Below are 70,724 nucleotides of genomic sequence, written 5' to 3' on the forward strand. Positions count from 1 at the left end.
ACCAGGGCTAAGCGTGAGAAGTGATGTGAGTGATCCTGTGAAGATGCTTCCTACCAGCCCTCCTGGAAAATCAGAAAAAGCTACAGTAGAATCATCTTCCATTGCCCTCACCTGGGTGAGTCCAAGTGTTATTGGAGATGGAGTCAGTATAAGGGAGTATAAGGTGGAATATAAAGAGGAAGCTGAAGGTGAAAGACATGAGGGGAAAGAGAAATGGCTGGAACAAAGGACAGGAAAGAAAACAGAATTCTGTACCATTGATGGACTGAGGCCTCGGACGCCCTACAGATTCCGGGTGTCGGCTGTGTGTGCAGACGGGACTGAGAGTCACCCAGGTGAGGAGGTATCAATTTCAACATCAGGAGAAGAATTAAAGACACTAGCACAAGATTTCTGCAAGGAGAGCACTCCGATAGCAAAAGGGCAGCCCTCAGTTTATGCACTTCCAATAGAGAAGGTGGCGTTCGATTCTAACGCAACACATCCAAAGTATAGACTGGGGAAAGAGAACCTCCAGATCCCTAACAAAGTCATCATGGTGCTGGGAGCAACTGGGTCTGGGAAAACTACACTCATCAATGCGATGATCAACTACGTCCTGGGTGTGCAGTGGAAAGATGAATTCAGATTCAAACTAATCCATGAGACTACAAACAGGAGCCAAGCTGAGAGCCAGACATCTGAAGTGACAGCCTATGAAGTTAATCACAGAAAGGGCTTCAAAGTCCCCTACTCCCTGACTATAATAGACATCCCGGGATTTGGCGACACCAGAGGGATAGGGCAAGACAAAGAGATAACAAGGCAAATTCGAGAGTTTTTCTCCACCCAAGGGGCCACTGATCACATAGACGCTGTCTGTGTCGTAGTTCAGGCCTCACTAGCTCGTTTGACACACGCCCAGAAGTACGTGTTTGACTCAGTGCTCTCTATCTTTGGGAAGGATATAAAAGACAATATACAAATCCTGATCACCTTCGCAGATGGACAGACGCCCCCTGTTCTACAGGCCATTAATACAGCTGATGTCCCCTGTGCTAAAGATGCTAAGGGCAACCCTGTTCATTTCAAATTCAATAACTCTGCACTCTTTGCCTGTAATGCTGGAGCTGACGAGGGCAGTTTTAATTTTGATGAAATGTTCTGGAAAATGGGAGCCATGAGCATGAAGACATTTTTTGAGTCTTTCTTTAAATTAGAAACCAGAAGTTTAACATTAACGCACGAAGTTCTCAGAGAGCGGAAGGAGCTGGAGACGGCTGTGGAAGGGCTGCAGCCACAAATCAAAGCTGGTCTAGAGGAGCTAAGACAGACTCAGCGAGCTCTGGAACAGCACAGGGGTGATATGGAGGCCAATAAAGACTTTGAGTATGAGGTGAAGAAAACAGAACCAGTGCAGGAGAACATCTCTGGTACAGGTAACTATATAACGAACTGCCAGCGATGTCACTATACGTGTCACTATCCCTGTGCAATCCCTAATGATGATGGTAAGCTCGGGTGTGCGGCTATAAATGGGAATACAGGATATTGCAAAGTTTGCCCTGGTAAATGTTTCTGGAACGTTCATTTCAATCAAAAGTACAAGTGGGAATATAAAGTAGTAACAGAGAAACAGACCTATGCACAACTGAAAGAAAAGTATGAGAAGGCATCTGGCGAGGTGTTATCGACACAGAGTGTGGTTGAGAAGCTGTCTCAGGAATACGCTGCAGTGGAGGAGATATTAATGGAGCTTATTGATAAATCATCTCGCAGCCTCCAGCGTCTGCAAGCAATTGCTTTGAAACCCAACCCGCTGTCCACTCCGGAATACATTGACCTGCTGATCATATCGGAACAACAGGAACTAAAGCCTGGGTACCAAGAAATGATAAAATCGCTCAGGGAAGTGAGGGAAGTAGCTGAGATAATAAGAAAGATTGCCAATAAGGAGGCTTTGCTGCCAGGAGAGAAAAATATGTATGAGAAGCGTAAAGAAAAAAAGTCTGCCTTCAAAAATTTTGTGAAAGGAAAACTGGATATTGTTAAAGACTGACTTAAATGAAAATCAACGGAAATTTACCCATGAAAATGAAATAGCCAGTTTAACCAAAGCATGTAGCTGAGTAGTGGTGTCTCTCGTCTTTTATATAACATTTTCTTTTAAGATTCAATCAGCCTGATTCTCCTCTAACTTACACCAGCTTTATTGCACTATTCAGCTTACACCAGTGTAACTAACTGAGGAATCTGGCCCCTTGCGTCAGAGGGAAAAATATTTTATAAAAATGAAAAAAAATAGTTTAACTCCTTAAGAGGAAATTGCTTCACTATCTAATGTTCACATGGACACTTCTCAGATCAGAGTTAGAAACCCATGTTCTGTTTATACAAGTGCTCTCTCTTTCACTGCTTATATTTATACTTGGGGGAATTCTGTGCCAAAAAATTAAAAATTCTGCACCATAATATTAAAAATTCTGCGCACAGTATTTTAAAATTCTGCAAAATTCTGCATATTTTATTTGTCTTAATAACACAAATATAATCATGTCAGTTTCAACTGTTTTGGCAATTTATTTCAAAACACCTGTCAGCAACTATGTCTGTAGCAATAAAGACAACAAAAAAGATTCAGGAAATGTTTTTTGACAGATTCCTTACTAGGCATATTAATACAGAATTTTGAATAAAAATTCATTTAAACTACAATACAGAACTGTATTTCCTGCACCTCACAGAAGCAGAGCAAAGGCTGGGGGGAGTCAGGGGTACCAGAGCAGCTGAGGGAGAGGGAAGGAGCCTGGGAGTGAACCTGCAGGCGGTTGTTGGGTGTGGATGTGAGAAGTATGGAACAGTTTCTTTTGGGGGAAGGGATTGTTAGGGAGTTGGGGAGCCTCCCTGATGAAGACCCTGACTGATCCCTAGTGTCTCCCATTCAGTCAGGCAGGTCTGCCCCCATCCCCATGTGTCCCTGCACCCCTCTCCCACCTGTGTCCCCATCTCCATGCACCTCCCTCCCCATATGTCCTTGCATCCCCATCAGCCACCCTGCCAACCTCATGTGGCCCTGCACCTCTACTCCCATTCAGATCTGCCCCAGTCTGTCTCCCCCACTAGCCCTTCTGAACCCCAGTCTATGTGCCCCCCCAGCAGCCTGTGTACCCCACTTCATCCGTTCCCCCCACCCCACCATCCCGTTCCTCCTCACCTGGCTGCATGCACTGGGAAGAATGCAGCCTCTGACCCTCCCCACTGGTTGCTGATTGCTGCGGCCGGCTGAGCCAGCTGCCTTCTGCTCTGGCACCACAACAGCCTCTGCTGGGCGAAAGGCCTGACTGCAGCGCCTCTCCGGAAGAATGTATTGTCTGCAGAGAAAAAAAATCTCCATGAATTCTGTGCGTCCGCAGTGGGGCGGAATTCCCTCAGAAGTACATATTGGTGCTACACCATTGTAAGTGCAACAGTGAGACATTTCCTCCAAAATGCTAGAACTGGTGCTTTTTTTGTAAACTACCCGAGTGTTGGGAGTTTGTGTGAGTTGTAAACAAGATGACAAGAAATAAGTAATTGCAGCCAAAAAAAGGTCACACTGATCCCAAGAGTTCTCTCTCGCTCCTGGAAACCAGAGGGACTCAGCTGAAGTCCAGTGGAGTTACCCCTAAGTAAAACTATTGCAAAGGGACAATCAGGTCCAGTATGTATATTAAGCAAAGCCTTAGACAGCCCAAAGCTGGTACCAATTTTCAAGGTCTCTGAATGGCTAATCAGAGCGTGGGTGCTGTGTTTCGTCAGCAGCAAGGTGGCAAGGGAAAGTCAGCACCTCTGACAGCAGCTGCATTTTTCTCTCTTCTCTGTTCTTTTCTCTCCCCTTGTGTGTGTGTGTTTCTCTTGTTTTGTTCTAAAGGACACAGAACTGGACTTCAATAATCACAGCAGCTGCTTCAGAGCATCTGAACAAAGTTTTTCTCTTTTCCCCCAAAAAAGTGCAGTCAAGTCTGTCTTTAATGCCACCTAAAAGACTGTCAGGCAAAAGTTCCCCACTCTGTGAGGCTCTCTACAGCTAAAGGGAATCAGGGATGTGGTCGGAATGGAAGTCTTAATCCTCTACATTTCAAAGCCATTAACTGTTTTCCTTTCTTCTCCTGTGTCTTTAGGAAAAGGTTAAAGAGATTGTAAATGGTGGTTGTTACAATGGGGTTGCCAGTGATAACCTGACATGAAACCCCAGGCCACATTTAACTGTTTAATGTTAAAACCCTTGTTCTCTTTTGCATTAACAGTTTATCCCTTGTCTGCCTGGGACATCCACAATCTTATCATAGACTATCAGGGTTGGAAGGGCCCTCAGGAGGTATCTAGTCCAATCCCCTGCTCAGAGCAGGACCAATCCCCAGACAGATTTTTGCCCTAGATCCCTAAGTGACCCCCTCAAGGACTGAGCTCACAAGCCCGGATTTAGCAGGCCAATGCTCAAACCACTGAGCTATCCCTCCCCCCACCTTGTTCTCCCACAAGGCAAATGATTTCAAACATCAGTGAGGGAAGGGCATTTTGTCTTTAAAAAATAGAAAAGTCAGAGCCTGATTCTGCATTTCTTGCTCCCCCGCACAGCCCATTGCCGTCAGCTTCAGTGGGATTTAGGGGAACCCAATGGAATATAGGATTAACCTGCTAGAAATAAGATTTCATGAACTTTACAGCTCATAGTGCACTCCTGGTGCTACAAAACAACAGAGAAAACAACAACAACAACTCATAAATGTGGCATTGTCCTTGTAGGGCCAAGTATCTCCTGGGTAACTGCCCAGGAGGTTTGGACACAACTGACTTTGGAAATCTCTCCCTGGTGGTTATGTGTAAAGTTGTTTAATCTGCACATTTTCACTGGTCTGGGGCAAAGAAATGGGTACAACTCCTGTCTTCTGGCTGGCACCATGCCCTGCCCCCGCTCCAGTTAGTGCTTTGGATCAAAGTCTTTGCAAAAGGAGAATTTTGCCCTAACAATGGGTGACTATCTGGCTGTGAAGCACAGTGGGAATTAGCCAGGCTGGGGCGCTCAGCTGCTGTCAGCCCAGCACTGGAAAGTCCCCACAGTGAGAGTGTCACACTGAGAAATACAGTAGTGACAGAATTCAGGATGTGGCAGCGAAGAGCAGCAGCGGGAGGGAAAGGAGGGAGCTGAGCAGTGACCCCTGGAAGAGCAGGAATGAGGAGACAGCCCTGAAGATCACCCTGCTCACAGCCCAGGCCTTAGCGCCTCACCTCTGCTACGGGGCATGAGACTGGATAAAAGGGGCTCGAAGGGTCTGTTTACACTGAAATCTGGGTCTGTCTACACTGCAATTAGACACCTGCAGCTGACCCTGCCAACTCACTCAGGCTCGCGGGGCTTGGGCTAAGGGGCTGTTTAACCACAGTGTAGACGTTTGGGTTCCCAGGCTCTGGCACCTTGCAGGGGCCTAGAGCCTGTAAGGAGCCGGCAGGTTTATCACAAGGGCCTTTCAAGGGAAGCTGCTCTGTCCCCATTTGTGTGTGAGCATTTAGGCCATAAATACAAACTGGAAAAGGCTTCCCTCATCCCCCTCTGACTGCTAGGCAGCGGCTCGCTTTAACCTCCCCTGACCTTAGGGAACTGCCTTTCTGTTCCTCTCCATCTGCCCCATCTCCTGGCCCCACCTGCCCCCAACCACCATATTTACATCCTATCCCATATTCCTCTGCACTCTGCTGTCTCCCTCTTGCCCCCACCTCCCCCCAAACTGCCCAGTTTCCAGACATGGAGCACAGGGACAGCCATCTTCCCTGGCTTCGGTCCCATTGGAAACTCTAGGAGAGAGAGGCCATCTTTAGTAGGGCCAGCCTCCAGTGCACATGCTGTACAGAACCATCTTGACTGAGTCAGCCTGTGGCTCGAGCCCCATGGGATCATGGGAGACAGACATTCTGAGCAAGGGGAGACGTATGCAAGGGTAATGCCAACGATCACGAGAAGCCTTAAAAATCAAATAAGCCGTTCAACAGCCACATAGCAACACTGAGCAACCATGTTGGAAGGAGACTCCTGGAGCCAAGTGAAATTGCAGGGGAGAGGGGTGTGACCAAGTGTGAATTTTGGTAATATTTTTTATGATGCCTATGTGTGCCTCAGTTTCCCCCTAAGCTTTGCATTGCTGTGCATGGCATGTAAAGGGTTAAATAGCTGTTCTTGAGACAGAGCAGGAAACATGAGGTCTGTGTGTCACCCCAATGGCCAGCAGCCAAGAGGAAGGAGATTGTCCCCATCTCTGCAGGGAAGCAGAGCCAGGGCCCCCAGTGGAGAACAAAGGGGAGTGGGGTTCATAGCTGACCTTTGGGGAGACACATGCACACGTGGGACTAAGGACACAGGGACAGAGCCAAGACATGGCTCATGGGAGCTCTGGCCTGGCGCTGGCCAGTCTGAATCCACCTTAACCCCCGTGTCAAGGTCTTTTTCCCACTTTGAACTTTAGTGTCCTAAAAGTGGGGACCTGCATGTACCCTTCTAAGCTTAATTCCTAGCTTAGATCTGATAGAGCCGCCACCAGCCAAAATATAGTGTTTGGCACACTCTCTGTTCCCCCAAAAGCTTCCCTGGGGAACCCAAGACCCAAACCCCTTGGGTCTTAAAACAAGGAGAAATAAACCATTCCCCGTCCTTTCCCCCTCCCATACTTTCCCCTCCCTGAGCTACCCTGAGAGACTACACTGATCCAGACTCCTTGGATCTTAAAACAGAGCAGAATTAACCTTTCCCCCCCCTCCTTTCTCCCCACCAATCCCTGGTGAGTTCAGACCCAATCCCCTTGGGTCTTAAACAAGGAAAAAAATCAATCAGGTTCTTTAAAAAGAAAGCTTTTAATTAAACAAAGAGAAAGTAAAAATTATCTCTGTAAAATCAGAATGGAAAATGTTTACAGCGTATTCAGATTCATATAGCCTAGAGGGACTCCCTCCCCCCAGCCTGAAATTCAAGGTTATAGCAAACAGAGGTAAAATTCTTCCAGCAAAATACACATTCACAAGTTAAGAAAACAAACATAAGACTAATCTGCCTTTTCTAGCTAGTACTTACTATTTTGAACATGAGAGACTGTTTCAGAAAGATTGGAGAAAGACCTAGTTGCACGTCTGGTCCCTCTTAGCCCCAACAGCGAACAATGAACAAAACAAACAGCACAAACAAAGACTTCCCTCCACCGAGATTTGAAAGTATCTTGTTCCCCGACTGGTCCTCTGGTCAGGTGTCAGCCAGGTTCACTGAGCTTCTTAACCCTTTACAGGTAAAAGAGACATTAACCCTTAACCCTCTGTTTATGACACCTGTAGGGAGGCGCCCTGGCTCCCTGCTGCACCTGAGATGGACGAGCCAGAGCAGGTGCCTCAGGTGCACCGCCTGTCCCCGCCCTCCGGAAGTCAAGGGGTGGGACAGGAAGTATAAAAGCCCGGCCCCAGCGCTCAGCTGACCGTAGGCTGCCGGAGGGGACAGATGCTGGTGCCTGAGCTCACACCGGGCCCAGCCTGCCCTGCGCTCACTACCCAGAGAAGCGCTGGCCGGACCTGCCTCGGGCCCGGTATCCGGAGCAGCGCTGGCCTGACCTGCCTCGTGCTCACTACCCGGAGGAGCGCTGGCCTGACTACCCGGAGGAGCGCTGGCCTGACCTGCCCCGCGCTCACTACCCGGAGGAGCGCTGGCCTGACTTGCCCCGTGCTCACTACCCGGAGGAGCGCTGGCCTGACCTGCCCCGCGCTCACTCCCCGGAGGAGAGCTGGCCTGACCTGCCTCGCGCTCACTACCCGGAGGAGAGCTGGCCTGACTTCCCCTGCGCCCACTACCCGGAGGAGCGCTGGCCTGACCTGCCCCGGGCTCACTACCCGGAGGAGCGCTGGCCTGACCTGCCCCGCGCTCACTCCCCGGAGGAGAGCTGGCCTGACCTGCCTCGCGCTCACTACCCGGAGGAGAGCTGGCCTGACCTGCCTCGTGCTCACTACTCGGAGGAGCGCTGGCCTGACTTCCCCTGCGCCCACTACCCGGAGGAGCGCTGGCCTGACCTGCATCAGGCTCACTACCCAGAGGAGCGCTGGCCTGACCTGCCCCGGGCTCACTACCCGGAGGAGCGCTGGCCTGACCTGCCCCGCGCTCACTCCCCGGAGGAGAGCTGGCCTGACCTGCCTCGCGCTCACTACCCGGAGGAGAGCTGGCCTGACCTGCCTCGTGCTCACTACTCGGAGGAGCGCTGGCCTGACCTGCCTCGCGCTCACTACCCGGAGGAGAGCTGGCCTGACTTCCCCTGCGCCCACTACCCGGAGGAGCGCTGGCCTGACCTGCCCCGTGCCCACTACCCGGAGGAGCGCTGGCCGGACCTGCCCCGCGCCCACTACCCGGAGGAGCGCTGGCCTGACCTGCATCAGGCTCACTACCCGGAGGAGCGCTGGCCTGACCTGCCTCGGGCTCACTACCCGGAGGAGCGCTGGCCTGACCTGCCCCGCGCCCACTACCCGGAGGAGCGCTGGCCTGACCTGCATCAGGCTCACTACCCGGAGGAGCGCTGGCCTGACCTGCCTCGGGCTCACTACCCGGAGGAGCGCTGGCCTGACCTGCCCCGCGCCCACTACCCGGAGGAGCGCTGGCCGGACCTGCCCCGCGCCCACTACCCGGAGGAGCGCTGGCCTGACCTGCCCAGGGCTCACTACCCGGAGGAGCGCTGGCCTGACCTGCCTCGCGCTCACTACCCGGAGGAGCGCTGGCCTGACCTGCATCAGGCTCACTACCCGGAGGAGCGCTGGCCTGACCTGCCCCGTGCTCACTACCCGGAGGAGCGCTGGCCTGACCTGCCTCGAGCTCACTACCCGGAGGAGCGCTGGCCTGACCTGACTCGAGCTCACTACCCGGAGGAGCGCTGGCCTGACCTGCCCCGTGCTCACTACCCGGAGGAGCGCTGGCCTGACCTGCCCCGCGCTCACTACCCGGAGGAGCGCTGGCCAGACCTGCCCCGCGCTCACTACCTGGAGGAGCGCTGGCCAGACCTGCCCCGCGCTCACTACCCGGAGGAGCGCTGGCCTGACCTGCCCCGCGCTCACTACCCGGAGAAGCGCTGGCCTGACCTGCCTCGCGCTCACTACCCGGAGGAGCGCTGGCCTGACCTGCCTCGAGCTCACTACCCGGAGGAGCGCTGGCCTGACCTGCCTCGCGCTCACTACCCGGAGGAGCGCTGGCCTGACCTGCCTCGTGCTCACTACCCGGAGAAGCGCTGGCCTGACCTGCCTCGGGCTCACTACCCGGAGGAGCGCTGGCCTGACCTGCCTCGGGCCAGGTACCCGGAGGAGCTCTGGCCTGACCTGCCTCGAGCTCACTACCCGGAGGAGCGCTGGCCTGACCTGCCTCGCGCTCACTACCCGGAGGAGCGCTGGCCTGACCTGCCTCGTGCTCACTACCCGGAGGAGCGCTGGCCTGACCTGCCTCGGGCTCACTACCCGGAGGAGCGCTGGCCTGACCTGCCTCGGGCCAGGTACCCGGAGGAGCGCTGGCCTGACCTGCCTCGCGCTCACTACCCGGAGGAGCGCTGACCTGACCTGCCTCGCGCTCACTACCCGGAGGAGCGCTGGCCTGACTTGCCTCATGCTCACTACCCGGAGGAGCGCTGGCCTGACTTGCCTCGGGCTCACTACCCAGAGGAGCGCTGGCCTGACCTGCCTCGGGCTCACTAACCGGAGGAGCGCTGGCCTGACCTGCCTCGTGCTCACTACCCGGAGGAGCGCTGGCCTGACCTGTCTCGTGCTCACTACCCGGAGGAGCGCTGGCCTGACCTGCCCTGCACTCTGTCACGGAGTCACCGGGCGATGCTCTGGAACTGCTCCCCACCAAGCCAGTCAGGACTTTGGGGAGCCTCCTCTCCGTTGGAGCAGACTTGTTCAGGGCAAGAAGCTCACACGTCTTCACCTCCTGGGTCTCTCCTTGGAGCATTCAGCATCCTCTGCCCCTCCGTGCACTTCCCACAGCGAGCCTGCCCCAGCGGGGCCCTGGGGAAGCCACAGGGTCCTGCACCCCCACTTTGCAATCAGAAGTGACTCAGCCAGCCAGTAAAGCAGAGGTTTATTCGATGACAGGAACAGGGTCTAAAACAGACATACATGATATGAATTGCATCATGGTATTCCTAGAAGTCATGGATGATGCAATCATAAGGAAGCTTACATCACTCTGCTGAACAAATTGCCCTATATAAGCTCTAGAAATCATACAGTGTTGTGCTTTCTTATTTGTCAGTGTTTGATTTTGCAAAGGGACACATTTCTGTTTAGCCAAAGTGAGCAGAGATGCCTCGTACTTGTGTGAACAGTGCAGATAACTTCTGCTATGTTTGTGGTGAAGTGACTTTTGCATCACAAAAGCGCAGTATAACCACTATGGTTAAGAAAGCCTATCACCTTTATTTTGGCTGCAAAATTGGAGATCAGGACAAGAGGTGGGCCCCACACATATGCTGCAACACTTGTGCAACAGATCTTCACCAGTGGTTGAACAGGAAAAGGAAATCTATGCCTTTTGCAGTGCCAATGATTTGGAGAGAGCCAACAGATCATACCAGCAATTGTTACTTCTGCATGGTGCCTCCAGTTGGAAAAGGTGTATCAAAGAAGAAAAAGTGGATTGTGCATTATCCAAACATTCCATCGGCTATACTCCCAGTACCCCACGGAGAAGGACTGCCGGTTCCTGATGCACCAGAATCATTCTCACTTGAGTCAGACGAGGAAGAGGAAGAGGATGAAACTTCTGGTCCTGAACCATCAATGTCACAGGACCCACATTTTCTCCCATCCTCCTCCTCTGAACCACACCTCATAACACAAGGTGAACTGAATGACCTTGTCAGGGATTTGGAACTAGCCAAGAGTAAGGCAGAGCTGTTGGGCTCCAGACTACAGCAGTGGAATCTGCTGGCAGGCTATCAGGGCAAATGGAGCCCATCAATGCTGGCAGACTATTGCTGGACAGTGACAAGAGATGCTCCATTTAATGAATACAAGAGACAAGCCAGGAAGTGTTGAGTTGACACTGAATAGGACTAAACTATGTACACCATAGTGTTTTGCCTTTTGTTTCATAATAAATTTTATTTATATAACCCTTTTGCTGATTTTTAAAGTGTGACATAAACAGGACAGGTGAAATATTATCATGTACAGCAACCATAAACACATGAAAAGACCTAGGTTTACAATTTATGATTAAAACTCTGCTATTTACACAATATACATAGACATAAAATGTAAAAACTTAAATATCTAAGAAACAGTAGCCAATCAGTTGTTTTAATTGTCATATTTGAATTCAGCACATCAAAATACATAATAAATATCACATTTTATCTCTGAAGCAGACGACTTCTCAAAAATTGTTGACCGGTGTTATCAGTTGTTCTGTACCATCTGCTGCCGGTGTAAATTGGCAATGAGATGATGGTTATCTGTTCTTCTGTACTGTCTGCTGCTATCATGGGTGCCCCTGGCTGAGATCGGTCAGGGCGCAAATGCAAAACTGGGAATGACTCCCCTAGTCAATTCCTCCTTTATGGTTTCTAAAAATAGAGTCAGTCCTGCCTAGAATATGGGGCAAGTGTACTGGAGAACCAGTGTATCAGAGAGCACAGCTGCTCCATGTCAGATCCCGCAGAAATGATGAGCTACATGCCATTCACGGGGTTGCCCCTGCAACAACCCCACACGTTGCTTCCCTCCTCCCCCAACCTTCCTGGGCTACTGTGGCAGTGTCCCCCCCATTTGTGTCATGAAGTTATAAAGAATGCAGGAATAAGAAACAATGACTTGTAAGTGAGATAAAATGAGGGGGAGGCAGCCTCCAGCTGCTATGACAGTCCAGGCAGGATATTAAGCGGTGTGGGGGAGAGGAGCCCAGCATGCCGCTGCTATGACAGTCCAGGCAGGACAGAATCTTTTCTTTACACAGGAAAGGGAGGGGGCTGATGGAGCTCAGCCCCCAGTTGCTATGATGAGGACGGTTACCAGCCGTTCTGTACCATCTACTGGGAATGACCGAGAATCATTCCTATTTTCACCCAAGCGCCCCCGGCCAGCCTCACCTGAAGCTAGCCAGGAGCACTCACAGGTTGATAACAAGGACGGCTACCAGTCCTACTGCACCGTCTGCCACTGGGTAGGGGAGAGGAGCGGATACTGCTCTTCACTGCTGCAGCATCGCGTCTACCAGCAGCATTCAGAAGACATAGGGTGACATTGAAAGAAGTCAAGAAACGATTTCTTTCCCTTTTCTTTCACGTGTGTGTGTGGGTAAATTGACGAGCTATTCTCTGAACCACGCCGAACAATGTGTTTGAACCTACAGGCATTAGGAGCTCAGCCAAGAATGCAAATACTTTTTGGAGACTGCTGGGGACTGTGGGATAGCTGGAGTCCTCAGTACCCCCTCCCTCCCTCCATGAGCGTCCATTTGAGTCTCTGGCTTCCCATTACGCTTGTCACGCAGCACTGTGTAACCTGTAGATTTTTTTTCAAATGCTTTGGCATTTCGTCTTTTGTACCGGAGCTCTGGTAGAACAGATTTGTCTCCCCATACAGCGATCAGATCCAGTATGTCCCGTACGGTCCATGCTGGAGCTCTTTTTGGATTTGGGACTGCATTGCCACCCGTGCTGATCAGAGCTCCACGCTGGGCAAACAGGAAATGAAAATCAAAATTTCGCGGGGCTTTTCCTGTTTACCTGCCCACTGCATCCGAGTTCAGATTGCTGTCCAGAGCGGTCACAGTGGTGCACTGTGGGATACCGCCCGGAGGCCAATACCGTCGATTTGCGGCCACAGTAACCCTAATCCGATATGGTAATACCGATTTTAGCGATACTCCTCTTGTCGGGGAGGAGTACAGAAACCGATTTAAAGAGCCCTTTATATTGATATAAAGGGCCTCATAGTGGGACGGGTACAGCGTTAAATCGGTTTAACGCTGCTAAAATCGGTTTAAACGCGTAGTGTAGACCAGGCCTGTGTTTTTGCCCCTGGCTTCCCTGCCTTTATAGGGCCAGCTGAGGCCTGATTAGGGTGTGGCCCAGCTGCAGCTTCTTCCCCAATCAGCCTAGTAGCTTTCCCCTGCCACAGCCCTCTCCCAGGGCTCTCTTTAAACCCTTCCAGGCAGGAGTGGGGGAACACCCCGCTACACTCCCTTATCTAACAGGTCGATGTGTATCAGTCATGATGGATAATATGACTGCAATGTTCTATATCAACAAAGGGGGGGTGCACATGGCTCTCCACTATGCCAGGAAGCCCTCATGCTATGGGACTTTTGTGGCGAATACTCAGTCGACCTACAGGCATCGTACCTCCCCGGGGTCCAGAACGAGCTGACGGACCATCTCAGCAGGTTGTTCCACATTCACGAGTGGTCCCTTTGCCCAGATGTCGCATGTTCGGTCTTCCAGAGGTGGGGGTGTCCCCTGATCGACCTCTTCACCATGCAACTCAACAGAAAGGTCCTAGGGGTTACAGTGGATGAGAAGCTGGATATGAGTCAACAGTGTGCCCTTGTTGCCAAGAAGGCTCACGGCATTTTGGGCTGTATAAATTGGGGCATTGCCAGCAGATCGAGGGATGCATGCATTCCTCTCTATTCGATATTGTTGAGGCCTCATCTGGAGTACTGTGTCCAGTTTTGGGCCCCACACTACAAAAGGATGTGGAAAAATTGGAGAGTCCAGCGGAGGGCAACAAAAATGATTAGGGGTCTGGAGCACATGACTTATGAGAGGCTGATGGAACTGGGATTGTTTAGTCTGCAGAAGAGAAGAATGAGGGGGGATTTGATAGCTGCTTTCAACTACCTGAAAGGGGGTTCCAAAGAGGATGGATCTAGACTGTTGTTTTGATCGAACCAACATGTACAAGGTGAGAGGCGGCACTTTACCATGTAGAGGGGTTGTACTTTACTACGTAGAAGGGTTGCACCTCAATACGTCACGAGTGATGTGTAACTTGTTTGTACCTGTGTATAAGAATGCATCCTTGGGGCGATGTCTTTGTCCGGCCGAGGGGGCAGTGGAAAGTCCCACCACTAACTGAGCCGAGTCCATTGACCGTGGGCACATATTAGTAGTATGCCTTTTACTAGAGTAACAATCTAGGGGAACTATCGTTGTGTCCAATACGGCAATAAACCTGGCCGACGTGCCTTCGTACCTTACTAGACTCTGTGGTCATTGGGGGTTCTCTTCAGGTCTGCTGTGTCAGCTATCTGCGCAGAGCTGGGGCAGCACACAGAGGGAACACACGCACACAGCCGAGTGATACCAACAAGGAGAGAGCAGAGCACTACACTGGTAGCTTCTGACAACACCTCTGACAACAGGAGGGTGGTGAAGCACAGGAATGGGTTCCCTAGGGAGGCGGTGGAATCTCCTTCCTTAGAGGTTTTTAAGGCCCAGCTTGACAAAGCCCTGTCTGGGATGATTTAGTTGGGGTTGGTCCTGCTTTGAGCAGGGGGCTGGACTAGATACTTCTTGAGGTCCCTTCCAACCCTGATATTCTACGATTCTATGAAGTATCAGCAGTTCTGCTCCTTCCAGAATCACAGCCCGGGTTCCACAGCGGACGTGTTCTTCCTCAATTGCGAACAGGCTCTTCTATAGGCCTTCCTGCCGATACTGTTCATCCACAAGGTCCTGCTCAAGAGACCGTGCTCGGGTCATTCTGATAGCACTGGCCTGGCCCTGTCAGCATTCGTACATGTCTCTCCTAGACATGTCTGTGGGAGCCCTGATTACCTTACCACTCTTCCCAGATCTTTCACACAGCAGGGGAGGGACAACTCAGTGGTTTGAGCATTGGCTTGCTAAACCCAGGGTTGTGTAGTCAGTCCTTGAGGGGGCCACTTAGGGATCTGGGGCAAAAAAATCTGTCTGGGGATTGGTCCTGCTTTGAGCACAGGGTTGGACTAGATACCTCCTAAGGTCCCTTCCAACCCTAATATTCTATGATTCTAGGATCACGGGTGTCTCGAACACCCAAACCTGCAGTCACTCCATCTCACAGCATGGAGGCTCCATGGCTGAATCCATCCCCTACTCCCTGACTATAAAAGACACCCCAGGATTTGGCAACACCAGAGGGATAGAGCAAGACAAAGAGGTAGCAAGGCAGATTCGAGAGTTTTTCTCCACCTGAGAGGCCACTGATCACATAGACGCTGTCTGTGTCGTAGTTCAGGCCTCACTAGCTCGTTTGACACACGCCCAGAAGTACGTGTTTGACTCAGTGCTCTGTATCTTTGGGAAGGATATAAAAGACAATATACAAATCCTGATCACCTTTGCAGATGGACAGACGCCCCCTGTTCTACAGGCCATTAATACAGCTGATGTCCCCTGTGCTAAAGATGCTAAGGGCAACCCTGTTCATTTCAAATTCAATAACTCTGCACTCTTTGCCTGTAATGCTGGAGCTGACGAGGGCAGTTTTAATTTTGATGAAATGTTCTGGAAAATGGGAGCCATGAGCATGAAGACATTTTTTGAGTCTTTCTTTAAATTAGAAACCAGAAGTTTAACATTAACGCACGAAGTTCTCAAAGCTGGTCTGGTGAAGCTAGAAGAACTGAGAAAGACTCAGGAATCTCTGGAACAGCACGGGGTGATATGGAGGCCAATAAAGACTTTGAGAAAACAGTGCCAGTGCAGGAGAACATCTCTGGTACAGGTAGCTACATAACAAACTGCCCGCGATGTCACTATACGTGTCACTATCCCTGTGGAATCCCTAATGATGATGGCAAGCGCAGGTGTGCGGCTATAGATGGGAATACAGGATATTGCACAGTTTGCCCTGGTACATGTGTCTGGAATGGTCATTTCTGTCAGAAGTACAAGTGGGAATATCAAGTAGTAACAGAGAAACAGACCTATGCACAACTGAAAGAAACGTATGAGAAGGCATCTGGCGAGGTGTTATCGACACAGAGTGTGGTTGAGAAGCTGTCTCAGGAATACGCTGCAGTGGAGGAGATATAAATGGAGCTTATTGATAAATCATCTCGCAGCCTCCAGCGTCTGCAAGCAATTGCTTTGAAACCCAACCCACTGTCCACTCCGGAATACATTGACCTGCTGATCACGTCGGAACAACAGGAACTAAAGCCTGGGTACCAAGAAAGGATAAAATCGCTCAGGGAAGTGAGGGAAGTAGCTGAGATAATAAGAAAGATTGCCAGTAAGGAGGCTTTGCTGCCAGGAGAGAGGAATATGTATGAGAACCTTGGAAAAAATAGTCTGCCTTCAAAAAAATTGTGAAAGGAAAACTGGATATTGTTAAAAGCTGGTTTAGATAAAAACTGACGGCAGCTTACCAATGAAATTACCAGTTTAAACAAAGCATGTAGCTGAGCTATGATTCAGGGTTGGTGTCTCTCGTTTTTATAATATTTTTTTTTAAGATTCAGTAACCTGATTCTCCTCTGACTTACCCCACTTTTATTGCACTGACATCAGTTTACACCAGTGTAACTGACAGCAGAATCTGACCCCTGGAATCTGGGGGAAAAAAAACATTTTTATAAAAATAACAAAAAATGTAGTTTGACTCCTTCAGAGGGAATTGCTTCGGTATCAGATGTTCACAGGGAAATGTCTCAGATCAGGGTTAGAAACCCATGTTCCAGCTGTACGAGCGCTTGCTCTGTTACTGCCCAAACCGAAGCTGCACCAGTGTAAGTGCCACAGTGAGAGGTTTCCTCCAAAATGCTGGTGCTGACAACACTTTTCTTTTTGTAATACCCGAGCTCTCTGAGTGTTGATGGTTTGTGAATTTATTCATCGTTAAAACTTTTGTTGCTGAGGGGTATGAAAAAAATACCCCCCTGAATGACAAAAGTTGTAATGACGAAAAGCACAGGTGTGGCCAGCACTTCGCCAGCGGGAGCTGCACTCCCAGCACTCCCAGCTTTATTTTGTCACTGAGAGAGTGCTTGCCCCCACTCTCAAATTGCTACTAACTTCAGTGGAATTTGGAGAGACACAACGGAATATAGGGTTAACCCTATAAACAAGTTTTCATAAACTTTGCAGCACCTAGTGCACCACCGGTGCTATAGAACAAAACAACACACACCCATATCTGAGCATTGTCCTTGTGGAGCCAAGTCTCTCCCGGGTAACTGCCCAGGAGGTTTGGACACAACTGACTTTGGAAATCTCTCCCTGGTGGTTATGTGCAAAGTTATTTAATCTGCACATTTTCACTGGTCTGGGGCAGAGAAATGGGCACAACTCCTGCCTTCTGACTGGCACCATGCCCTGCCCCCGCTCCAATTAGTGCTTTGGATCAAGGCCTTTGCAGAAGGAGAATTTTGCCCTAACAATGGGTGACTGTCTGGCTCTGAAGCATGATGTGAACTAGCCAAAATAAACAAAAAAAAGTTTATCTTAGTGAGCAACCCTGTAAAATTACAATCAGGAACTAAAAATCCACATCAAAATTCAGACTCTTAACTAAAGGGAAGTACAGTACAATTAGGATAGCCATCGTTTAGCAATGGGGACACATAATTGACATAAAGTGTAAAGTATTATGGGAAAAGGTCGGGTTTTATAAAAAAATGTCAAAATTCTTGTTTGTGAGAAACATTGTTATTGTAAAAAGGAGAAATGATATTGTTACACAATTTTCAAATAAGTAAGTGTATTTTGTTAACATATATTTTTGTTCCATTAAAATAAAATATTTTTGTACATATAGTAACATTTGTTGGTTCTATTGTAATATAAAATGAAACTCTGAACCATAGAGGGAGGAAAGAATGTTTGTTCTTTATGTTACAGAAAACAGATATTCCAAATGATAGAAGATGAAGTTTTATTTGTTTGGGCTGAGGTTGGCATTTGTGCTTGCTTGATTCTGGTGTATTGGTGTGAATTTGGAGAATGTCCCACCTACAAAAAGGACCCAGGAAAGCCACCTTGTAACCTGCAATGCTTCTAACAATATTTTGGCACAAGCAAATAAACAGCAAAGAGTTCAAAGAAGCTCAAAGTAACTTCCGTTGATGAGGTGGCCATGGAAAGAGTGGGGGAAACCATCAAACGTAACTATCAAAAGGACAAAGCATAGAATGATTAAAACAGCAACCAGCCCATGTGAAATGTTAGTTGTGAGGCGATTTGGTATAGTTAACAGGATCCCTCCTAGTGTCGAAAGGTATGCAAAGCAAAGTGTACCAAGACAAGGAGGAGTTTATTTATTGTTTTGGTGTTGTGTGAGGGGTGGGAAACCACGTTTTTGGAAAATTCCACAGCCTACCAATCTCCTGGTGAGGGGCACTACATCTGATGAATTAGATGTAACCGTAACCAGAATTTGTTGGTTAGAAGTATATTTACCTTAAGAAATCAGTCCTTGTTGTGCATCACAACTTTACTGGTTTCTGAGCCCAGATCCTGATGCAAGTTACTGCTCCCCACTTATAAACCATACAGTAATTATGCCTAACACTGAAGGACCTGAAAACCCATATACACCCCACACTGTACTTCCTCTACCACTACAAATGTACTAAAAAACCTAGAAACACAATATTTACCCATAACACAATCAGGCCCATTTCAAACTAAGGTAACTTTAATAAACGCAACCTTATCACTAACTAAAGTAAATGTCAATTTCAAAAATGCTTCAGTTGCAGTTCTTTATCCCAACTATACGTCGTCGATTATGAATCAATGTGAAATGCCTGAAGTTTGGTGGAAACAGGGAAATCAATGATAAAAGAAACGAAGAGACACAGGAACTGTACTGGGAGCATTTGCAGCTGCTCAAGTAGAGTGACTGGAATAAAAGCAGAAGCTTTAAAGAGCAGATTAGGAGTTGTTGCTGTTTTGGAAGCAACAGGAACAGTTCTGAAACCACAAGTTTGGGCTAACACTTTAAACAATCAAATGGCAATTAAGATCAGTCAGCCTGTAACTGATACAACTGGCAGCACAAGCTTTAGACACACTTAAAAGTATGTGTCATGGCTCATGGCATGTTAACAAAGGGCACACGCAGTAATTGAAGATATAAAAGAAATTGTTACTTATATCAGCATTGGCCAAATTCATTAAACGTATGGGCTGCTGAAAACATGCCTGGGGAAAGTAAATATTTGGACTGGTAGTGTGGTCAGTTCTACTCATTATACTAGACAAGGATGTGTGTGATGCAGTAGGGACTGTCTGTGTGGGGAGTGGGAGAGCAGGGGAGGACTTTAGGAGATGGCTGGATGGGCGGAATTCAGGGTATCCTAGCTGGGATCCAAGCACCCTGAAAGCCCAGAAGGACTCGGTGGAGGGGTCCTGACTGTGCATGCAAGCTCTGCTGTAACCTGTGTTCCTGTTGTCCAATAAACCTTCTGTTTTACTGACTGGCTGAGAGTCACTGTGGGTCCCAGGAAGAGGGGTGCAGGGCCGGACTCCCCCACACTCCGTGACAACTGGTGGCAGTGGTGGGATATACTGCACCCCGTGGACGGCGCTTCCTGCAGTAAGTGACTGGGGAGCAGTAAAACGAAGGGGTGGTTAACCCCTGGGAGTGTGTGCCCAGTGAGAAGGACTTTGCAGTAACAGGGTCCCCCGGGGGATTGCAGCGAGCGGTCCCAGGGGCGGAGGAGTCTGCAGCTCGACCCTGGCAGAGAGGTGGTGACCTCAAGAAGGGCTGGTGCACTAGGGGTCCCCTGGAAACCGTGGGGAGCGGCGAGCACCCCGGCCTGTGAGTGGCCAGCAGGAAGATGTATGCCAAGCGGCGCAAGTGTGACCTGGTGGAGCTGTGCAAGCAGAGGGGGCTGCACCCAGGGAGACGCACCAAGGACCAGCTGATTGCCCAGCTGGAGGAGGGAGACCGCATGAATGAACGGAGCCCTGTCGCTGAGGGAAGCAGCCGAGCAGATGCAGCGCAGGCACCAGTGTCTGTCCCCGCTGGGAGTGGTCAGCCGGCGGACGAGGGCTTCCCGAGACCCCCCCTTCCTAGGCGTAGAGGAAGGGCGGGGAGGAGCCCAGTGTATACCGAGGGCACCGTGACACCCCCGGCCAGCAGGGGATCTGCCCGGCGAAGCCCACCCCCCAGCAGGGGATCCTCCCGGCAACGCTCGGCATCCGTGGAGCGGATGCGGCTGGAATATGAAAGGGAGCTGAGACGGGAGGAGCTCGAGTTAAAGAGGCGAGAGCTGGAGGAGAAGGCGAAACAGCGTGAACATGAGGAGAACCAGCGCCAGCGTGAGCAGGAGGAGAAGGAGAACCAGCGTAAACATGAGCGGGAGGAGAAGGAGAAACAGCGTAAACATGAGCTGGACCTGGCCCAGCTGAGGAGCAGTGAGGCCCCAGCTGCGGTGAGTGAGGGGGGACCCAAGCCTACAAAGAGCTTTGATAAGCACTTGCTGCCCCGGCGTAAGGAGGGGGAGGACATAGATACCTTCCTGACGGCCTTTGAGAATGCCTGCGAGCTGCACAGGGTTGACCCTGCAGACAGGATCGCAGTTCTCACCCCCTTACTGGACTCCACAGCCGTGGAGGTGTACAGCCGACTGAAAGGGGCGGAGGCAGGGGACTACGAACTGTTCAAACAGGCCCTGCTCCGCGAGTTTGGGCTGACTCCTGAGATGTACCGGAAAAAGTTCCGGAGCCAGCGTAAAACCCGTGAGGTTACATACCTACAACTGGTCAACCGGGCGCAGGGGTATGCCCGCAAGTGGACAGCTGGGGCCCAAACTAAAGAGGACCTGCTTGACCTATTCATACTGGAGCACCTGTACGAGCAGTGCCCGTCCGACCTGAGGCTGTGGTTGATGGACCAGAAGCCGGAGAACCCGCAGCATGCAGGCCAGCTGGCCGACCAATTTGTGGACAGTCGGGCAGGGGATGGCAGGGAGGAGTCTCGAAGGAGCAGGCCTGCCTCAACGCAGAGAGAGAGTCAACATGGGACCTCCCAAAGGGGGCCTATGGAGAACCCCCCCAAAAGGGGAACATCCAGCGGCAGGTCCCTCCGACCCACTCAAGGGGACCCACGAGATATGGGCTGCTATCGCTGTGGCCAACAAGGTCACATACGGGCCCAGTGCCCCAAGCTCAGGGACAGACCAAGCAGACCCAACCCGCAGAGGGTGGACTGGGTAAAAACCCAATCGGAGGAGGGGCTACATTCCCAGGAAAGGGGGGTTGGCAACATACCACCTATGGATGCTCCCGGTTCCGGGTTTTTGGTTTACCGGGTGGGCGCGGGGCTGCCCCTCCGGAAAGAGTGCATTGTTTCCCTGGAAGTGGATGGGAGGAAGGTCACTGGGTACTGGGACACGGGCGCAGAGGTGACGCTGGCCCGGCCCGAGGTGGTGGCCTCAGATCGGATGGTGCCCGACACCTACCTGACCCTGATGGGCGTGGGCGGGACCCCATTCAAGGTACCCGTGGCAAGGGTACACCTGAAATGGGGGGCCAAGGAGGGCCCCAAGGATGTGGGGGTACACCAATATTTGCCCACTGACGTGTTAATGGGAGGGGACCTTGAGGACTGGCCTACTAACACCCAGAGTGCCCTGGTCGTGACTCGTAGTCAGAGTCGGCAAATGGCACTGCACCCCGAAAACGGGGAAGGTACTCGACCTGAGGTGCAGGACCCTAACTCAGGGAGCGGGGAACGCCCAGGGGCACGGTGCAGAGAGGCTGCGGCCTCAGACCCAGCCAGCAAGGGAGAGCCGGTCCCCATTCCTGTCCCAGCTGCTGAGTTCCAGGCCGAGTTGCAGAAAGATCCCTCCTTGCGGAAGCACCGGGACCGGGCTGACCTTAGTGCGGTACAGACCATGAGGAGAGGTTGCAAGGAGAGGTTCCTGTGGGAGAAGGGGTTCCTGTACCGAGAATGGGCTCCCCCAGGGGAAGTAGAGTCATGGGGGATCAGGAGGCAGTTGGTGGTTCCCCAGAAGTTCCGTCACAAGCTGTTGTACCTGGCCCATGACATCCCTCTCGCAGGGCACCAGGGAATCCGGCGCACCAGGCAGAGGCTGCTACAGAACTTTTACTGGCCTGGGGTCTTTACCCATGTCCGACAGTACTGCCAATCCTGTGATCCCTGCCAGAGGGTGGGGAAGGCCCGGGACAAGGGGAAAGCAGCTTTGAGGCCTTTACCCATCATAGAAGAACCTTTCCAGAAGGTGGCCATGGACATAGTGGGACCTCTCAGCAAGACGACCCGGTCAGGGAAGAAATACATCCTGGTGGTGGTGGATTTTGCCACTCGCTACCCCGAGGCGGTGGCCTTGTCCTCTATCGAAGCAGACACAGTGGCAGATGCGCTGCTGACAATTTTCAGCCGGGTGGGGTTCCCCAAGGAGGTCTTAACGGACCAGGGGTCCAACTTCATGTCGGCCCTGCTCCGGTCCTTATGGCAGAAATGTGGGGTCCAGCACAACTGGGCCTCAGCGTATCACCCCCAGTCCAACGGGCTGGTAGAAAAGGTTCAACGGGACGCTGAAGATGATGCTAAAAACATTTATGAACCAGCATCCGCAAGATTGGGACAAGTACTTACCTCACCTGCTGTTTGCGTACAGGGAGGTACCCCAGGAATCTACTGGGTTTTCACCTTTCGAACTGTTGTATGGAAGGCGGGTGAGGGGGCCCCTAGACCTGATGAGGGACGAATGGGAGGGGAAGGCCTCTCCCGAGGGAGAGTCAGTGGTGGAGTATGTCCTGACCTTCCGGGAAAGACTGGCCGAGCTCATGGGCCTGGCCAGGGAGAATCTGGCCCGAGCCCAGAGGAGGCAGAAGGTCTGGTATGACCGCACAGCCCGAGCCCGTGCCTTCGCCACCGGGGATCAGGTGATGGTTCTCATCCCCGTGAGGAGAAACAAACTCCAGGCCGCCTGGGAAGGGCCCTTCAAGGTTATCAAGCAACTGAATGAGGTAAACTATGTGGTGGAGCTGTCAAACCGGGCACATCACCGTCGGGTGTACCATGTGAACATGATGAAACCATACTATGACAGGGGGAATGTGGTGTTGGCCGTGTGTGGACATTGGGAGGGGCAGGGAGATGACCCCTTAGTGGATCTATTCCCTGGGACAAAAACTGGTTCCCCCCTGGAGGCGATTCCCCTCTCTGATCAGCTGACCCCGGGCCAGCACGCTGAGATCAGAGGGGTGCTGCATCTGTACAGACAGCTGTTTTCCAACCAGCCTGGACGCACTAATTTGACTGTCCACCGGGTGGAGACCGGGTCACACCCCCCTATAAGATGCTCCCCTTTTCGGGTCACTGGTAAAACTGCCCAGGATCTTGAAAGAGAGGTCAGGGACATGCTGGCTTTGGGGGTGATCCAGCCGTCTTCCAGCCCTTGGGCCTCGCCAGTAGTGCTGGTTCCCAAGAAGGATGGGTCAATCCGGTTCTGTGTGGACTATCGAAAGCTCAATGCCATCACCGTATCTGATGCCTACCCTATGCCCAGGCCTGACGAGCTCCTAGACAAGCTGGGAGGTGCACGGTACCTCACCACTATGGATCTTACCAAAGGCTACTGGCAAGTGCCGCTGGACGCAGATGCCAGGCTGAAATCGGCCTTTATCACCCCTCTGGGGCTCTATGAGTTTTTGACCCTGCCCTTCGGCCTCAAGGGAGCGCCGGCCACCTTCCAGCGCCTGGTGGATCAGCTACTGAGGGGGATGGAGAGTTTTGCCGTGGCGTATATTGACGACATCTGCGTCTTCAGCCAGACCTGGGAGGACCACGTGTCCCAGGTTAAACAAGTCCTGGACCGACTCCGGAAGGCTGGGTTAACAGTAAAGGCTGAGAAGTGCAAGGTGGGGATGGCTGAAGTATCTTACCTGGGCCATTGGGTGGGGAGCGGCTGCCTGAAGCCGGAACCAGCCAAGGTGGAGGTGATCAGAGACTGGCCTGCTCCCCAAACCAAAAAGCAGGTCCAGGCCTTTATTGGGATGGCGGGGTACTATCGAAGGTTCGTGCCCCACTTCAGTGCCATAGCCGGCCCCATCACTGAACTGTGCAAAAAGGGGAAGCCAGACAAGGTGATCTGGACTGAGCAGTGCCAGGAGGCTTTCCGGGCGCTGAAGGAGGCTCTGGTTAGCGACCCAGTTCTGGCAAACCCAGATTTTGACAAACCCTTTATGGTGTTCACCGATGCCTCAGACACGGGACTGGGGGCGGTGTTAATGCAGGAGGATGAAAAGGGGGAGAGACACCCCATCGTGTACCTGAGTAAGAAGCTGCTACCCCGGGAACAAAGCTACGCGGCCATCGAGAAGGAATGCCTGGCCATGGTGTGGGCCCTTAAGAAGCTAGAGCCATATCTCTTTGGGCGACACTTCACCGTGTACACCGACCACTCTCCCCTGACCTGGCTGCACCAGATGAAAGGAGCCAACGCCAAGCTCCTGAGGTGGAGCCTGCTCCTGCAGGACTATGACATGGACGTGGTCCATGTGAAGGGAAGTGCCAACCTGACAGCGGATGCGTTGTCCCGGAGAGGGGACCCTGAACTTCCCCAGGTCACTGGGCAGAGTGACCCCGCTCAGTTCAGTCTCGAAGGGGGGAGAGATGTGATGCAGTAGGGACTGTCTGTGTGGGGAGTGGGAGAGCAGGGGAGGACTTTAGGAGATGGACGATGCCAGAGCCTGTAACCTGAGCTAGGTAAGGGAGGGGAAAGGTCAACACCTTTGCCCGGGAAGGGGACAAAGGAAGGGAGTGGCAGGAGGGAAGCAGTTGGAGTTTGGGCTTGGGGCTGGATGGGCGGAATTCAGGGTATCCTAGCTGGGATCCAAGCACCCTGAAAGCCCAGAAGGACTCGGTGGAGGGGTCCTGACTGTGCATGCAAGCTCTGCTGTAACCTGTGTTCCTGTTGTCCAATAAACCTTCTGTTTTACTGACTGGCTGAGAGTCACTGTGGGTCCCAGGAAGAGGGGTGCAGGGCCGGACTCCCCCACACTCCGTGACAATGTGCAATTTGGGTTTTAAGTTCTATAAATGGAGAAATAGTTCAAGCCTATCCTGTAATTACTATTGGTTGGGAATGTGATTCTAAGTTGTGGTATCCCATTAGAGAATGGAATTGGGCCATTAAACAGCCTAACTTCACACTAATGTGGATCGATGGATGTAGACAGATGCGATTGGAATTGTCAAAATGGGGAACAGCATACTAAACATTCAAAATGTAATGATATACAAGGGGAATGTAATTTACTTGTGACACTAGAAGGAGATGAAAGCTTCTAATATTTGGGCGAAGGAAAAGTCTGTTTTCATGTTAGAGAACCCAGCAGTATAAAAGTTGAAACAGAAAATGTCACACTTATAGGCACGGTATGAACAAGTAGTTGGTTCACTAATCAAAGCATTCAAGAAATAGAAGTGGGACCATGAACATACTCTGTTCTCACTACAGATTTATGATAAAGAAATCACATTACAATTTCAAAAACATCTTGAAAAGGTAAATCTGGGGCTATCAGAAAACATATTAATCCAACTGAAAAACATGACTTCAATTTTACAAATCAGTAGGCAATTAGAAAGACAAGTAGGGGATATTACACTAAAACTAAAGTTGCTAACCAAAAAATCATGAGAAAAGCTGAAATTATCCAAAAGGCCGGATGTCATAGTTGGTAGGAACCACTACTGGGGTGGTCACCTACTGCCAATGGAGTCTTCAACAAAATGTTACAGTGCACGGTATGGATAACTGTAATCCAAGTTATTTGTATAATATCTGTAATAATAATAATATGTTGCTAGACCAAAAGAATGCTATTCAAAATACAAATTGCCCAGAAACAAGTAGAAATTGACAAGAGTCTGTTAAAAGGTCTACAATCAGTTCAGGACAAGTTGGACATTGAAGGCAAACTTGTTAAACATGATTAACTATAAACAAATTTATGTAACAGTTTTTTGTTATGTTAAAATTTTAAGAATTGTCATTCAGGTTCATATATATGTCTTATTTTAAAATGTTTAACTGTTAAATTATGTGTTAATTATTGTAATTGTTAAAAATGTGTTTATTCGTGTAGTGGTTCTACCTAAGGTTTAGTCAAATAATTGTTAAGTTACTGTTTATTTCATAAATATCTGTGTAATGTAATTGTTAAACACTTGTGGCAGTTTGTCTCAGTTTTGGCCAAACTAACCAAACTTTACATAAAAAACCAAAGTTGATACACACACACACACACACACAGAGTTCTGATTCCTGCCGCCACCTTCGATGTATTGTGAGGTCAAAGTCAGCAAACATACAGTCTTTGCACCCTATTATAGTAACCTTCTATGCTTTAAATGTAGGTAGTAGTTACGGGCCCCGAATCAGAAAGAGACCTCAGGTAGCCTAGACTTCATTCGAGTGAAGTAAAATCAGGGGCAGCAAGGTATTGTGTCAACGAGAAGAAACATCTGCTCAGTCCTAAGTAGGAGCCTTAAGCCAATGTCAGATGCCCAGTAAATTCACTAGTAAGTGATGGTGAGATAATAGATATTATCAAACCATCACAGAGGAGACTGTTACTAGAGATCTTCTCCAGCCCCACTCTGTGTGTCTGATCTCTATTCTGAACAGACAGGAGCTGCTCCTCTCCAAGTTGCTGATTTTTAGCGTGCTCAGTATTGAGAGACAGGGTGAAAAGCTCAGTGAAGTGGCATGAAGAGCAGAATTTCCAAGATGGTGCCCTGGCAAAGAGAGGGTGTGTGTGTGTGCGCTGTCCCGATATTTAGTTGTTCGTCCCAGGACCTGACTGATGTATGGTCAGGACACCATTTGTCCCGATATTTTTCACTCCGGCTCCTCCCCTCCCCACTTTGCCCCCCCCCCCCCAGGAACGTGTCCCGATATTTCGTTGTTGTCACCTGGTCACCCTGACTGGCAGGATCACAGCTCTGAGAGAAACAAGAAGAGCTCTGCATGTGCAGTATGGGTGACAGAGAGATCAGGTAACCTAGCAGCTGGCTGGTCAGGGCCCATTCATTCCCCTCACTACTTGTTTCAAAGGTCAGAGCTGTCAATCATGGCTCTGAAGCAGGTTGATCCTAGGCCTGTGCGAATGAGGTGACTGTGTCTAAGAATAGAAAGGTGTGTTAGAGGAGAGGCAGCGTAAAGGCCGGCTGCCAGCCGGCAGATTTGGAGAAGAAGATTTAGATTGGAGAGAGAGAGAGAGAGATCACTCTCTATTGTGAATTCTCTACTGCTTAGTTCCCTCTAGTATCCAGTCTCAAAAATCTTAAAAAACCTTTTTAAAATCCGCTGGCTGTGAGATTTCTTTGTAGAATTGTTTCCAAGTGAATAGTGTGGCACCATGACATTCTCCTCAGTCAAAAACGTTACTTAAGGTTAGCATGAAAAATAAATACAAAAAAGAAATGTCTACTTTCTACAATAGTACATCACAAGCCAAGGGCCCCCACCTATGATTTCCAGCCCTCAACCTGCTGTCATTTCAGTGCATAGGGTTCTGAAGGAAATGCCAGGCACTATATATGTCACATGGCCCTTTTAAGAACAGTCATAGCAAGCCTCAAAAGATACTCCCCCTCATGAACTGCTATAGAAAAATCAAGCAGAGCACAACCTACAAGAAACACTTAATATTGATATTCTGACCCAAAGGACTGAACTGTTGTACACTTTTTTCACACCTTTTAAAATGGAAATCCTGGTGCGATGGCACTCCCACCCCTCCATAATATAGCTGTGCCACATCAGGATCAGGGGGAGAGCTAATGGGGCAAATTGAGTTCATTTGGTCAACAGGTTTCTCAGATACAGCCCATCCCAATAAAGAGCGGATTTGAAGAGTCAACCTGCTCTTAAATCCTCAGGACAAGGAGACTGTCCTACAAACTGGCATGCTGCAAAATGGAGTGCACAGAGTTTGTGCTGAAAATCTGGGGTCGGTTGAGGGCAAGTTAGATGTTTTCAAATCACCAGGGCCCTGATGAAAAGCATCCTAGAATACTCACGGAGAGACTGAGGAGATATCTGAGCCATAAGCAATTATCTTTGAAAAGTCATGGAAGACGGGAGACATTCCAGAAGACTGGAAAAGGGTAAATCTTGTGCCCATCTATAAAAAGGGAAATAAGGACAACCCAGGGAATTACAGATCCGTCAGCTTAACTTCTGTACCCCGAAAGATAATGGAGCAAATAATTAAGCAATCCATTTGCAAACACCTAGAAGATAATAAGGTGATAGGTAACAGTCAGCACGGATTTGTCAAGAACAAATCATGTCAAACCAACCTGATAGCTTTCTGTGACAGGGTAACAAGCCTTGTGGATGGGGGGAAGCGATAGACTTGGTATATCTTGACTTCTCTGCACTGGCTGTGCTAAAGACAAAGTACCGTTCAAGATTGGAAGTGGAGGACAACCTCAGATTGTCAGTTTCAAAAATTTCCCCACAAACTGATAAGCTGTCCACAAGAAATGGGCCCACCTTTCACATTAAGTTTCTGTACATTTGAAACTTACAGGTGTATGCAATTTAATTAAAGTTCTATTAAGGTCTCTCTTATGTTTATGAGTAGGCTATCAAACATGCTTTTGGATGTGTCTATTTTTGTCTGGATTGGGACGCGTGACCAAAAATTGTAACTCAAAAGGGGCGGGGCTCAGCTCAAAAAGCTTGAAAATCACTATTCTAGTGCATCCGACGAAGTGGGTATTCACTCACGAAAGCTCATGCTCCAAAATGTCTGTTAGTCTATAAGGTGCCACAGGATTCTTTGCTTCTTTCACTATTCTAGAGTGTATTAACAGGAGTGTCATAAGTAAGACAAAAAAGAGGATTGTCCCACTCTAATTGGCACTAGTGAAGCCTCAATTGGGTTTTTGGGTACCACACTTCAAGAACAAGCCCACTGCTTTGCAATGTTCACCTGAAGATTCTTTATGTCTTCGCTGCTGCCTGGCCACCACACTGCCTGGTTGGCCCATTCACGGCATTTCGTTAATTCTCGATGTCCTTCCTGCAGGAGGTTTAGGATTTCTCCTCTCATTTTGTGGCCACACACAGCGCCAGCTAACGACTGAACAGTACCATAGAGTGTAGCATCCCATCCCACACCCTGAGCCAGCCCTCCTAAGGGGCAGTTTCACTCCACGTCACTGGGCACTGGCTGATCTTTGCTAGGGGCTGCCTATGCACCTGCAGAAAAATGCAGGGATGTGACAGCCATCTTGGCTAAGGGCAAGAAATGTCTTCAGTCCCACAAAGTCATAGATACAGTGGACATTGGGAATGAGGGGAGAAATTCTTTGTTTAAATAAATTCAGTTCCTGCCCCCCTCACATGATTACCAGCTCCCCTTCCCATCTGGCTCATTTTCACAGGCTTCTTCTGCCCCTGCTGTTCCCCTGCATCCCCCCTCTCCCCCCAATCCATTGTAACCCCTTTCAGTTTTCTCCTGCTTCTGACAACCGTCTGCAGCCTCCCTTCACCCCCACGCTTTGCTGAGGACTTGCTTACCCACAGAGCCCAGGGGTGGCCATCTTCCCAGAGGCTGGGCTGGCTTCAGGTCCACAGGAAAGAGTAGAAAGAAATGGTCGCCATTGTACTCTGGTCAGCCTCACTTCGTGTCCATTTCATACTCCCCAAATAAACACGCCGTGCCCTGTTGGAATGAGATCGGGAAGGAGCTGAGAAGCTTGGCTGGAAGGGGGCAGCGTTCCTTTAGCTGCGTCTTGGCTACACGGGATCCTGGGGTCTGTGGCACCTCATTTCAAAGGGTTGTGGCACACAGAGATCACGAAGGGCGAACTGTGGCACGTGGCTGCAGAAAGGTTCCTGGGCAGTCAGCCCGGCGCTCGGAAACAAATGATCACCCAAGCCACTGCCAAAGGGCAGCGAGAAGCACTTCTCCCTGGGCTGCTGCTTCGGACTGGATGTGGCAGAGAAGAAGAACCAAAAGAGCTAGTGGGGGGCACATGGCCGGGCAACTGCTGAGATGCAGGCGGCCGGGACACGGGACAGGCAGAAATCCCCCTGTCCTGCTCGGGCGGCGAGGCCTTTACCCCAGACACAGTTTTCCTTTTGTTTAATAATCGGATTATTAATTCCCCCAGTCACCAGCTGCTGGAGTGGGGGCTGGCTGACAGCCTCCTTTGGCAAAGCCTCCGCCCTTGGGAGTTAGGCACCTTGGTCCTTCTGAAAACCTCACTCCGTGCCAAGCCTGAACTTGCTTAACCCCCTGGCCCTTTGTTGCTGATCAGCAGTGGTGGTGGTGGTGTGAGAGTGTGTGTTTTATTTATTCAATGGTCTATTTAGGAGTCACACTTCAGGTTAATGAGAGGAGATCGCACCCACCCCAACTCCAAGCTGGGACCCAATTGGTCCCACCAGCAGGACACATGGGAAATGCGAGGTGGGGCCTGAGGAATTAATACAGGGGGTATCACTTCATTCTGCCCCACAGACCTGGCAGAACAGGAACCAAAGGCGGATAATGAACTGGGAAGAAGGCTGCTTTTGAGGGGGCAGGTCACCTTCCCTGTAGGGCCTGGGCACGAGGAGACTATAGCGACCCATAGCTGGACAGTCACTGAGCCCTTGGCAGGAGACGTCCGTGGGAGGAGGTGAGTGTGTGAGACGGATGGGGGCTGAGTGGGGAGAATACAGCGAATAAATGCTCAGCTATAGTATCGCCAAATCCAAACATCCAACAATCATGAGTCAGGGCACCCAAAATCACAAGATTGGCTTGAAAATCATGAGATATTCAAGCTAATAAATCTGTGGTTCTTTGTACTTGTCTTTGGGGCCACGTTTCCAGGCTTTTCTCCGCAGCCATGAGGGCTTGACACTTGTTAAACAATCAAAGCTGAGGTTTTCATGTACTCACTGGGCTCCAGGAGCTGGGGCTTTCAGAACAAGCACCAAATATTGCTAGACTAGTGGTAAAATCACAAGAATTGGCAGAGTGGATCCATGCAAATGTACCACAGCAGTCGGTGAGGGGTGGAGCTGGGAGGTGACACCTTGCCCCGGTCCCTGGGGGCCAGAGGTCCATTCTCAGCGATCCCATAGGCCTCAGCACATCAAGCTGGGAAAGTCTGAAAGCCAGCACACACTCACATAGCCAGTGCCCTGCCGCAGGAATGGGCAGGTGCGTCTACACTGCACAACACACCTGCAAAAGCGGGTCTCAGAGCCTGGCTCGTCAGACTCAGCCTGGCGGGGCTGGCACTACAGCTACAAAGAGCCCTGCAGACACTCCCGCTGGGGCTCTGAGCCTGCAGGAGCAGGGCGGAGTTCAGAGCCCGAGCGGGGACGTCTACACAGCTCGCTCAGTGCAGCAGCACAAGCCCGACTGCAGACCTGGGCTCTGAGATTCGGAGCCATGGGGCGGGAAGGGGGGGTTGCAGCACAGACAGCACCCCCCCATGCCCCCCGGGGTATGTCTGCACAGCACAGTGAAACCGGGCTTGCGGACTCAGTGTTTGGAAGCCTGGCTGGAGCGTCCACACTGACCCGGGCGGGGCTCCCGCCCTGCTGCCAGGTCTGGATGGCAGGAGGCAGAGCTCCCGGCTCGGGCCAGCGGCTTGAGCTGCGTCCACACGGCAGCAGGGCAAGGCTTGGCCCCGGCTCAGCGGGACACGGGCTCCCCCCACCCCTGGCTTTTGCCCTGCGCCCCCGCGCCGGGTCTCGGAGCTGTCAATCAGGCGGGACTACATCTCCCACAATGCCCCGGGAGGCGGGGGGCTGGCTGGCTGCGGAGCATCTCGGCCCGGCCGGCCGGGCGCTACAATCAGCCGGGCGGGGAGCGCAGCCCGCGGGCCGACCGGCGCCCTGCTCAGCCTGGCCCCGATCCCTGCGCCCCGCCAGCCCTGGGGCCAAGGGGCCGGAGGCCCGGGGGATGGCCGCAGCGGGCTCTGCTCAGGTAGGGTGCTGGCCCCCGGGCGGCGCTGGGAGCGGGGGGACCTGGCCCCATGGGCCCCCGGGGGACGCTGCCCGCTGGAGGAAGCAGCCCCATAGCAGGATCCTGGGCTGGGTGCTGGGGTGGGGAGTAAACAGGGAGCTCCCCCTGCAGCCGGGGCAGAGACAGGACCTGTAGCCCCACGGAACAAGGCTGGCCCTAGACACACAAGGTTGGCCGGGGGTCTCTGCTCTCCAGGGCCCAGAGGGGGCAGTGGGCAAACAGCCCGGGGGGCAGGGTATCTGCTTTGCCAGGGCCTAGACACAGGCCAGGAGAATGACTGCAGTGGGGCAGGGCTCTCCGCCGGGCCCAGGGGGACGTTGTGGTGACTGGGGGCTCTCTGCCCATATATAGCCCCGGGATGGGGGGCTCTCGCTTCTCACACCTCCCTATATATTGACAGGGGCTGCAGGGAAGGGGGCTCTCTGGGTAGCAGATAGGCCCGGGATGGGAGGGTCTCTGCTCTGCCCCAGTGTGTGGCGGTTCTGTTCCCCCCAGTGTGGGTGTCTTAGGATGGCTTGAATACAAAGCTTTGCTCCCTAGCAGAGGCCCCCGTGTGACTGGGCTGCTGAAGGCGGCTCTGCCCGCAGGGAGCAGGGCACTGTAGGATGGCACAGGAATTCCTACCTTGCTCTTGCCAGCCTGGCTCAGCAGAGCGTGCCCAGGGGGCTGGAACAATGTGTGTAGTGGGGCAGCTGAGAGCCATTGGACCAAACTGTAAACCTTGCATGTGATGGAAACCAGATCCAGCCAGGGCCCAGGGTGCAGCAGGATCCCTAGATCCAGCACCTATGAGTGTGCAGCTCTTTACTCCTATCCCTTGTCTCCGCTCTCCCCTGGCGCCTGCATTCGCCGCTTTTCCAGGACATGTTGCTTGGGAGACAGGGAAGATGGTTTAGGTGCAGGATTTTCTGCTCCTGAAACCTGGCGTCTGCCCTGGTCACAAGTGAACTGAGTGAGGTGTCCCAGGCAGGCACCTGGCGGATGTTTGCCCTCGTTCTAAGACCACCTCCCGGGGACATGGTAACAGACGTCTCTGGTCAGGAGAGGCCATACCAGTCCGGCTGCGCCACGTAGAATAAATTGCATCACTCCTGTCCCCATTATTCCTGGTGCTCCTTGCTAATTCCTTATGTTCACAAGAGTTAAAATTGCCTCTAAAAATAACAGCTGAGAAAGGTGGGGGCGGTTCGGCAGCCTGGTGAGGACAGGCTGCTTTTGGGAAGTCATTTTAAAATGTGACTCACTCTCCTTGAAGGACACCCGGGACCCGCGAGGGCTGCTTGTGCAGCGTGACTGATTCCTGGCCAGGTGGTGCAGGGCCAGCGTGGAGCGTGTCTGACAGCTCAGTGTCCAGATCGAGAGTCCAATCTGGTTCTAGCTCATGTTGGGTTTTGCAGGCTGCTCCTTGAATTGTTCTCGGTGCTGTCAGAAACCACTGAGCTGCTGGCCTGAAAAGAACCTTTTAATAGACAAGGCGTGTTTAAAACATACTGTCCTGCGTGACCAGATCGTGCTCCTGCCCCTCTCCCCCATATCAGGGGCTGCGAGGTTTGCAGCGCTGTGCGTGTCTGTCCTCGCCCCAGTGTGATCCCTTCGTCCTGCTTCTAGCTATCCTTGTATTCCTGCTCTTTCCCTTGGTCAGCCCACGACTCCGGTGATTCAGGGTCGTTCCCCTTCCCCTACCCTTGTCCCTTTGACCTGGATCATTCCATAGCCTCCAACCCAGGAGGGCTGAACCCCGGCCCAGTGAGGTGCGCAATGCAGAGGGGCTATCTAGCCTGACGTTACTGTGCAGGCTGATGCTTTCTCTCACTTGCCCATTCTTGTCTTAGCCCTTGATTTGCAGGATTACGGGATGCGTTTCAGTCTCTCAACCAACCCCAGTTCCCCCCCCCCCAAGACTGAAGGGCCCATCACGCATCAGGAGCTAGTTACTGCCCCTGTGTCTTGCTGCAGATTCAAAGCAGAGAGATTTACTGAAATAACCAGCAAGCAGTTTTGTTTTATCCTTTTCCCAGCAGCCCCGCTGCACTCACCTCCTTGCTGTCAGTTCTCACGTAATGCTGTTCCTGGCAGACAGGCCTGGTGAGGAGCAGGGAGCACACTGCGTGGCACTAGGCCAAGGGGTTTTGCCCATATCTGGATCCTACTGCAGTCCCCAGTGTAGGCTCTGGCTATCCGTGCAGCACAAGAGGGTGAGCCGGGCGGCTTGTGTTGCAGGTGGCGTTCGAGGACGTGGCGGTCTATTTCTCCCTGGAGGAGTGGACGGCGTTAGCGGAATGGCAGAGGGAGCTGTACCGGGACGTGATGAGGGACAATTACGAGCTGGTCACCTCGCTGGGTGAGGATCCCTTTCGCCCTTCTCCCAGGAGCTGGGCCATTCTTATCTAGAGGCCTCAATATGGAGTTAGGCATCTAACTTCAGGCTCCTAAGCTTGAAAATTTGGCTCATATACAACCCTGTCATTGAAGATTCACAGCACCCCGTGAGCATGTGGTGCACTCCACGGACATACCATGAGACACAGTCCCTGACATTAGACAAGGTCAAACATGGGACAGTGGATGGGGTAAGGAGCCCTATAGAGGAAAGATTTCTGCAGCAAGAAGACTGAGAAATGGCACTAGAGACCGAGAGCTGGAGCAGGAGAGGTGTGTAGGGGCAGCGGGACAGAAGACACAGACTCACAGACTCATAGGTCAGAAGGGACCAATATGATCATCTAGTCTGACCTCCCGCACAAGGCAGGCCACAGAACCCCACCCATCCAATTTTATAACAACCCCTAACCCAGGACCGAGTTATTGAAATCCTCAAAATTGGTTTGAAGACCTCAAGCTGCAGAGAATCCACCAGCAAGCGACCCGTGCCCCACGCTGCAGGGGAAGGCGAAAAACCTCCAGGGCCCCTGCCAATCTGCCCTGGAGGAAAATTCCTTCCCGACCCCAAATATGGCGATCAGCTAAACCCTGAGCATGTGGGCAAGACTCACCAGCCAGCACCCAAGAAGGAATTCTCTGCAGTAACTCAGTTCCCATCCCATCCAACATCTCCCCGCAGACCATTGAGCAGACCTATCTGGTGGTAATCCAAGATCAATTGCCCAAATTAACGATCCTATCATAACATCCCCTCCATATACTTATCAAGCTTTGTCTTAAAGCCAGAAAAGTCTTTTGCCCCTACTACTTCCCTCGGAAGGCTGTTCCAGAACTTCACTCCCCTAATGGTTAGAAACCTTCGTCTAATTTCAAGTCTAAACTTCCTAATATCCAGTTTATACCCATTCGTCCTCGTGCCTACATTAGTACTAAACTTAAATAATTCCTCTCCCTCCCTAACATTAACCCCCCTGATATATTTATATAGAGCAAGCATATGCCCCCGCAGCCTTTTGGCCAGGCTAAACAAGCCAAGCTCTTTGAGTCTCCTTTCATAAGGCAGGTTTTCCATTCCTCGGATCATCCTAGTAGCCCGTCTCTGAACCTGTTCCAGTTTGAATTCATCCTTCTTGAACATGGGACACCAGAACTGCACACAGTATTCCAGATGGGGTCTCACCAGCGCCTTATATAACGGTACTAACACCTCCTTATCCTTGCAGGAAATACCCCGCCTGATGCATCCCAAAATCGCATTTGCTTTTTTAACAGCCGTATCACATTGGCGACTCATAGTCATCCTGCTATCAACCAGTACCCCAAGGTCCTTCTCCTCCTCCGTCACTTCCAACTGATGCGCCCCCAACGTATATCCAAAATTCTTATTATTAATTCCTAAGTGCATGACCTTGCACTTTTCACTATTGTATTTCATCCTATTTCTATTACTCCAGTTTACAAGGTGGTTCAGATCTTCCTGAATAGTATCCCTGTCCTTCTCCGTGTTAGCAATACCCCCCAGCTTCGTGTCATCCGCAAACTTTATTAGCACATTCCCGCTCTTTGTGCCAAGGTCAGTAATAAAAAGGTTAAATAAGATCGGTCCCAAAACCGATCCTTGAGGGACTCCACTAGTAACCTCCTTCCAGCCTGACAGTTCACCCTTCAATACGACCCGCTGGAGTCTCCCCTTTAACCAGTTCCTTATCCACCTTACAACTTTCATATTCATCCCCATCTTTTCCAATTTAACTAACAGTTCCCCATGCGGAACCGTGTCGAACGCCTTAGTGAAATCTAGGTAAATTATATCTACCGCATTTCCTTTATCTAAGTAATCCGTCACCTTCTCAAAGAAGGAGATCAGATTGGTTTGACACGATCTACCTTTAGTAAATCCGTGTTGCAATTCGTCCCAATTACCATTGACCTCTATGTCCTTAACTACTTTCTCCCTTAAAATTTTTTCCAAGACCTTACCTACTACAGACGTCAAGCTAACAGGCCTATAATTACCCGGATCCCTTTTATTCCCTTTCTTAAAAATAGGAACTACATTAGCAATCCTCCAGTCATACGGCACAACCCCCGAGTTTATCGATTGCTTAAAAATTCTCGCTAATGGGCTCGCAATTTCATGCGCCAGTTCCTTTAATATCCTCGGATGGAGATTGTCCGGGCCCTCCGACTTCGTCCCATTGAGCTGTTCAAGTACGGCCTCTACCTCAGTTGCGGTAATATCCACTTCCATATCCTCATTCCCGTTTATCATCCCTCCATCATCGCTAGATTCCTCACTAGTCTTATTAAAAACTGAGGCAAAGTACTTGTTTAGATGTTGGGCCATGCCTAGGTTATCCTTAACCTCCATTCCATCCTCAGTGTATAGCGATCCCACTTCTTCTTTCTTTGTTTTCTTCTTATTTATGTGGCTGTAGAACCTTTTACTATTGGTTTTGATTCCCTTTGCAAGGTCCAGTTCAATGCGGCTTTTAGCCTTCCTCACTTTATCCCTACATGTTCTGACCTCAGCAAGGTAGCTTTCCTTACTGATCCTGCCTTCCTTCCACTCCCTGTAAGCTTTCTGCTTTTGTCTAATCCCCTCTCTGAGTTGCTTGCTCATCCAGTTTGGCCTACAACTCCTGCCCATGGTTTTTTTCCCCTTTCTTGGGATGCAGGCTTCCGACAGTCTCTGCAGCTGCGACTTAAAGTAATTCCAGGCCTCCTCCGCATTTAAATCCACTAATTCCTCCGTCCAATCCACTTCCCTAACTAATTTCCTTAACTCTTTAAAATTAGCCCTCGAGAAGTCGAAAACCCTAATCCCGGATCTATATTTGTTTATCCTTCCATCTAGTTTGAACTGAATCAGCTCATGATCACTCGAACCAAGGTTGTCCCCTACCACCATTTCTTCTACAAGGTCCTCACTGCTCACCAACACCAAATCTAAAATGGCATCCCCTCTCGTAGGTACTTCAACTACTTGATGAAGAAATCCATCCGCTATCACATCCAGAAAAATCTGACCCCTATTATTCTTGCAAGCACTCGTCCTCCAGTCTATATCCGGGAAGTTGAAGTCCCCCATAATCACACATTTCCCCTTTGTGTTTACTTCATTAAAGACATTAAAGAGGTCTCTATCCATATCCCAATCAGATCCCGGCAGTCTATAGCACACCCCAAGCACTATCTCAGGGGAAGCTCTAGTTGCTTTTTTACCCAGTGTGATTTTTGCCCAGACAGACTCTGTCTTATCCATTCCATCGCTTCGTATTTCGCTACAGTTAATTTCATCATTGATGTACAAGGCTACTCCACCACCTTTGCCTTTCTTCCTGTCTTTTCTAAACAGCACATAGCCTTCAATACCCGTGCTCCAGTCATGAGTACTATTCCACCAGGTTTCGGTTAACCCTATAATATCCGGTTTCACTTCCTGCACTAGTAACTCCAGTTCCTCCATCTTGTTACCTAGGCTCCTCGCATTAGTGTACAGACATTTTAATTTTCAGCGTTTGGCGTCAGTGACATTCTTTCCCCCGTCGTGCAGAGACCTTCTACCACCAGCATCACCCGTTACTCTGGTCAGAAGTGGGCCAGATAGATGGAGGGAGCAGTAAGGACAGAGGAGCGTGAAAGGTGCATGTGCCAGGAATTCGGAGTAGCTAGAGCTGAGCGAGGGATAGTACCTGTGACGATGAGGATGGAGGAGCCTTCTTCCAGACTCTAATTACATGAATATAAACATGCGACTTTACTGTTCTCTGTCCCTGGAACAGGGTGGCCCGCTGTCAAACCAGAGATCATATGTAAAATTGAGCAAGAAGAGGAGCCATGTGTTGGAGACCCTCCGCATCCCAGAGAGTGGGGGACCCCCCAAAGCTTCTGGCCAGGTGAGTAGTGGGGGGGAATCCCAAAGGATGGGGAGCTAGACCGGTGTGGGCAAACGTTTTGGCCCAAGGGCCACATCGGGATTGCGCAACTGTATGGAGGGCTAGGTAGGAAAGGCTGTGCCTCCCCAAACAGCCTGGCCCCTGCCTCCATCCTCCTCTCCCACTGCTTGCCCCCTGACTGCCCCCTTCAGATTCCCCAACCCATCCAACCCCCCTGCTCCTTGACCCCTGACCACCCCTTCCCAGGACCCCACCCCCCATCCAGCCCCCCTGCTCCTTGACCCCTGACCTCCCCTTCCCAGGACCCCACCCCCCATCCAGCCCCCCTGCTCCTTGACCCCTGACCTCCCCTTCCCAGGACCCCACCCCCCATCCACCCCCCTGCTCCTTGACCCCTGACCACCCCTTCCCAGGACCCCACCCCCCATCCAGCCCCCCTGCTCCTTGACCCCTGACCTCCCCTTCCCAGGACCCCACCCCCCATCCAGCCCCCCTGCTCCTTGACCCCTGACTGCCCCCTCCCGGGACCCCTGCCCCCTACTCAGCCCCCCTGCCTCTTGTCCCCTGACTGCCCTGACCCCTATCCACACCCCTGCCCTCTGACACCGCCCCCCCAGGACTCCCACCCCCTCCTGGGACCACCTGCCTCTAACTTCCCCCCAGGATCTCACCCCCTTATCCAACCCCCCCTGCTCCCTGTCCCCTGACTGCCCTCCCAACCCCTATCCACCTCCCCGCCCCCTGACAGGCCCCCGAGGACTCTCATTCCCAACCCTCCCTGTTCCCCATCCCCTGTCCACCCCCCCAGAACCTCTGCCCCATCCAACCACCCCCTTGTCCCTGACTTCCCCCCCCCCAGGATCCCCTGCTCCCTTACCCAACGCCCCCTGCTCCCCACTCCCTTACCAGCAGCAGGAGCTCGCAGCCATGACACACAGCCAGAGCCAGCTTCGCTCCCCACACAGCCCAGCGGGAGCAGGGGGCCAGAGCGCGGCCCGCGCGGTGGCTGCGTGGGAGGGGGGGCAGCGGGGGAGGGGCCGGGGACTAGGTTCCCCAGCCGGGAGCTCAGGGGCCAGACAGGATGGTCCGGGGCCGGATGTGGCCCCTGGGCCGTTGTTTGCACACATCTGAGCTAGACAGAGAAGAGTTGGACATTCGAAGGGTGGCCTAATGGACAGGGCGTTGGACTGAGAGTAACATTCCTTACAGGCAGTGAGGGCTCCTGAAGCCTGCGCGTATCGGAAGAGCGTCCCTAGCTCTGTTCGTGTGTAGCCAGAATTCCTCCATGGCTGGTGCCAATCGTGACTTCCCAACAGGACTCGTTAACTCATAGCCTGAGTCCCTCCCTCTCCTGCACTGAGAAAGTTACTGGCTTACAATGCCACTCCAGAGTTTGCGTTCCTGTGAGCTCACGTTCTGCACTGGGGAGGGTGGGGTCAGAACCTAGGCTGAATAAAATAGAAACATGGCTGGCAGGAATCCCCAGTTTATAATCCTGATGGCCTCTGCAGGCTGGGCATAGTGGCCAAAATGTGCTTTCTTAGGCCAGAATAGCTCTGCTGACGTCACTGGGCTGCACCAGTATGACTGACAGCAGAATCTGTGTCTCGGCGGGGGTTATATTTCAGGTCACCGTCATGGGAGCGAGACCTGTTTAAGTGAATGCAGCTGGCTTCCACTGGCTAGTTCTTGGGCAGTAGAAACTTGGATGTGATGGAAATGTCTCTGTAATTTGTGGGAAGAGAGGGGATTTTTCCAATAGCAGAACTTCCCAGCAGATTCATTCACAGATTCTCACTGGGAACCTGTTGAGATTCCCTCTGGGATGGGGGGTCTTGCTGAATGGGCAGTTTTTTTCCATCCTCAGCACCTGAAATACTATCTGGACTCTTCCCTCTGTCTTCTTTCTACTAGATGATGGAATCAGGATTAAAAAGGAGGAGCAGGAGGAAGACACAGAGACCCTGGAACCGCCCAGTGTGTTCCCGGGAAAGTTGGAGGAAGGGAGCAGCCCACCGCAGTGTGTGAAGAAGAGCGGCCTGACTCGAAGCAAATCCCGCCAGAAGCTGCAAAGCCAGGTGGCGAGTGCTCAGGACAAACCCTCACGGCCTCCTCCCCAAAAAGCCTCACTAAAGAAGATTCCCCCGACGTGTCCGGAGTGCGACAAAAGCTTCAAGAGTAACACGGCCCTGACCATCCACGAAAGGAGTCACACGGGGGAGCGGCCCTTTAAATGCCCCGAGTGCGGGAAGGGTTTCCCATCCAAGGGGGACCTGAAGAGACATCAGAAAACCCACGTGGGAAAGAAGGATGCTGCCCCCGAGAGAGGGAGGAGCCTTTCTGAGAAGCTGCAGCTCCTCAGGCACCAGAGAAGCCCTCAGGCACCCAAGAGGCCGTACACGTGCGCTCAGTGTGGGAAGAGCTTTAACAAGAGCAGAGACCTCAGAAAGCACCAGCGCACCCACACGGCAGAGAGGCCGTTCCTGTGCCCGCAGTGCGGGAGCAGCTTCCGCCTCAAGCAGATCCTCGTGTCTCACCAGAAAGTGCACAGGGGAGTGAAGCCGTTCCAGTGCTCAGCCTGCGGGAAGAACTTCAGCCAGAAGCACCATCTGATCAGCCACCAGCGCACCCACACCGGGGAGAAGCCCTTCTCCTGCGCCCAGTGTGGACACAGGTTCAGCCAGAAGCACCATCTGATCAGCCACCAGCGCATCCACACGGGGGAGCGGCCTTTTGCCTGCCCCGAGTGCGGGAAGAGCTTCAAGGACAAGAAAACCCTCATCATCCATGAGCGGATCCACACAGGTGAGAGGCCCTACAAGTGCAACGAGTGCGGGAAGACCTGCAGCCAGAAGCAGCACCTGAAAAGCCACCAGAGGGTGCACAGGGGCAAGAGGCCCCATGGCAAAGGGGAGGAAGGCCTGGAGGATGACATGGGTTTCTGCCGCCAGAAGGTCCCGGCAGAGGAGAAGCCGTATCAGTGTGCGAAATGCGAGAAACGGTTCCGGGACGAGCGGATAATGCTGACACACCAGAGAACTCACACTGAGCAGGCGCTGCCGAAGAGCACCAGGACAGGTGCCAGTCGGAGCCCACAGGCCCTGGTCCAGCAAGCGCCCTTCACCGGCACCCCGCAGTGCAGGGCAAACATTAGCCAGAAGCCACCTCTTAGAGCCCACCAGGGAACCCCGGCTGGAAAGAGACCTTTTGTGTGCAATGAGTGTGGGAAGAGGTTCATGCAGCGCAAACGCCTTGTGCTACATCAGAGGAGCCACACGTGAGATAGAATCATTTGTGTGGGTAGAACGTGGCAAACACTATGTTTGGGAGCTGGGAGCTGACAAGATGCAGGAGTGAAAGACTGTGAGCTGTAGATTAGGCAGAACTGCTTCTGTGAGAGAACGTGTCTTCAGAGGCCAACAGAAAAGCCTCCTTGGAAGCTACCTTCCAACCTGGGTGTGCAAAAGTGATGTTTGTGACACACACACTCAACTCTCCAGGCCCATCCTTGATGTGGGACCTTGTGTAAAAACAGCTGACGTGTCAGTCTCCTCTCCAGAGTACAAATTTTCTACAAGCAACTCGATTGGTCTCCTAAATATATACGTTGTTTGGCTGCCTAGTAAATACACTAAAATATCTTTACCAAAATATAAATAAGTGCCCCATTGCGTATGCTAGCTTTCTAATTACACTAGAACCGTGCTGCTTTGCACAAGTGTCTGTGAAAATTGCTGAATCTTGCAAATGAGACGCTCAGCATATAATCAAAGAGCAAGGCCGCTGCCTTGTAATGGACACTGTTCATTTATTCAGGCACGGCGTTTGTTTGTTTATGCTATAGTCTATTAGGAAGTGTTCTGCGGTGTACTTTGTGGAAGTGAGGAAGTCTGAGTAATATGCAAACTCACTACACCACTCCATCAGACCTTGGCAGAAAATTGTGGGCAAGCTGTCTTCCTTTCATTTGTTTAGTGATGTAATTAGCAATGGTCTGCTGTGTCTGCTTTGATTTTATCCTTCCTGTATGTCTCCTGTATAAATCACAGACCATTTTAAATTAGCAAGTATTAGCACTAAGATGCTATTCGTAGTCACATGCACGTCCCTATGGAATGATGCAGCATGCTGGATAAAATCCATGTTAATACTCGCACAAAAGGGGGGTAGATTTTTCTCTCTAATCAATACTATAAAAGCCTCTAAAAATGGCAGATACTGTCTGAGGCGCATGCCAACCCTGGGCAATCCTGCACTTCTCCTTCCACCTGGCACACTGCCCCTGCCCATCCATATCTCTCTTGTGCCCTGAACTCAAGAGTCTGGTGTGTCCATCTCCTGTCCTTATTTCTCCCGCCAGTTTCCTATCGCCATACAGCAGTGGATTCTCTATGCTGCTCCAGAGTTGGATCCCTTGAGGGATAATCCAGTCCCACTGATTTGACTTGAATAGGAGTCAGATTGGGCCCGTTGGGTGTGGGTGTGAGATCCTAGGGTAACCACCATCTCCTTGTGACTGTGGAGGTGCCACCCGAGGCTGGACTGACAGCTGATGTCGCTGCTTCTCCAGTGTTTGTTACAAGAGAGTTAATCTGTGGATTTTACCCATAGAGCCCATCACCTCGACCAGTGATACTCAGACTGCAGCTCGCAAGCCACAAGTGGCTCTTTACTGGGTCTCCTGTGGCTCTTTGCAGCGTGTGATATTAAAATGCCGTGTGATTGAATTGTTAACTGATCAGGATGCTTTTACATTGTAATTAACCAATTCAGTTATCAGCTTGCTCTAAGTTAGTAACTTGTTTGCTGTGAGAATAATTACATATAAAACCAAGTATTTCCCCTGTCGGTCACGCTGCTGGGGCTTTTGGGGCACGTTGATTGTTAATTTTGGCTTCTGAACCACTAAGTTCCGAGGATCGCTGGCCTAGACACTTCAGTCCGTCTGCTGCAGGTGTTTCTGGTGTGCAGGATTTGTGGTGGCTTCTTGCCTGGGCCCTTGCGGGTTTGATAATCAGCTGGTTGCTGTGAGGAGATGTAGATACAAAATGCAGGTTGGGTGAAGGTTTTGTAAAACCCGACAGGAATAAACCCTCGTCCCTGTTGCTTTTTAATTTAAATGAACCAGTTTGGGGGGTTTAATCAATCCCCTGCAGTGTTGTGCGGCACTGTGTTACATGAGGACAGGAAGTGAAATGGACCACAAGCAGGAAAGCTTCTAGCAAAGCAAACTGTGTGGTTGCACTTCCCAAGCAGAGTGAAGTGCAAAATGTGACCTGAAACCAGCCTCATTCATGAGGAGCCAAAAGGGATGGTTTCATTTTTTCTGCGTTAATACTGGAGCAGAGTTTGATGTATTTATTATGTTGACAGTTTCCCTTTAATAAGTCGTGTGGCGTATTCTCACGGGAGACTAGTCTGTCCAGCAAAAGACCAGCCATCAAACACAGAAGTCAAAGCAAAAATTTCAGTGTAGAGCGGTGCCGGCGGTGGGGCTTAGCCGGGCTGGAGGGGGCCCTATCCGAAAAGGGACCGAGTCGGGGAACGCAGCTCTGTTGTCTGAAAGAGGAGCCTGAGTGAGGAGACCGGAAGCGAGGCCTGCGGGGGGATTCAGTGAACGTACCTTAGCCGAAGTTCTGCATGTGCTGTATTGTGCGGGGCGCTGGGAACGGTGTCGCGCTGTAACGGCTGTACGGGGTCCTGCTTTTGCTTTCTTTTTCCTTCAAAAGGACAATTAAAATAATATCAACTAAAAGTAAGTGTGTCGGGGGGGCCCTCACCAGCCGTTCTCTCCAGGGACAAGCGGGAAGGGCCAGGAGCTGGCTGGCGGTAGCGCAGATCCCAGTCTCTGCCCCACAGCTGAGGGGCAGGAGCCAGTGAGAGGTAAGAAATGGGAGAAAGGCTGCTTCCCTGTACAACGGGCATGGAGGCCAGTCCGGAAAAGTGCAGACGGTGGCCCAGCACTGCCCAAAGATAAACTAGCCCAGTGGTTCTCACCCAGAAGTCCAGGGCCCCCAAGGGGGCCTCGAGCAGGTTTCAGGGGGCCACCAAGCAGGGCCAACATTAGACTCGCTGGGCCCAGGGCAGAAAGCCAAAGTCCCTTTGCATAGGGCTGAATCCCAGGCCCTGAGCCCCCCCAGCCGGGGCTGAAGCCAAAGCCTGAGCAATGTAGCTTCATGGGGGCCCCTGTGGCATGGAGCCCTGGGCAGTCGCCTGGCTTGCTACCCCATAATGCTCACCCTGGCTTTTATATGCAGAAAACCAGGTGGGCCATGGAGATTTTATAGTGGAGGGGGCTCAGAAAGAAAAATGCTGAGACCCCCTGCGCTAGATGGAGAGTCTATGACCCCCATCAGACAGACCCTGCCAAGGAAAGCCATGTGATTAGCCAGACATGCTGAGTGCCAATATTCAATCACACAGCTTTCTACTGCACCCCTCGGACGCTGGCTGCGTGGGTCCCGGGGGCCAGTGGAGCAGTGGGAATCGGTGAAGAGCCGGCTGGCTGCATGATGCTGATTCTTTCTATTTCCAGCTTCTAAACTGCAGCTACAGTGACATCAAATATTTCCCCGGTGTAACTTTCCGTAAAGCAAACTGCTCTTGTCGTAACTAGTTTAGCCTGATATCAAGCCTGGGCCGTGGTACATGTGGAATCCATTTCTTACCAGCACGCAGAGAGCCATGAGGGGCACATGACCCTCCGCGTGACTTCACCTTGCCTGGGCCCCCCATGTTCGGCGAAAGGAGCAGAATGTGGGGCCACTGGACAGCCCCACGCGCCAGCTCCTCCGGTGCGGCTGTATCGCCCCCAGCCCTTCCCCACAGGGTCTCCTCTGTCTGCACAGCAGCCAGCCCCGCCGGAGCACAGGGCTGGGGGCTGGTACAGCCGCTGTGCCAGAGGAGCTGCTGGAGTGGAGCTGCCCCATGGCCTGACATTCTCCTTTCCCACTGTGGGTCAGGGAACTTGTGGGAAGTGCAGTGGGGAAAGGAGCAGAACGCCAACCTCTCCTCCAGCGGCTGTACCGCTGCCTGCCCAGTAGCCCCACGTTCTGCTGCTCCTCTTTCCGGCTCTCCGTCCCAGCTATAAATATCTTGCAGGTACAACGGACTGGACCAGACCAGACCGGACTGCCCTACCTGCACTGCTGAGCCTGGACCAAATAATGGAAGAGCTGATGAGGGATTGAGTTGATTAAAGGGTGGGAATGTAACTAATGCCAGACAGCCTGGCTTTGTGGAACATGGGTCTTGTCCAACAACCTGCTTCATAAGAACAGTCTCACTGGGTCACACCAATGATCCATCAGTGTCCTGCCTTCTGACAGTGGCCAGTGCCAGGTGCTTCTGGCAGTCAGAGGTTTAGTGACACCCAGAGCAGGAGGTTGCATTCCTGCCCATCTTGACTAACAGCCATTGGTGGACCCATCCTTCATGAACTTGTCTAATTCTTTTTTGAACACAATTATACTTTTGCCCTTCACAACATCCTCTGGCAAGGAGTTCCACAGGTTGACTGTGCGTTGTGTGAAGAAAAACTGCCTTTGGTTTGTTTTAAACCTGTTGCCTATTAATTTCCTTGGGTGAGGGTGACTCCTGGTTCTTCTGTTATGTGAAGGGGTAAGTAACAGTTCCCTATTCACTTTCTCCACACCATCCATGATTTTGTAGACCTCTATCATATCCCTGCTTAGTTGTCTCTTTTCTAACCTGAACAGTCCCAGTCTTTTTAATCTCACCTCATATGGAGGCTATTCCATCCCCCTAATCATTTTGTTTCTCTTCTTTGCACCTAAGTTATTTCATTCTTTGGTGAGATTACAAATGACTATGTAAATGTTAGACTTTTGGAGGAGATTTGACTTAGTACCACATGGCATTCTTATTAAAACTAGCTCTATACAATGTCAATAGAGCACGTTAACTGGTTTAAGAACTAGCTAACTGACAGATCTCAAAAAGTAGTCGTCAATGGGGAATCAGCAGCAAACGGGTGTTTCTAGAGAGGTTCCACAGGGATCAGTATGAGGCCCAACACTGTTCAACACTTTCGTCAGTGATCTGCAAGTAAATATAAAATCCTGGTTGATAAAATTTGTAGCTGAGAGAGGTTGGCAGGAGGACAACAGGGCAGTCAGACAGTGCGATCTGCATCGCTTGGTAAAGTGGGCCCATTCAAACCAAACGCATTTTAGTACAGCCAAATGCAAAGTCTTATACAGGTAGGAACTATATACTGACCCACCTACAGATGTGGGAGTGGAGCCTGACTCTGAAAAGCATCTGGGGGGAGAGCGGACAAGAGACTGGACCTGAGCTCCCAGCGTGTTGCTTTGGCAAACAGGGCTAATGCGATTCCTGGATGTATTAACAGAGGAGTGGTGAGTGGAGCAGGCAGGGGATTATACCCTGGTACACAGCACTGGTGAGACTCATGCTGGAATATTGCGTCCAGTTCTGGTGTCCACATTTCGAAAAGGATGTTGGGCAGAAAAGAGCCACAAACATGACTCAGCTGAAGAAAATGCGAGAGACTGGAAGAGTTCCATCTGTTCCTGAAAGGGAAGCCTGAGCCTTGGTTACAGCCTGGAAGTGCCTTCCTGGGGAGAAAATACCGGGTACGAGTGGGCTCTTTAATCCAGCAGAATCATCACAAGAACTAATGGCTGGAAGCTGAAGCCAGACAAATTCAAATAAGAAATGAGACACAAATTTGCAACAGTGAGGGGCTTAACCCTGGAAACAAAGGATCAAGGCAGTGGTGGATTCTCTAGTTCCTCATGTCTCCAGATCCAGACGGGCTGCCTTGTGGGAGATAGACAATCACATATGAGTTACTGCATTGTATTTAGTAAAATGTGAGTTACTGGGTCAATACAGGGGTAACTGGATGATGTTTAATGGCCTGTGAGATACACGAGGTCAGACTAGTTCGGTGGTTTTCACCCTGTGGTTCGTGGACCCCTGGGGGGCTACAGGCTAAGATTTCCAAAGAGGCCCACATCTCCATTCGGAATTTTCTATGAGGCCACAAATGAGAAAAGGTTGAAAACCACTGGACTAGCTGCTTGAATGGTCCCTTCTGGCTTTAACATCTCTGAGGGGAACGGGGGAGGGTAGGCTCTGCCCGTGGGGGTGCTTGGGTCTGGCCGGATGAGCTGAGGGCCAGGCGGAGATGTCACTGGACAGATTTCAGAGATGGTTTTAGAACTGGGGTGGCTCCGAATCAGCTGAGAGCTGCAGTTTGATGCGGAATCAGCCAGTAAGCGACTTGCGCATTAGTCACATGCAGGCAGCGCAGCTGGTACTTTGATGCTGCATAGAAAGGGGCGCAGCCAGGTTAGCAGAACGTTAACCAGCCTTTGCCACTGCTGCTAGCAACACCTGCACACAGCTGGCCTGACTGGGGGGAGGCGGGGGAGACAGAACCATTCCAGCACTCTCCCAATCTAGCCCACAGCCCGTTCTCACATGGTACCATGATTCCGTCACGTCGCTCAGCCCTGGTTCTACAGGGACCACCCAACGCACGTTCTGCTGCAGACTCCCAACTGTTGGAGAAGCTCACAGGTTAATCTGGATCCAATCTTCACAGCTCCAGCTCTAAGGGAAATAACTCTGCTTCTCCCGCCAAGGATTTCAGGGCACTCGACAGATGTGAATACGAGAACTTCACAAGTCACCACTCTCCTCTGACTGCTATGAGTATTATCTCCATTTTACAAGGGGAAACTGAGACCCAGAGAGGTGATGTGAGTTTCCCATGGTCATCTAGCAAGTCAGTGGCAGAGCCAGAAATAGTATCCAGGTGTCCTGAGCCTGGTCTTGTATCTTTAACCACAAGACCATTATGATCTGAGTGTCCTGTCTCCAGAGCCTTTTACAAAGAAGGACCCTCCTGCATTTATACGGCTGAAGCGCCCTTCGGTGCAGCATGTGGGGTGGGTGCAGTCCTGCATGGCTGGCTAAGGAAAGAGAAGATCCGGCCATGCCCTGATGTCCTCACTCAGTCTGCAATCAGAGCTATGCCTGGGTATCAGCAGCAAGATGGAAATCCCGACTCTGCCTCCCGGCCAATCTGGGCTGCTCCTCACCCACTCTGGCTGACCAGATGAGGGGGGCAGGGTAATTAGAAAACAAACCTCTCTCTCCATTTATTTCAGACACACCCCCTGTGATGGTGCTGGCAGCCAGCTGAGGTCACTCAGTCAAGGTGAACTGCAAACCAAACAGGGCAGACAAACCCCAGACGCTGGTGGTTATTTCAATACTTAGGGCTTGTCTACATCAGAAAGTTGCAGCGCTGGTGAGGGAGTTACAGCGCTGCAACTTTGAAGGTGTACACATCTGCAGGGCACCACCAGCGCTGCAACTCCCTGTTTGCAGCGCTGGCCGTACTCCCGTTTTGTCTCGGGTGTAGAGGATCCAGCGCTGGTGATCCAGCGCTGGTAATCCAATGTAGACACTTACCAGCGCTTTTCTTGACCTCCGTGGAAGGAGGAAGCCTCTGGTAATCAAGCTGGTCTCCTTTCCCGGTTTGCTCTCTCGTTCCCGGAGCCCAGAGCAAGCAGGTCTCCTTCCCTGCGGTTTGCTGGGTGGCTCCGGGAACGAGAGAGCAAACCGCGGCGAAGCGGGTCTCCTTTCCCGGTTTGCTCTCTCGTTCCCGGAGCCCAGAGCAAGCAGGTCTCCTTCCCTGCGGTTTGCTGGGTGGCTCCGGGAACGAGAGAGCAAACCGCGGCGAAGCGGGTCTCCTTTCCCGGTTTGCTCTCTCGTTCCCGGAACCCCCCTTGAAGCCGCCCAACAGCGCTGCAGTGTGGCCACATCTAACACCACTTGCAGCGCTGGTTGCTGTAAGTGTGGCCACTCTGCAGCGCTGGCCCTATACAGCTGTACTAATACAGCTGTAACAACCAGCGCTGCAAAACTTTAGATGTAGACATGGCCTTAGATTTACCAACCAGCACAAAACAGCTTCTGTAGTACCTCACTGGTTACTTAGAAGTTTAAACCACGCAGTTCCCTTAAAGTGCCCAGCCTCAGGCCTCCGTCCAGACACACCTGTCAGATATGATGATGATTCCTGAAAATCTTACTTCATCATATAAAAGAAAAGGTCTTCCAATCCCAAAGGATCAGCCACATACCCAGGTCCAATTATAACCTAGATCTCACCCAAAATACACACGTAGAGCCAATTCTTGTTAACTACGCTAATATTTATTAAACAAGAAAAGAGAGAGAGTGTTGGTTAAAAGATCAGTCTACAGACAGACTTGAATTCAATTCTTGAGGTTCAGATACACAGCAGAGATGAGCTTGTAGCTGCCAAAAGTCCTTTTAGAAATAGTCCAGAGGTTATAGTCCAATTTCCATATTCAGGGTGGCTCCAGTCAATGACTGGGGATCTCAATCCTTGTGGCTTTAGGTTTCCCCCTCTTGAAACCCAAAGCAGATCTGAGATGAAGCAGGATCGTGTCCCAGGTTTTTATACATTTCCAGCAGCTTTCTGGCCTGAGAAAACAATAGGCTTAACTCCTTCTCCCAAACATCCTGGCAATTAGCACAGAGTAATTTATCCATTAAACAGTTCAGATACAGGTTACCACAACCTTCAAAGAGACACATAGACAATAATACTATTTCACTCAAGTATCATTCTAAATGCTAATATTCCTTTTTTGATCTTTGAATCAAAGCTATAGCAATAGACAAGACTTGTTCACTTAGATCACAAGCCCTGAGCAAACACCTCCCCTTCTACCTCTAACAATGCAGATTTACATTTCAAAGCTCTGTTCATTTACATACCTTCCTAACCAGTCCTTAAGGTTCACCCACGGGTCAGGTCAGTCGGTGAGGTGAGTTAATTAACTCTTTCTGGCCCCGTCATCTTTCAGTGAGATATTATATTACACTCATAATGTCACACTCCCGCATTGAGGTCGTGCTGGCTGGTTCCACTCCCGTGTGGTCCCTCCCTGCTTTGCATCAGCCAGTGACCCCCAGGAAGCAGAGTCACCCCCACAACAGAAATGCATGCAGACAGGCTTGGGTAGGACCTGCAGGGGGTCACACAGGGGCAGTAGATATTATTTCACACCCCAATGTGTGTATCAGCCATTAACTGTCTCAGGCGCTTCCCTGTTTGGGGTTGAGTGCTGCCCCCTGAAGGCGGTGTGAAGACGTGGCCTCCAAGGGGTATGGAGCCAGTGTACTCCCATCCCCCTGCGCACGCTCCAGGTGTGGGGGCAGCTGAGGTGCTGAGTGGGGCCGTTGTTACAGGTGCTGGTGGTGCTGGGGACCTCGTAGTCTCTGTGCCCGAAGGAGCGAGCGGAGTCAGGGCATGGCAGAGGGGGCTGTGCTGGGAGGTGAGGAAGGAGGGTACCACCACGTCACTTCTTCAGTCTCAGTTCCAAGAGCAGTCCTGGTCCTGCCGCAGGCGGTCTCCTGAAAGGCAAAGAGTGAAGATAGGAGCCTGGTGAGACCCACTCCTCTGGGCCACTGAGCCATGCCATAGTCCAGCGAGAGACTCCAGGTGTCAGTAATACGCAGTTACGCCATCTTAATAAATGTTCTGACTTTTCATTTGCATGATGAGTGTGTGAAGAGATTGATGGGAAAGGGACATCTTGCAGTCCACCGGCCAGTCCACACCGCCGGGACGTCATTCCCACATGCTTGGTGCAGGAATGGCTTCAAAGACAGGAAAGCTCTCGTGATGCACCAGAGGGTCCCCACAAGAGAGAGAGAGACCACCCACCTGTTCTCACTGTGAGGAGAGCTTCAGGGAACAGGGTCTGAAGGCCTGGAAAAGGCCCCAGAAATGCCATGCACTGGAGAGACTGAGAAGCTGCACTCAGAAACAGACCTTTATAAAACACCAGAGAGGGCGAATGTCTTTGCTGAGCGCATGTGCTCCATGGGGGAAAGGATTCCGGGATCAAGAGTCTGTGAGAGCACGAGGCGCTGCACTAGAGCTTGTGTAATTGCTGGGGCTACCGCAGGGTTTGCAGGAACCCAGGTCTGTCAGTGTTAAAAGCGTGAGCATCTAGCACTTGACCTAGAGGACTAAGCAGGAGTCAAAGCCCGCAGAAGTCAGCCAAAGGGCACTCATCTGGCAGACACAGCGGATTCATAAACATCTTATGGACAAGCTAATAGAGAGCAGAGACGCACGCTGTCCTAGCATGGGTTATGTACTCGTTGCAGGGAACGAGTGTCCATGAGGGCATCGCTTATAGCACATCAAAGAACTGACACGAGAAGAGAGGGGACTGTTTCGGTGGAGGCACATGAGAAAAACGCAGCCAGAGGAGAAATCATGGATGTCCCCAGTGAACCTGCGTGAGAGAGAGGTAATGCAAGTTCTGAGGCTAGTTAAAGAGCTTCTGTGAGACAGCTTCCTCGAATGAGCTTTCAGGTGCCCGGTCTGACCTGCTGGGACCCTGCCTTGACAGTATTCCGGGAGGACATTGAAATGGGAGGTGGGTTTACCATTCCAACAATACAGTGGGTCCCGCTCCGTTCTGCAGCCCAGACTAACGGAGATCTGAACCCCAGGATGGATCAGGAAGGGGAGAAACGCTATTGCCAGCTTCCCAGGGCACGTTCCATATAGAACATTTTGGGAAAATGTTTTAGAGGCTCCTCCAAGTGTGTCATTATGGAGCATTAACATGGTTGGTGGCTAATGCAAATCAGATGCTAATTTTTAAAAATCCTAGGGGTCCTTGGCCTGAAGGTTTCTAGGCAAGGAGCGCTGTGCTGGGTGGAGATGCACCCAGGGCCTTGACACCTGCATGATTCAAGTTATTGGGAGTTGCAGGATCCCAGCAAGGCCCAGGATTGAGGTCGTTGCTATCAAAATTTTCTGCTGTGTCACACATGCCAGCAGACACGGCTGGTACTGATGTGACAACTCATACAACTTAGCCCTTGCAGTGCATTTCTTGCTCAAAGTGCTTTGCAGATATTAGCGAATTGCAGAAGTTTCTTAGGGACCTCTGTGCTGTGTGTCATTGTTATGGCAGAGGCCATTGGGCTTATGGGCACGATGTTAACACAGTTTTGGCACCTTTCATTGATGTATGTTTCACTTCAGCAGTTGCAGGTTAATACCCACTACGCCGCATTTGCTAATGACCTGCATTGTCATGTATGAATGTTACGTTATGGATAATCATTGTCATTTAATTGCTGGATTTCTGGTGCCATGTTACCCATGTGTTTAAAATGTTTAACAACGTATGTAATATTGACACGTTGCTGCACAATGCACGTGTAGGGTATGTTGTTCTCTTTTCTACAGGTGTGTAACCATAACAATACAATCATCTTACTATTTTGCTTGCAACTGACTCAGTACTATGCATCAATTAAATTTCAGGCACCACACTAATTTTTAATATTTTCATTAAATTTCTATATGTTCGTTGTGTGTGGGAGAGGTTTGTACATGCAACTAGTGTGTGCTTAGGGCACGTGGCATGTAAACAAACAGTGGTGCATGGTTGCTTTCACTATGCTATCTGTGGATAGCATGGATTGAAATAGGTCTTTCTGTGTGGATTTACAGGTGGCAGGATAACTGGACAGCCAAGAGTACAGTATTCTGATTGATTGTAGTCACTGGTGATTTGAAATTCTTTGTCATGAATGAAGAAGACTGTCTGAAATTTTCAACTTGTGTCACGAGAGGAGCAGAGTTAAGGTTGTTTTGAGGGTATGTTTGTATCTGAGTGTGATGGAAGATCACGAGAGGAGCAGAGTTAAGGTTGTTTTGAGGGTATGTTTGTATCTGAGTGTGATGGAAGATGCACCTGTGTGGAATGGGGTTGGATGAAGCTGGAACTGTCTAAAAGTTGTTGTTCTGGGAATATGATGATTTATGTTAGAATAGCACTTAGCAGCCCTAGCCATAGACCAGGACCTCAGTGTGCTTGGTGCTGTACGAACACAGACCATAAGGACAGTCCCTCTTCCACAGAGCTGACAATCGAGGGGCAAGACAAGAGACACCAAATGGCAACACACCATGAGAATGGCCACATGGGGTCAGACCAATGATCCATCTAGCCCAGTGTCCTGTTTTCTGACAGCAGCCAGTGCCTGATGCTTCAGAGGCAATGAAGAGAACAGGCAGCCATTGAGTGAGCCATCCCGTCATCCAGTCCCAGCTTCTGGCAGTCAGAGGTTTAGGGACACCCAGAGCATGGGGCTGCATAGGCATTGATGGACCTATCCTCCATGAACGTATCTAGTTCTTTTTTGAACCCCGTTATGGTTTTGGCCTTCACAACATCCTCTGGCAACAAGTTCCACAGGTTGACTGTGCGTTGTGTGAAAAAATACTTCCTTTTGTTTGTTTTAAAGCTGCCGCCTATTCATTTCATTTATTGATTCCCTAGTTATTGTGTTATGAGAAGGAATAAATAACACTTCCTTATTTACTTTCTCCACACCAGTCATGATTCTGTAGACCTCAATCATATCTCCCTTTAGCCATCTCTTTTCCAAGCTGATAACTCCCAGTCTTATTAATCTCTTCTCATACAGAAGCCGTTCCATACCCCTAATCATTTTTGTTGCCCTTCTCTGCACTTTTTCCCATTCTAATGTATCTTTTTTGAGATAGGGTGACCATCCTATTAATAATAATAATTAATAACAATACTTATTATTATTTATTGTTTATTATAGAACTGCATGCAGTATTCAAGATGTGGGCGTACCATGGATTTATGTAGTGGCGTTATGATATTTTCTGTCTAATTATCTATCCCTTTCCTAATGCTTCCAGATTGTCTATGAATATGTTGAACAGCACAGACTGAAATACAAATCCTTGAGGGGCCCTGCTATTTACCTCTTTCCACTGTGAAAATTGACCATTATTCCTACTTTTTGTTTCCTGTGTTTTATCCAGTTACTGATCCACGAGAGGACCTTCCCTCTTATCCCGTGATAGCTTACTTTGCCTAAGAGCCTTTGGTGAGGGACCTTGTCAAAAGCTTTCTGAAAGTCTACATACTGTGGCAAGGCAACTTCTCAGTCTCCCCAGCCTCTGCTGCTTTTAGCCCTGGTGAGACAGGCTTGGGTAATGCAGTCCCCCTTGGGACACGGGGGAAGTCTGCTCCCCGTATCTCCACTAGTCCTATTTAGAGTATTTTTCACTCCCTTGTGGGAGAGAGTACTGCCTCTCCTCCTGGTGAGGCTCGCTGTCTTGCTGCTCCTATACTCCTGGCAGCAGGGCTCCTTCTCTCTTTGCCCTCTCCACTCCTTCCTCCTAGGGAAGGGTTTAAAAAGGTCTCAGGCAGCCCTAAGTTGGAATCAGCTGATACTAATTAACCTCAGGTAGCTCCCCCTCAGCTGATTCTAATTGCTACCTTGGTAACCCTTTCTCAGTTGAACCTGATTGACCTGTAGTTGCCTCCCAGTTGATAAGGAGGAGGGCCTTTTAACCCTCTGGGACTGATTCCTACCCCTCCCTTGCAGCTGTCTGTCCTGAGTTTATCACATATCCCCCCACCCTGCTCAACACTACAGGGTTGGGCTACTTGGGTCGGCAAACAATGTACCCTGGAAAGGCCATCCACGTTGCCATGCTTGATTCTGGACCTATGTTGTACTCTGAAGTGGAAGGGTTGTAGCGACAAGAACCACCTTGTCACTCTCGCATTTTTCTCTTTGTTTTGGTGCATCCACTTCAGAGGGACATAGTCTGTGACAAGGGTAAACCTCCGTCCGAGTAGGTAGTAGAGAAAGCTTTCTATGGCCCACTTCACGGCCAGGCATTCCTTCTCTACTACAGCATATTTACGTTCCCTGGGCAGGAGTTTCCTACTGAGGAACAGGACTGGGTGTTCTTCTGCTCCAACCATTTGCGAAAGAACCACCCCCAACCCAACCTCAGAGGCATCCGTTTGCAAGATAAACTCTTTCTCCCAGTCTGGAGCTACCAGCACTGGATCGGTGCAGAGGGAAGTCTACAGATCTGCAAAAGCCTCCTCAGCCGCGCTAGACCATCTTACTTTGTCCAGGCTACGGGCTTTCGTTAGGTCTGTTAGCGGGCATGCCCTGGTGGCGAAGTGGGGGATGAACCACCTGTAGTATTCAACCAGCCCCAGGAATGCTCTGACCTGTTTCTTCCGGACTAGTCAGGGCCATTTCTGTATTGCCTCTAACTTGTTGAGTTGGGGCTTCACCACGCCTCTCCCCACTATATACCCAAGGTACTTGGCTTCTGCTAGCCCAATTGCACATTTGTAGGGATTTGCAGTCAGCCCCACCTTCCTCAAGGTGTCCAGGACTGCTTCCACCTTCCCCAAGTGCGTCTCCCAATATGGACTATGTATAATGAGATCATCAAGATAGGCGGCTGCATACTTGCCATGTGGAAATAACAGTTTGTCCATGAGCCGTTGGAAACTTGCAGAAGCCCCATGTAAACCGAAAGGGAGGACAGTGTATTGATACAGTCCCTCTGGTGTTGAAAAGGCCGTCTTCTCTTTGTCGGCCTTGGCCAAGGGAATTTGCCAATAACCCTTAGTCAAGTCAAGGGTGGACAAAAATCGTGCTTTCCCCAGTCGGTCAATTAACTCATCTATCTGGGATACAGGGTACGCATCAAATTGGGACACTTCATTCAGTTTCCGGAAGTCATTGCAAAACCTCATACTGCTATCCGGTTTAGGTACTAGGATGACGGGGCTTGACCATTGGCTATGAGACTCTTCAATGACTCCTAACTTCAACATTTTCCTGACTTCTGTCTTGATCTCTTCTCTTTTCGCCTCCGGGATCTGGTATGGCTTGACATTCACCTTCACTACAGGCTCTGTGAGGATGTGATGGTGAACCTCAGTGGTCCTGCCTGGCTTTTCTGAGAACACGTCCTGGTTGCATTTGATCATGTTGATCACCTCAGTTTGTTGGTCAGGGGTCAATTCTGGGGATATTCCCACTTGGCCAGGTGGGTTGCTCTCGGGAGGAGGTGACCCTAGAGTGACCACATGAGCTTCTCTGTCTTGCCAAGGTTTCAACAGGTTTATATGATAGATCTGTTCCAGCTTCCGGCATCCAGGTTGTCGGACCTTGTAATCAACCTCTCCAATGGCTTCTATTATCTCATATGGCCCCTGCCATCTGGCCAGGAGCTTGCTCTCCGCTGTGGGTACGAGCACCATTACCCGATCTCCCACCTGGAATTTTTGGATTGTCACTTGGCGGTTGTAGTATGTTTGTTGGGCCCCTTGTGCCCTCTCCATGTGTTCCTGCACTATGGGGGTGAGTTGGGCTATCCTGTCTTTCATCTGCAACACATGCTCGATGAGGTTTTTCCCTGGGTTCGGCTGTTCTTCCCAACTTTCTTTGGCAATGTTCAGTATGCCGCGGGGGTGACGACCGTATAACAGTTCGAATGGGGAGAACCCAGTTGAAGTCTGAGGTACCTCCCTTATCACAAACATTAGGTACGGTAGCAGCGTGTCCCAGTTCTTCCCATCCCGGCTCGCTGCCTTTCGTATCATGTTCTTCAAGGTTCTATTAAAACGCTCAACGAGGCCATCGGTCTGCGGATGATAGACTGATGTCCTTAGGGTCCGTATGAGGAGCATTGCACATAGATACTTCATTAATTTAGACATAAAGGGGGTTCCTTGATCCATCAGGATCTCTTTGGGTATTCCCACTCCAGCAAAAATTTGGATTTATTCTTTCGCTATGGTCTTGGACGTAGTGTTCCATAGGGGAATAGCCTTGGGGTACCGGGTGGCATAATCTAGCACCACCAGTATGTGCTGATGGCCTCAGGCTGATTTTTCTAGCGGCCCTACTAGGTCCATAGCTATTTGCTCAAAGGGGACTTCAATAATTGGCAGAGGTCCCAAGGTGCCTTTAAGCGAGGTCGGGGCCCATGTAATTGGCATTCCGGACAGGAGGCACAATATTGCCGGACTGCCGCATAGATTCCAGGCCAAAAAAACCTCTGCAGAATTCAATCCAGGGTTTTATCTACCCCTAGATGTCCTCCAAACAGATGGCTGTGGTCTAGCTCCATTACTCCCCTCTGATGTTTCTGTGGTACTAGGAGCTGTTCCATAACTTGCTCTTGGATCCAGACTACTCTGTATAGCAGATCCTTCCTGATCATATAATATGGCCCTGGGCCCTTGGCTTTTCCTTCCACAGGGACCCCATTCACCTCAACTACTTCTTTGCGAATATTATTATATACTGGATCATTGGCCTGATCTCGTCCAAAATTCTCTAGTGAAGGTCCAATTTACCCAGACTCAGGGGGCTCTATTTCCCCCTCCCCCTCGAGGGAGGTCCCTGGGGAACTGGGTCCGGCTGTTGGCTCACCGACCTCCTGCCTAGTTCCCTTGTCAGATGGGCCAACTCTTTCCCCTACCAGTATAAGCTTCTGGTTCTGGGTCAGGATTCTCGTTCCCCTCTTCTTATCTGCCCTCCTTTCTCGCCGAGTCTTCCTGGTCTTCCCAGGGGGCGAGAATAAATCCTGGGCAAATTCATGGAAGGCCGGGGAGTTGCTAACTATCGAGGCCATCCCATTGCTCTCTGGGTAGTTATCTTCTTCTGACTCCCCTCCAAGAAGTAGACTGCCAAACCCTGGGAAGTCTCGACCTATGAGGACTGGGTAGGGGAGTTTTGGGACCACCCCCACCATCGCCTTAGTGGGGTTTCCCAGGACCTCTATTTTTACTGGGATGGTCGGGTAGTAATTGACATCCCCATGGACACAGGATATCCCTGTGCACTTGGCCTGGGATAGTTGATCATACCTGACCAGCTTTCCCGAGACCAGTGTGACTGCACTTCCTGAGTCTACTAATGCGGTAGTCTTTATACCATTCATTTTAACTGACCTAGTATATCTATGAGGGACCATCACTACCCCTACTAGATTTATCAGGTCACATGGCTCTTCTAGATTTCCCAGGTCGCATTGCATGGGCTCTTCTAGGTTTGGGCACTGGGCAGCTATATGCCCTATCTCTCCACATGCATAACATCGGTACCCTGCTTGGGGCAGCCCCCTATTTTTTGGGCTGTGGGGCCTTACCCCCCGAGTCTTTTTCTCCCAGTCCCCAAGTTTCTCTGAGATCACTGGCAGCTCTTCGGCCTCCTTCCTCCTCTCCATAGTTCAACCCAGAGCCACGGCAACTCGGGTCTTTGGTACATAGACTTACCTCCTATTCTGGCGCCTCCCTTCCCCGGTAGTCTGAGAAAGTTCCTGCACTGCTAGGTGTCTCTCTACGAGGGCAACTAACTCATCATAGGAGGAGGGATCATTTTGACTGACCCACCCTCATATGTCCGGTGGTAGCCCCCTCATGTACCTGTCCACAACTATGGTTTCCACGACTTCCTCTGGCCGGTGGGTCTCGGGTCGCAGCCACTTCCTGGCTAGATGGATCAGATCAAACAACTAGGATCTCGGGGCTTTGTTGACTCGGTATTTCCACTCATGGAACCGCTGTGCCCTTATAGCTGTCGTCACACCAGACCTCGCCAGGATCTCTGCCTTTAGCTGGGGGTAATCTGAAGCTGCTTCTGTTGTCATATCAAAATATGCTTTCTGTGCCTCCCCACACAGAAAGGGAGCCAGGATACTGGCCCACTGGTCTTGAGGCCGGGCCTCCCGCTGGGCCGTTCTCTCAAACGCAAGCAGGTATGCCTCCACGTCATCATCCATCGTCATCTTCTGTAAGTAGTGGCTTGCCCGCAGGGGCAGAGTCCCAGGGGGGCCGTGCGTTAGGGTGGTCAGGGCCTTTAGCTGGTTCACAACGTCATGCAGGGTGGCTCGATCCTGAGCCGCCTGGCTCATCAGTAGTTGATTTGTCTCCTGCTGTACTCGCACTGCCTCCTGCCGGGCAGCTATCTGCACCTTGGTAGCTTCTTGTTGGGCCACAGTGGCCTGCACCAATGCCTTCACTACAGCCTCCATTTTGGGTTTTTTTGGTTGGTTGGTTGCGCTTTTTTTTGTTTTTTTTTAGGGGATGTTTTACCCTGCCCCAAGACGGCTTGCCACGAAGTCTCACTCAAATCCCACCCCTGATACCATATGTGGCAAGGCAACTTCTCAGTCTCCCCAGCCTCTGCTGCTTTTAGCCCTGGTGAGACAGGCTTGGGTAATGCAGTCCCCCTTGGGACACGGGGGAAGTCTGCTCCCCGTATCTCCACTAGTCCTATTTAGAGTATTTTTTACTCCCTTGTGGGAGAGAGTTGAACCTGATTGACCTGTAGTTGCCTCCCAGTTGATAAGGAGGAGGGCCTTTTAACCCTCTGGGACTGATTCCTACCCCTCCCTTGCAGCTGTCTGTCCTGAGTTTATCACAATACACTATAGCAATTGGATCACCCTTGTCCCCATGTTTGTTGACCCCCTCAAAGAATTCTAGTAGATTGGTGAGGCATGATTTCTCTTTATAAAAACCATGTTGATGCTTCCCCAACAAATTGTGTTCATATATGTGTCTGACAATTCTGTTCCTTACTGTTGTTTCAACCAATTTCCCTGGTACTGAAGTTAGGCTTACTGCCCTGTAATTGCCAGGATCACTTCTGGAGCCTTTTTTAAAAATTGATGTCACCTTAGCTATCCTCCAGTCATCTGGTACAGTGATAGGTTACATACCATAGTTAGTAGTTCTACAATTTCATACGTGATTCCTTCAGAACTCTTGGGTGAATGCCATCTGGTCCTGGTTGTGACGTTGCACTCCATATGCTTTATGAAAATATGCTTATGAATGTGAATATGATGTAACTGGAATATGCTTTATGGAAAAGGTCTCTTGTAAGTATCATTACAAAGCTTATAATCTACTGAGTGTGATCATCCTGTTTGTTTGCATGTAGTATTTCTATGTCTGGAGTTAGGAGAATAAGATATAAACTTGTATCACTGATGTAAACATATTAAGAGGAAGCCATTAAGGGTGGTTCAGAATCAATGACCTGTAAATGGCTGTTTACCTGCAAAGCTTCCTGTGTACGTGGGTGCCAGCCCAGGAAGACTGAAGGCTGGGATCTCACAGGACATGTGACCATGTCACTTCATAATGAAATCCGTCTTAAATCTGGTACTTTTCCATTTAGAAGGGGGGTGGGGACTCAGAGAGACAAAAGATTCCCGCCTTGTGCCAAAGCTATAAAAGGGGGTGGAGCAGGACAAAGGAGGCTGCCAGTCATGGGAATGCCCCTGCTTACCACCTGAGATGTCTGCTGGAACTAACAAGGGCTGTACCAGGGGAAGGATTGGGCCCAGACTAGGAAGGAGTCTAGTCTGTGAAAGAAGCTTATTGGAACGTCTCTGGGTGAGATATTACCTGTAATCAGTTTCTTAATGTATTAGCTGAGACTTGTATGTTTTTGCTTTATTTTGCTTAGTGACTTACTTTGTTCTGGCTGTTATTACTTGAGATCACTTAAATCCTACTTTTTAGACGTAATAAAATCACTTTTGTTTATTAATGAACCCAGAGTAAGTGATTAATACCTGGGGGAGCAAACAGCTGTGCATGTCTCTCTATCAGTGTTATAGAGAGGGTGGACAATTTCTGAGTTCACCCTGTATAAGCTTTATACAGAGTAAAGCGGATTTATTTGGGGTTTGGTTCCCATTGGGAGCTGGGTGTCTGGGTGCTGGAGAGGTGACCCGCTGAGCTGTTTTTGATTAAAGTCTGCAGCTTTTGGGGGCATTGCCCAAACCCTGAGTCTGTGCTGCAGCAGGCTGGCATGTCTGGCTCAACAAGGCAGGGTTCTGGAGTCCCAAGATGGCAGGGAAAATGGGCTCAGAGGTAATTCCAGCACATCAGTTGACAGTCCCAAGGGGGTCTCTGTGACCAAACCCATCATACTGGTGACTTATTACTTTTTAATTTACCAATTTGTTCCAACACCTCTTCTACTGACACCTCAATCTGCAACAGTTCCTCAGATTTATCACTTGAAAAGAATGGCTCCGGTGTGGGAATCTCCCTCACACCCTCAGCTGTGCAGATAGATGCAAAGAATTCATTTAGCTTCTCCTTAAAGGCTTTGTCTTCCCTGAGTGGCTTCTTTAGCACCTAGATTGTCCAGTGGCCCCACTGCAGGCTTTTGATATACTTAAAAATATTTGCTGTTAATTTCTGTATCTTGCTAGTTGTTCTTCAAATTCTTTTTTGGCCTCACTAATTATACTCGACTGGCCAGATTTTGCTCCTTTCTATTTTCCTTACTAGGATTTGACTTCCAGTTTTTAAAAGATGTCATTTTGTCTCTAACCAGAAAACACCATCCTAGCCACCATGGATGTAGAGGCTCTCTACACGAACATCCCACACACAGATGGAATACAAGCTGTCAGGAACAGTATCCCTGATGATGCCACAGCACAACTGGCTGCTGAGCTCTGTGCCTTTATACTTACACACAACTATTTCAAATTTGATGACAATATATATCTCCAGATCAGTGGCACTGCTATGGGCACCCGCATGGCCCCACAATATGCCAATATTTTTATGACCGACCTGGAACAACGCCTCCTCAGCTCTCGTCCACTCACACCCCTTCTCTATCTACGCTACATTGATGACATCTTCATCATCTGGACCCATGGGAAGGAGACTCTGGAAAAATTCCACCATGATTTCAACAGCTTCCACCCCACCATCAACCTCAGCCTGGACCAATCTACACGGGAGGTCCACTTTCTTGACACCACGGTGCAAATAAGTGATGGTCACATTAACACCACCCTATATCGAAAACCCACCGACCGCTATGCCTACCTTCATGCCTCCAGCTTCCATCCCGGGCACATCACACGATCCATTGTCTACAGCCAAGCACTGAGGTACAACCGCATCTGCTCTAACCCCTCAGACAGAGACCAACACCTACAAAATCTCCACCAAGCATTCTCAAAACTACAATACCCGCACGAGGAAATAAGGAAACAGATCAACAGAGCCAGACGTGTACCCAGAAGCCTCCTACTGCAAGACAAACCCAAGAGAGAAACCAACAGGACTCCACTGGCCATCACATACAGCCCCCAGCTAAAACCCCTCCAACGCATCATCAAGGATCTACAACCCATCCTGGACAATGATCCCACACTTTCACAGGCCTTGGGTGGCAGGCCAGTCCTTGCCCACAGACAACCTGCCAACCTGAAACATATTCTCACCAGTAACTGCACACCGCACCATAATAACCCTAGCTCAGGAACCAATCCATGCAACAAACCTCGATGCCAACTCTGCCCACATATCTACACCAGTGACACCATCACAGGATCTAACCAGATCAGCCACACCATCACTGGTTCATTCACCTGCACATCCACCAATGTAATACATGCCATCATATGCCAGCAATGCTCCTCTGCTATGTACATCGGCCAAACTGGACAGTCTCTACGGAAAAGGATAAATGGACACAAATCAGACATTAGGAATGGCAATATACAAAAACCTGTAGGAGAGCACTTCAACCTCCCTGGCCACACTATAGCAGACCTTAAGGTGGCCATCCTGCAGCAAAAAAACTTCAGGACCAGACTTCAAAGAGAAACTGCTGAGCTCCAGTTCATCTGCAAATTTGACACCATCAGCTCAGGATTGAACAAAGACTGTGAATGGCTTGCCAACTATAGAAGCAGTTTCTCCTCTCTTGGTTTTCACACCTCAACTGCTAGAACAGGGCCTCATCCTCCCTGATTGAACTGACCCCGTTATCTCTAGCTTGCCTGCTAGCATATATATACCTGCCCCTGGAAATTTCCACTACATGCATCTGAGGAAGTGGGTATTCACCCATGAAAGCTCATGCTCCAAAACGTCTGTTAGTCTATAAGGTGCCACAGGATTCTTTGCTGCTTTTACAGATCCAGACCAACACGGCTACCCTCTGATACATCGCACCATAGTAACTCTAGCTCAGAAACCAATCCATGCAACAAACCTCGATGCCAACACTGCCCACATATCTACACCAGCGACACCATCACAGGACCTAACCAGATCAGCCACACCATCACCAGTTCATTCACCTGCACGTCCACCAATGTAATATACGCCATCATATGCCAGCAATGCCCCTCTGCTATGTACATTGGCCAAACTGGACAGTCCCTATGGAAAAGGATAAATGGACACAAATCAGATATTAGGAATGGCAATATACAAAAACCTGTAGGTGAACACTTCAACCTCCCTGGCCACACTATAGCAGACCTTAAGGTGGCCATCCTGCAGCAAAAAAACTTCAGGACCAGACTTCAAAGAGAAACTGCTGAGCTCCAGTTCATCTGCAAATTTGACACCATCAGCTCAGGATAAACAAAGACCGTGAATAGCTTGCCAACTACAAAACCAGTTTCTCCTCCCTTGGTTTTCACACCTCAACTGCTAGAAAAGGGCCTCATCCTCCCTGATTGAACTAACCTCGTTATCTCTAGCTTGCTTCTTGCTTGCATATATATACCTGCCCCTGGAAATTTCCACTACATGCATCCGACGAAGTGGGTATTCACCCACGAAAGCTCACGCTCCAAAATGTCTGTTAGTCTATAAGGTGCCACAGGACTCTTTGCTGCTTTTACAGACCCAGACTAACATGGCTACCCCTCTGATACTTAACAATTACTGTTCCCTGTACAAAGGAGACCGGAAAGGAGAGGTATTTCCTGTCTAGGCTTTGCTAGAGGTCTTAGATGTGTGACCAGATCTTAGCCCTTAACTGGGAGCTTGCTCAGCCCTTGATTGAAAGGGCCAGCGGTGCTGGGTATTTTACACCAAGAGCTTTTCTCCACAGTGGGTTTCAGGGGCTCAGTTACCCGGCGGTTAACAAAACCAGATCGTAGCCTTTGAATAAACTCCCTTCCTCTTTTCCTTCAGCACTGTCACTACCTCGTCTGACAGCGACGTGATCAGCCGAGGGTTTCCCAGGACCACAGGGCCGGCCGGCGCGGCATGTGCAGTGTGCCGGCCACAGACACACGTCTGGGCCTTCTGCCTCCAGCCCAGAGAAGCAGGCGAGGCGCACAAGCCCCCTTCTCCGGGCCAGGCCCCCTCGGGCTGCCTGGAAAGCAGGGCGGGCAGGAGATGGGGGCTGCGCCTTGCCCCGCTGCAGCCGCCCGGTTCCCAGGCAGGCGCTTGCGGTGCGGACTGCGGAGGGCGCCGGGGGTGAAACGCGCCGCTGGCCGCCCCGCCAGCCCGTGTGCGGGGAGCGGGGCCCTGCTAGGACCCAGCGGGGGAGGCTCCGGGACAGGAGGCGCTGCCGGGAGCTGTAGTTTTTCTCCCTCCCGCAGAAGGGGGATGCCCGGGTCCCCCCGCGCGGCTGCCCTGGAGAGCCGGAGACCTCCGCGCCCGCGCTCCGGGGGCTCCCCGTGCCCAGCGCCGCGCCCCGCGCCCACTGGAGCCCGGAGCTCGGCGAGCTTGGTCCCGAGGCGCCTGCCCGGCCGAGCCCGGGGGACGATGCCCGGCGGGGGCCGGGCGCAGGTAGGTGCCGGCGCGGGGCGCGTTGTGCAGCTGCAGCGCGGTGACAATGGGAGCGCGGGGCCGGGCCGAGCCGAGCCGAGCCGGGACAACAGCCCTGCCCGCGGTCTGGAGCCACCTTCGGGCCCGCAGCCCGTGTTACCCCGCCCGGCCCGGCAGGCGCTGGCCCCCGGGGCGATGGGTGGGTGGGCGAACCCGGCTGGGGCTGGGCTCTCGGGCCGTGCCGTTGTGGGTGGGGGGGTTCCGGAGGGGGAGTGTCCCCGCAAGCCCCGAGAAAGCCGAGACCGGGGGGCGCTGGAGTCTGCGTTGGGCTCCCTCGGTATTAACGACCGGGGCAGGGTGTAAACGGCAGGAGAAGCGCAGCCTGCTGCTCCCGGACCCGCTGGGCGGGCTGCGGGCAGGACAGAGACAGGCCGGGCCCTAGGGAAACCCAGCTAACAAGCCTGGCTTGGGGACCTGCAGAGGATCCCCCCTGAGACCCGGAACAGTCATTGGCAGGGGCAGCTTGGGACCCCTCCATGCCCACAGAGACCAAGGGGCACCCTGGGCAGTACATTGGACAGGGATGTGCCAGGGCTGGGGGGCCCTGGCAGCGAAAGCCAAGTGCTGTTCGGAGCTGCATCTGCAGAGGCCTCGGGTCTGGGAGCAGAGCGGGGGACAGGTCATCCCGTTGTAGCGCTTGTGGGATCGTGCTGGGCGCCACACCAGGGAGACCCCCTCAAGAGCCCCACGGAAGTAAGATGACATTATTCAGAGGCTGGAGGACAATGCACAAACTCGGGCATGTGGAAAGGACCGGAGAAAGGAACGTGGTACCAGTCTGCAGAGTGTGGGCCTGACCCAGGAAGGAGTGTTCAGACTGCACCAAGGCCATCCGGACTCACAGGCCGCAGGGGTTTCTAGACTAGAAAGGGCTCTTTGAGCTAAAGGCAGAAGAGCCAGTGGCTGGACGATAAAGGTCGATACATTGAGGCTAGGAACAAGGTGCAATTTCTGAGCAATGTGGCAATTAACCATTGGAATAATTTACCGAGGGATGTGATAAATTCGCCATCGCTTGAAGTCTTTAAATCAAGACTGGATGGCTTTCTAGTAAATATGCCCTAGCTCAACCACAAAATATGCGCTTGATGCAGAAATCACTGGGAGAAATTCTCTGGCCTGTGTTGTGCAAGAGATAGACTCCTAGAATCTCAGGGTTGGGAGGGACCTCAGGAGGCATCTGGTCCAACCCCCTGCTCAAAGCAGGACCAATCCCCAACTAAATCATCTCAGCCAGGGCTTTATCAAGCCTGACCTAAAAACCTCTAAGGAAGGAGATTCCACCACCTCCCTAGGGAACCCATTCCAGTGCTTCACCACCCTCCTAGTGAAATAGTGTTTCCTAATATCCAACCTAAACCTCCCCCACTGCAACTTGAGACCATTGCTCCTTGTTCTGTCATCTGGTACCACTGAGAACAGTCTAGATCCATCCTCTTTGGAACCCCCTTTCAGGTAGTTGAAAGCAGCTATCAAATCCCCCCTCATTCTTCTCTTCTGCAGACTAAACAATCCCAGTTCCCTCAGCCTCTCCTCATAAGTCATGTGCTCCAGCCCCCTAATCATTTTTGTTGCCCTCAGTTGGACTCTCTCCAATCTGATCAGGCTGAATGATTGGACTGGTCCCTTCTGGCTTTCCAAACGATGAATCTATGAATAAATCCTGCACAAGAAACTCAATGTCCTTTTAAAAACCAACGACTAGCCATAGGGGATGAAGTAGTTATAAATCCAGTTGGATTTTAGTTGTGCATGTGAAATCTTAGGTGAAAAATGAGTTTGCAATGACTGACCTAGAACAGAAAACTGGCTCAAAGCCCCCAAACACAGGGCAGTGATAAGGCCTGACTCACCAGCAGGGACTTCTGAAATTAGACTTTAGGCTGAGATTTTCAAAGCTGCCTATGGGATTTAGACGCAGAGTATGGGATTTAGATGCAGTGTCTCCGTTGACATTACTGGGAGCTGTGTGCCTCCATGAGACGCACTAACAGGAGAATCGTCTCCATGAGGGAAGTGCTGGAAGCCCCAGTGCTCAGCACATTTCAAAATAACTTAGAGCCCTAACCAGTATCGCCGGGTCACTCCTGCAGCCCTTTCTCGGATTGCAGCGGGAGTTTGGTCTGAACCCAGGCTGCAGGATCTGCCGGGGTGGTGGCCAGGACTGGACTGGCAGAGGGGACCGGGCGCTACATGACCTCATTTCTATTTTTCTGCATGGCTGTGCAGGATGATTTGTATGTGTATAAATTAGAATGAGGTTGATACTGTGGCTCAGTCTGTGTCCTGCTGTCTCATGTGCGGCTGTTTACACTGGGGCCAAGCAGGTGTATAAAGCCACCCGGTCGGAGCAGTTGGAGCTTACGCCCATTGTGCACTCCCTTTGCAAACGTTACATTGGGGCAGGGCAAGGGGGAGTTGGACCCGGGGCCTGGCAGAGATTCTGCTGGCGGATAAAGCCAGCCAGGAGACACAGTGAACTCTGGAGTGAGGGAGCTATTATCAGGCTAATGGGCCCTACTCAGGTGCGTCAGTTCCCAGCATGCTTCAGCTTCCTCATCTGCAAAACAGGGACCGTGCTACCTGCTAAGTGAAGTGCTTTGGGATCGCTAGATAAACAGCGCTCCACCTGTTACTGCTGATCATGAATAAAGAGGGATGTTTGCTCCGAAACACCAAGGCTGGAGGGACGATCTTTGGGAAAAGTCCAAAGTATTAAAAAGTAAATAGTGCAGCTGATCAGGAAGGGCCAGAGGTCTCGATGCAGAAACGTTTATGGAACCATCTTCCCTTTGCAATCTGCCAGCTCCCTTTGCTGTGCTCAGCTGCAGATATGGGTTGAGGTGGGGACTGCGGGGCAGAAGCGCCAATGGAGCCGTGTCTCCATAGAGCGCCCAGCCCCAGGGGTAATTGGAATGGCCCCTCCAGTTACCAGAAAGGGAGATAACCAAGCCCTTGGGTGGAATTCCCTGGGCCTTGCCCTCTCATGGACACTTGTGGAAAGTGGATGCAAACCACGGCCACATCAGCTTCACGCGACTCCTGCCCGGAGCTGGAAGTCGCCTTTCCTTGGGGATTCCTGTGGTAGGGCTTTTCCCTCATTTGATTGAGCCACTCTAAAGCCTGTGTCTGGGGCCCTCAGCAGCCCAGAAGGTCTCAGGCAGGTCATTTGCTGGGCTGAGGCCTGGACCAGCCAGGGTAAGCAGGACACAAGTGGGGTGAACCTGGCCATTCATTAATATGTGAAGGGCACTTTGGAGGCAGCCGCTGCTATTGTTAATGTTTCCCAGAGGGCAGCACTCACAAGGCACTGGGCACTGCACACACACAGAGGAGGAGACGGTCCATGTCTAAAAGGCGTGTTGTGAACCTTATCGGCCCCCTTTGTGGCATGGCTGATGTAACGTCTAGACTGTTCCCAGTGGTACCAGATGACAGAACAAGGAGTAATGGACTCAAGCTACAGTGGGGGAGTGTAGACGTGTGGACTCACCCCTGCGGCGCCTCCTGCTGGTTACTTCTGGGAATTAGCTCGGTTCCAGCTCTGGAGCGCCCTCTGCAGGCTGGTGATCCACCTGTCCTCTGGCCCCGTGTCCCTCCCTGGATCCGGTGCCCTTTTATGTGGAGTGCTGCCCCCAAGCAGTCACCCCTTTCTCTCAGGGTTTCCCCTTCCCGGGGGACCCCCACCCTCTATCCCCACTTTGCCTCAGGATATGGCTACTACCCAGTCTCTGTCTCGCCCCCGTTCACTGGGGCCGACTGCAGTATCAGCCACTCATCACAGGCAATGGGGTTTGGACTTGCTGCCCTAGCCTACCCCTGGGCTGCCCTCTGCAACCCCCAGTACCTTTTAGCCTAATGCTAGGCCGCAGCCTGGGGCTTTCCAGGCTAGAGCTCCCCCGCTCCTCAGCCTGTCCTCAGCCCTGCTCCCCTCAGGTACTTTGTCTCCAGCTCCCAGCAGCCAGGCCCATCTCCCTCTACAGCTGGAGAGAGACTGACTGCTTCTAGCTCCTCTGGCCTTCTTATGAGGACCCGTTGCTCAGTTTGAGGCACGGCCCCAGCTGCAGCCACTTCCCCAATCAGCCCAGCCTAAAGGCTGCTTTCTCCAGCCACAGCCCCTTCCCAGGGCTGTTTTTAACCCCTTCAGGGCAGGAGCAGGGGTCCACCCTGCTACAGGAAGGTTTAGGTTGGATATTAGGAAACACTATTTCACTAGGAGGGTGGTGAAGCACTGGAATGGGTTCCCTAGGGAGGTGGTGGAATCTCCTTCCTCAGAGGTTTTTAAGGTCAGGCTTGACAAAGTCCTGGCTGGGATGATTTAGTTGGGAATTGGTCCTGCTTTGAGCAGGGGGTTGGACTAGATACCTCCTGAGGTCCCTTCCACCCCTGATATTCTATGATTCTATGAACGTCCTTCTCTGTTACTCATGGCGTTCGAACACTAGTGAGCCCTCTTCTGACCTGCTGTGTTTTCTAACCTGCTTGATCCATGTGTAGCCAGCTTTGTTTCTGATCAGGCACATGAAAAAGGCCTCAGTTAGGGCTGTGACACAGACACATGGAATATCCCCAGCCTGGATGGCAGTCAGGACTCCAGGTGGTGGGAGGTACTGAATGAGGCTGCTTGTTTTCCAGGTGCCAGTGTCATTCGAGGACGTCGCAGTCTATTTCTCCCCGGAGGAGTGGATGGAGTTAGCGGAATGGCAGAGGGAGCTGTACCGGGATGTGATGAAGGAGAATTACGAGCTCATCGCCTCCTTGGGTAAAGAGACACTTTTCCTCATGTTACCGAGAGTCTGTGTAAAGATGGTTCCTGGCACTTTTGAGAAGTCTGTCTCCCAAGAGTGGTTAAGGGTCGTTATCCTGAAAGTTCGCAGACCCTTTGCAAAATAAAAATGCAAAGAGCATTGTTCTTATGGAATTAATTTGCAGGTGCCCAGGAGGGTCGGGAGCTCCTCCTCCCCGCCCCAACAGGAGAGCTTCAGTCCCCAAAAACTCAGATATTCTCCCCCCAAACTCAGACCTGTGGAGCTGAGGTCCCTCTACCTATCCCTCCAAGAGCATCCGTGTCAGAATTCAACCACAAACGTCACAAAACCAGAGTTCAGGGGACATTTCCCAAGCAGCCTTAACTCTGCCCCCCGAAGGGGGCCAGCAGATTGTTTTAGGGGTGGGGAATATTTTTTCTCTGAGAGACCTGGGTAAAGTACAAGAAAATAATTAGAGGAAATCCCCATTGCATCGTTAGCCCCTTTAAATTGTGACTGTGCAGCAGGAAAGGAGAAGGAGTTCAGTGTGCCCACTGTGATCTCCATCAGGCAGCTGTTCCCGAGGTGCTGCCCCCCATGTGGAGAATCCACTGGACAGCCTGCAGAGGAGGCCTGCACTGGAGTGGAGCAGGTTTCTTTGGCAAGAGGGATATGGTATTGTCATATTCCGTGTGTCTTGGCATCCCAAATGGGCATCATCCGAGGGATGTTTCTCACACTGAATATAAGGAGAGGTTCTTATATTTCTCAGGCCATGTCTACACTACAAAGTTAAGTCAATCTAACATGCACTGATATACAGCCGCCGCACTAATCACATCACGTGTGCGTGTCTGCACTTGTGTCAGTTGTGCTGTCACTGTGGGGCATTATGGGACATTACGGGAAGGCTCCTGAAAACCAGTGACAATGCAGTGTCTGCACTGGCACTGGGTCGACCTGGACGCTACGCCGCTCGTGGAGGTGGCGTTATTAAGTCGGCGAAGTGGGACAGTTACATCACAGAGTGAAATTTTAGTGTCAACCACGGGCTTAAACTCAGCCAGAGCAGAGGCCCAGCAACACTTTCAAACCCATGGAAGCCCCAGCACCTCCCGTGGGGCTGAAGCCCTGAGCCTAGTGCCTGCTGCGGGGCTAAAGCCTGGA

The 70,724-nt window shown here is 51.1% G+C and overlaps 3 protein-coding genes and 1 pseudogene across 4 annotated transcripts in view; all 4 read left to right on the forward strand.

Moving 5' to 3' along the window:
* Positions 1-2,644, forward strand: part of LOC127045809 (uncharacterized) — a 106,390-nt gene extending 103,746 nt beyond the window's left edge. Inside the window, 1 exon segment of the mRNA XM_050942440.1 lies at positions 1-2,644. This exon segment is cut by the window's left edge and continues 485 nt beyond it. Within this exon segment, the coding sequence (XP_050798397.1) occupies positions 1-2,038 (2,038 nt within the window). The 3' untranslated portion in view covers positions 2,039-2,644.
* Positions 1-19,215, forward strand: part of LOC127045950 (uncharacterized) — a 116,518-nt pseudogene extending 97,303 nt beyond the window's left edge.
* A 12,590-nt stretch (positions 19,216-31,805) lies between these two features.
* Positions 31,806-43,092, forward strand: LOC127045865 (zinc finger protein 135-like). Its single transcript, XM_050942624.1, has 4 exons — positions 31,806-31,937; positions 34,197-34,317; positions 38,144-38,257; positions 40,172-43,092. Exons 1-4 carry the CDS (start codon positions 31,914-31,916, stop codon positions 41,536-41,538), a joined length of 1,626 nt encoding a protein of 541 aa, XP_050798581.1. The 5' UTR covers positions 31,806-31,913; the 3' UTR covers positions 41,539-43,092.
* A 21,603-nt stretch (positions 43,093-64,695) lies between these two features.
* LOC127045864 (gastrula zinc finger protein XlCGF57.1-like) overlaps positions 64,696-70,724 on the forward strand; it is a 14,633-nt gene continuing 8,604 nt past the window's right edge. For both annotated transcript variants that reach the window (XM_050942622.1, XM_050942623.1), the window contains exons 1-2: positions 64,696-64,770; positions 69,445-69,571. In XM_050942622.1, the coding sequence (XP_050798579.1) occupies positions 64,747-64,770; positions 69,445-69,571 (151 nt within the window). In that variant the 5' untranslated portion in view covers positions 64,696-64,746. The remainder of the gene's footprint in view (positions 64,771-69,444; positions 69,572-70,724) is intronic.

Source organism: Gopherus flavomarginatus, chromosome 2, assembly GCF_025201925.1.
Source record: "Gopherus flavomarginatus isolate rGopFla2 chromosome 2, rGopFla2.mat.asm, whole genome shotgun sequence".
Lineage (NCBI taxonomy): Eukaryota > Metazoa > Chordata > Testudines > Testudinidae > Gopherus > Gopherus flavomarginatus.

What these genes read in the sequence shown, in the direction of transcription:
- LOC127045865 (XM_050942624.1), top strand. Translation starts at nt 31,914, where the DNA reads ATGGCCGCAGCGGGCTCTGCTCAG. An exon ending in CGAGCTGGTCACCTCGCTGG is followed by an intron (nt 34,318 to 38,143) that starts GTGAGGATCCCT and finishes TCCCTGGAACAG; the next exon opens with GGTGGCCCGCTGTCAAACCA. An exon ending in CCCCCAAAGCTTCTGGCCAG is followed by an intron (nt 38,258 to 40,171) that starts GTGAGTAGTGGG and finishes TCTTTCTACTAG; the next exon opens with ATGATGGAATCAGGATTAAA.